The sequence below is a fragment of the Pangasianodon hypophthalmus genome, chromosome 21, assembly GCF_027358585.1.
Source record: "Pangasianodon hypophthalmus isolate fPanHyp1 chromosome 21, fPanHyp1.pri, whole genome shotgun sequence".
In the NCBI taxonomy this organism is placed as follows: Eukaryota; Metazoa; Chordata; class Actinopteri; order Siluriformes; family Pangasiidae; genus Pangasianodon; species Pangasianodon hypophthalmus.
This window is the reverse complement of record NC_069730.1, coordinates 14800985-14873073: the sequence shown is the minus strand read 5'-3', so window position 1 is coordinate 14873073 and position 72089 is coordinate 14800985. Positions and strand designations below refer to the sequence as shown.

The 72089-nt window shown below is 37.9% G+C and overlaps 4 protein-coding genes across 8 annotated transcripts in view; 1 reads left to right on the top strand and 3 right to left on the bottom strand.

Annotated features, from left to right (window-relative positions):
• Positions 1–22235, bottom strand: part of tle2c (TLE family member 2, transcriptional corepressor c) — a 27860-nt gene extending 5625 nt beyond the window's left edge. For 2 of the 3 annotated variants that reach the window (XM_026925874.3, XM_026925875.3), the window contains exons 1-11: positions 21286–22229; positions 11818–11918; positions 11501–11564; positions 11118–11162; positions 8433–8495; positions 7124–7198; positions 6487–6664; positions 5700–5716; positions 4061–4195; positions 2260–2313; positions 600–743 (exon numbers count right to left, since the gene is read on the bottom strand). In XM_026925874.3, coding sequence (XP_026781675.3) covers positions 600–743; positions 2260–2313; positions 4061–4195; positions 5700–5716; positions 6487–6664; positions 7124–7198; positions 8433–8495; positions 11118–11162; positions 11501–11564; positions 11818–11918; positions 21286–21309 — 900 coding nt within the window. In that variant the 5' untranslated portion in view covers positions 21310–22229. Of the gene's footprint in view, positions 1–599; positions 744–2259; positions 2314–4060; positions 4196–5699; positions 5717–6486; positions 6665–7123; positions 7199–8432; positions 8496–11117; positions 11163–11500; positions 11565–11817; positions 11919–21285 lie in introns of all 3 variants that reach the window. The other variant, XM_026925876.3, reaches the window with a different exon arrangement.
• A 5541-nt stretch (positions 22236–27776) lies between these two features.
• On the bottom strand, positions 27777–57401 carry chico. Of its 2 annotated transcripts, none has more exons than XM_034314782.2 (7): positions 56732–57401; positions 42750–42847; positions 39437–39500; positions 35340–35384; positions 34067–34129; positions 32626–32700; positions 27777–32268 (listed from the first exon to the last, which is right to left on the bottom strand). In XM_034314782.2, exons 1-7 carry the CDS (start codon positions 56756–56758, stop codon positions 32023–32025), a joined length of 618 nt encoding a protein of 205 aa, XP_034170673.1. In that variant the 5' UTR covers positions 56759–57401; the 3' UTR covers positions 27777–32022. The 2 variants fall into 2 exon arrangements, with proteins under 2 accessions (XP_034170673.1, XP_034170674.1); XM_034314783.2 differs by having other exon boundaries at positions 27777–32265; positions 56732–57400.
• On the top strand, positions 45953–50580 carry LOC128317138 (nucleolar protein 58-like). Its single transcript, XM_053227579.1, has 2 exons — positions 45953–47300; positions 47388–50580. Exons 1-2 carry the CDS (start codon positions 47145–47147, stop codon positions 47709–47711), a joined length of 480 nt encoding a protein of 159 aa, XP_053083554.1. The 5' UTR covers positions 45953–47144; the 3' UTR covers positions 47712–50580.
• Positions 57402–62203: 4802 nt separating the features above from the next.
• Positions 62204–72089, bottom strand: part of gna11b (guanine nucleotide binding protein (G protein), alpha 11b (Gq class)) — a 47497-nt gene continuing 37611 nt past the window's right edge. For both annotated transcript variants that reach the window (XM_026925370.3, XM_034314790.2), the window contains 3 exons: positions 69934–70063; positions 69006–69159; positions 62204–67909 (listed from right to left, as the gene is read on the bottom strand). In XM_026925370.3, the coding sequence (XP_026781171.1) occupies positions 67719–67909; positions 69006–69159; positions 69934–70063 (475 nt within the window). In that variant the 3' untranslated portion in view covers positions 62204–67718. The remainder of the gene's footprint in view (positions 67910–69005; positions 69160–69933; positions 70064–72089) is intronic.

Below are 72089 nucleotides of genomic sequence, written 5' to 3'. Positions count from 1 at the left end.
ATTTCATGGCTACATCTAAAAGTAAAAAAAAAAAAAAAATCTTTTAATTGGCACTTACTGGACTTATCTTCAAGTATATCTATAAATGCTAGTATTTGAAAAAATAATCAGTATGTGTACTTGTCACTTAGTGTACTTCTTCTAGTGTTTCACGTATACATTACTATGTTTGCAGTACACTTGAATACAACTTAAACGTTTTATTTCTTATTATACTTGATTTTTCTTTTTTACGATAATGATATTTTTAATTTAATGGCTTGTTTGTAAGGGAGATCATCAAGATTATTCCGCTCTAGTCACCCAGATTTAATACCCAGAGACAATTTTTTTTATGACATTACTGTTTAGTTTTTCCTCAGTGTAAATCTAAAAATTCGAAATGTGCATAAAAAGACCCCACTAATCACATCTATTCCACCACCCACTTCTCCGCTCACTGCCTCATGTTTCTGCACCAGTGTTTAACAAAGCCACTTGTCTACCCTGACAGTTTAGTGCATATCTCACATATCTATGTACTATGTGCATATTGTATACTGTATTTCACCTACACTTCTGGATTTATTCTATATGTGCAGAAAACGTGCAGTGTGTACCTGCGGGGGACTCTTGTGCTGGTTGGGTGTGTGTGTGTGCGGGAAGCCAGATGAAGGTGATCGGGCATCTCTGGAGGAGTTTCGGCTGTCCATGCCATTCCCATCAGCAGACCTGGGAGACCCTCCTGCTGGAGACACACTCTTCTTCCAGGCCAACGAGAAGGAGACGAGTCATATTAACCACAAACAGAAGATCACACATCACCAAGCAAATGATTAGTCATTTGTGTAGCACATGATTATTTCAGAACTTAATTAAATTAATATTTATACCACAGCATTGTCGACCTCTCAATTCTGATTGGTCAGAAGGTGTCTATAACAGCAGCTGTGACTGCTTCACATGAACAAATTAAAAGGAAACTTAAGTAATAGTTGATATGGGGAAGTGATCTGTGAGGAGACGTTTATTTAGCATTTTTGCTAGGAGTCTCAGAGTCAGAGGTAAAGCTGTTCCTTTCTCAAACACGGGAAAGTTTTCAGGATGTAGGGCTTTGCTTTTTCCTCTCTAGCAAGACAAGCTGAAGTTTTTTTGCCTAATTAACTTAAAGAGACAGAAAAAAGAGGCTATTGATTAAATGAATGTTTACAACTGTTATAACGTTAAGCAAAAACAGGAAGTAACTTGTTTTGCAAACATTCCACAATATTAAATGTAACTCTAAACAGATAAAAACTATAATGCATTGTTCTTTAATAAATAAAAAGTGTAATCAAATATCTGTGGTGTAAGAGAAATAAAACACTTTAAGATGTGCAGTTATTGGGGGGAAAAAAATCAACTTGATTATTGTCTTTTAATAACACAGTGTTTTATTCCTTACTTACGTTTTAGCTTCACAGCATCAACATCAGACATTAAAACATATTTTTGTACCAAATGTTTCCAAGTTGAATTACTCAATTATTATAAATAAAAATTATGTGTCAATACTGTTTTCCTGAGATTCATTAATATTTATTTTGTTCTAAACATCGAGTAAAATGTTTGTGGAGTTTTAATGTTTAACGTTAATCTTTACATTAGGTTTGGATGGATCTTACTGTTCTTGAACAAATCTCTAACACCCATGGGGGAAAAAAACTCATGTTTAAGCTGAGAAACACAAGCTGAAATAAAAGTATTTCGTGTTTTAAAGAGGATTCCAAGCTCTGTAACTTATTACAAGTAACTTGTACAAGTAAACTGTAACTTGATTCCAAGCTCTGTTAATATACAGACACTGTAAATTTACAATATATTTTACAAGTGTATTGCTAGAAAAGGGTGACATGACTTATTGGTAGTCAACAGAACTACTATGCAGATACTATTAATGTTTCTTTCTAAAAAAAAAAAAAAAAAAAAAAAAACCTGGCTGGATATAAAAAATAAATATTGCCTTAAATCCAGACCATTATAAATCTTTTCCCGGTTCAGAGTGACTCCTCATTGGCAATTAAAGCACAAGATTATGGATAATATGGTTCTGGGAAACTAAATTTGTGGTTGCAAACTTGTTATTTTAAATCTTACTTGCAGCTGTTTGACTGTCTGCTCTGAGTTGTGAAAACCTGATAATTCAGCCATGTCCTGACTGGGGCTTATAATTATAGACACGATGTTGACGCTAGGCCAGGGCCATGGAGGAAGAGGCAGAACAGAATAATTAGGCCGTACCTCTTTAGTGCTGTCCCGTTTCAAACTGTCCTCATTTTTTTCCACTTCTCTGTCCTAGAGGAAGAAGCAAAATGTCATCAATTATCTTCCTCTTTCATCATCAGCCTGTCTATGTCTATATAAGGAATTACAGTGGCCCGAAATCGGTTTTATTTCTGTCGAGTGACATTTATCTGCACTGAAACTCAATGCATTCATTCATTCGTCTTCAGTAAGCGCTTTATCCTGGTCAGGGTGGTGGTGAATCTGGAGTCTATCCCAGGAACACTGGGCACGATGCAGGAATACACCCTGGACGGAATATTTTTGCACCATCGTAGCACAAAATGCACACACACATTCACACCTAGGTGTAATTCAGCATAGCCAATCCACCTACTGACATGTTTCTGGGAGGTTGGAGGAAACCTGAGAACCTGGAGGAAACCCACACGGACACACAGAAGACATTACGAAAAGCCACACAGACAGCCAGCCAAGCTCAGTGTTACTTCAGTGTTATTTACTATTACTCCAGGTCTCTAGGTGACTTTGTTTTCTCTGAAAATGAGCATGGCACACATAATTTAATGTAGGAGAATGGTATTCTATGCACTACCATCCACATTTTCCACTTTCCATGTCCCGTCTCATCAGTATGCGTCATCAGTATTCCAAAGGCATGCTTGCAAGGAAGCAGTAATATTCTCCACAATGCATCTCTTTGCGCAACTAACACATGTGAAATTACATTTTAATATTTCATTGGTATCTAATATAATGATACTTCGTCATGTTGTCTATGTAAAAGCTGTTCCATTTAATATAATTTTTCACTTTTGGCAAGTTATAGGAGAAGTAAATTTGCTGACATGAATGCTTAATTAGCCAAGGAAAAAATTTTTCCTGACTCCATGACATTAGTGTCTCTAACACTTCCCTATTCACTATTTTTATATCAGGTAGGGGATCTGTCACTATCTACTGAGAGTTTAATTTAAATCACAATGTGTGTGTGTGTGTGTGTGTGTGTGTGTGTGTGTGTGTTGGGGGGGAGGGGGGGGGGGTCATAAATTGCTTTGATGAAAAAGAAATAAATAACAATAACATCAGTCTATATTTAATACCTGACCGGCAAGTGTAATTTTATAATTGTACTGTTTTATTAGTGGGAAAGATCAAGCATGTGGAATAGTGAAGTGAATTGTACTGATGTATAATAAATAGTGTGTTATTCATGTGCTGACAATGAAAGAAATTAGACAGACTTTATGTCTGTATAACGTCTGCCTCACCCACAATTTTCCGTGAAATCTACTTCAACTGCCAGTTCTTCGGTGATGTCTCAGACTTGTAATGTGGTTCGTATGACTAACTGTAAGCTGTATAAAATGGATAAAACTTCACAGTGATTCACAATCTTATTGCAGCAAGTCATCTTGGACAACTGGAATTTTTTTCCCTTGCAGTTTGCTATTGTTTTGTCCTACAGGCCCGAGTTTCCCAAAGTACAAACCTGGAATTGTACCTGACAGCTTGACAGTATATATATATATATATATATATATATATATATAAAGATTTGTATTGTGTTTTTTTTGTTAGCTACAATAACCTCCTAGGTCCAGTGCAGACATCACACACTAAATCCACTTGGCTGAAAGACTGTTTAGTTTTGAGGTCATTTTTCTGCACACTGTTCCTTTAACAAGCTGGCATCCCATGCAAAGGATCTAATTAAGAAAAAGTATGAGTCAATCAGCCCAGGATATGACACAGTGTTTGTTGTGTGCGAGTCTGTGCGTGAGTGTGAGAACCGTACTCGGGGTGTGGGAACTCGAGGTTTTCCTTCTGCACTGCTTCTCTTGCTGTCTGTCGCAGACTCGGGTGGACAACCTAGCGGCAGAGGCAGCCTCTGACCCACAGACTGACTCACTGCAGCTGAGTCTGAAAAACTCTGTCAAACATAGCACATCAATACACATTATACACCACGAACTCCATACCTAAACATATGTGGAGTATTTCTCATAGTATATTGTCAATGACAAAATTATTGGCACCCTAGTATGAAACACAATTACAAGTCATGCTATTTTCTCAAACATCTGGAGAGATTACACACCATGAAGGGTGTCAATAATTTTGGAACTGATAAGATACATAATAAATTTTATATATATATATATATATATATATATGTGTGTGTGTGTGTGTTTGTGTGTCATATTTTATATATATATATATATATATATATATATATATATATATATATATATATATATATATATATATATAGGGGTGTTTTTGACTGAACCTGGAAATCCTTCATAAGATTAAATGGTGTTACACCACAACACTGTTGAATTCTCAATTGTGATTGGCCAGAAGGTGATTAATTTTCTATAACAGCAGCTCTGACAGTAGTTCCGGCTGCAAGGTTTCTAATAACGCACTAGTTCTAATTACTTCTAATACATTATCTAACACGTTCTCTTACATAGTGACGTGTGTGATGGATTAAAAAAAACCTGTATAATTGTTAAGTCAATTGTTGGTGAAGTTTATTTACTATTTTTGGAAGGAATCTCCAGTGTCAGCACTTTGTGACAGTCAGAGGTAAAGCTGACAGGGGAGCGACTTTCAGAGATAGGGCTTTGTGATTTCTTGATAACATGACAAGCTGTACTGGTGAGGGAACGAGTGCTTATAGCTGCTTATGCTATAGTGTAAGTCCTAACAAGAACTTGTATCGTGGACGTTCCACAACATTAAATGAGACTATAAATGGATAAAAAGTACATCTCATGCTTTAATCAATTAAAAATTGTAATCGTTGGCATGCTTCAGGATGTGATGTCATTATAAAATAATCAACTCCAGGGCGGTAACAGTAAGTCTGCTTCACGTTGGCTGCATCGCACCGCTGTTTAATTGCTGATTAACTTTGTATAATGTCCTGGCATGTTTTATTCCTCCCAGGATATGACACAGCATTTGTCAGTATTTCACAATCATTACTGACATACACTGTGCTGATAATTACAATACATCATGTAACATGTATAATTATGTATTAAACAATACATATAATAAAGTTTGGTTTGTTTGCTGTGCAGTAAGATATACAGCACATGACTGCCTGCAGCATGTCTAGCACTTTTCTGTACTAGCCAATGAGAAACCGGAGAGAAATAAACAAGCAATATAAAACCAGTCTAATGCTGCACCAAACACTAAAGCTATGCACACTCCATTTAGCCCAGTGACTGAGGATCCCGTGAGAAGTTCTCGGACTCGTTGCACAGCAGTTCCATACATGCATACATCAGAAAATCAATAAGACTCGCCTGCAGTACATGTAACAATTTACATGGCACTTTATAATAAATTTTCACTAATGGTAGTCATCATCTACATGTTGATACATACTGATATACATGACTATGGGTCGTACTCACCCTGTTTGGAGCACCATCTAGAAGAATAAAGAAATACAGAAACAGTTGAGACTTTATTCAAATGCTACTATACAGTCATATGTCATGTCATAGTGAAACACTGGAATAAGAGTAAGGTGCAATTATATATTACAGCATCACACCATTGAAAACGTTGTATTAAAACATGACTGTCTGAAGCATTAAGCATTATTTTTTGTTCTATAGCAATGTGTTATTGTCATTATTATTATTACTACTTGTGCACAATAGCTATGGATGCTATACTGAATAGTTCAGGAGCTGCTGATCTCCTGGGATTTTCATGCAAAATAATCTCTAGTGTTTAGACATAATGGTGCGAAAACAAAAAACATCGCATGAGCAGCAGTTTTGTGGGTGGAAACGCCTTGTTGATGTGAGAGGTCAAAGGAGAATGGAAACATTTCAAGCTGACAGGAAAGCTATGGTAACTCAAATAAGCACTCTTTACAACCGTGATGAGCAGAAAAGCATCTCATAATGCACAAGAACATAAATCTGAGGCCACAGTGGGCACAGGCAGGGAAAATGTCACCTGTTCTACTACATTTATATCTGTATCTGGCTAAATATACCAGAAGTGAATTGAACAATCAGGTATAAATCTGTGTTAAATGCATGGATTTACACTTATGTTTTCATATCTATCTAATGATCAAGATACACAAAGTGACCAAGTCTAAACAGGGTCTTGAAAAGATCTGATTATATCTTCACTATGCATGTTTGACTTCAATGCGTAAATAAGAAGTCATTTTGTTTGTACCTCTGGGATCCACAGATTCGGGGTGAGTGACGTCATCTTTAGGCACCAGATGTGGCGGGAAGGGGAAAGCCCCCGGGAGGGCCATGAGACCGACTCCTGCTCCGAGAGACAAGCCTGACTGGTGATGTGTCAGGGGGAAGCCTGGAGCATGATGGGACAGGTGCTGGAGCTGCTGTTGCTAAGGAGGCAGGCAAAGAAAAAGGGGTCACTAAAGGCTCAGACAACTGACTTAAAGTACATCCACCCATACAGCAACTCGCAGCAACAAAGCGACTGGAGACATTTTCAATGGGAGCTGGCGACTTCCGGCGACATGAGCGACAGCGACCAATGGCGACTAGATGTGGGCGTGTCCAAAGCATGTCCAGCCAAACTGCGCTACCAATGGAGCTCTACCAGTAGAGCTATATGTACAGTTTATATGCGAACGCTCTCCCTACAGAATGTTTAATTTTAGCAGCAAGAGGACTAGTTGCGCCACCCACTGATAAATGTTACTATGGCAACCAGTAGTAGGAACGCCTACTGGCAACTTCATAGTACAGCGACTGGCGACTTGCAGTGATAAAATGTTCATGTTAATGCTGTAATAATGTGTGATTGGCAAGGTGAATGAGAAAAAAAAAAACATACTCACCCCTATGATAGCATTGAGGTCAGCCATGCTCACATGCTTGGATCTCTCAACTGCCTGGGCCACCTGGTGCTGATGCTACATCAATACATAAAGATGAACTTTAGCTAAATCTTTCCAGCAAGAACAAAAGGGTCTCCTTACAAATAAAATAAGTCATAAGTAGATATTTGAATTCGGATGTATTCTAGTCTTGTAATCCTCATATTAACTTTAACAAGCTGGAGAAAAATACTCAGTGCAAAAGAAAATTCACATGATACTATGTCTGAACACAGCAAAAAAAACATTTACTGCTTTAGCAACAAAACATTTCAGATTAGTATTTCTACAGAAAAACAGAAAAAGAAACTTTCAACCTTGAAATTAGAAAATATGTCTAAGTGTCTTAGTAACCTTACATTTGTTTTATTGTTATCTCATAATGAGAAATATTAGACAGATTCGACTACATGTTCAAGATATTTTCACCTGATAAGAGAGCATTTTCCAAAAACACAAAATGACCATGCAAACTGATTTTAGATTTTATGATATTTGTTTTATTTATTGTCAGCTTGGTAAATGGACTTGTTAATAATGAAAAGTGTTTTCTAATTATATTGTGGTATTCAATTATGCAATATTTTAATTAACACTTTTAATTAAAAATGTGCAATTTTCAAAAGCATACAAAACCATAAGTCATTATAATAAAAATCAAGTACCTGGTTGCTGGTTTTCAATTCAGTTTCAGAATTTCAGTTTTGGTCTTAGACAAGATCTTTCATTTTGGTGCATCACTAATTTTTACATAACTCTTCATTAGTCTATATATGCACCAATTCAAATGCGGATTTGCTCATCTGAATTGGTGCAGCTGCATCATAAATATAAAACCCACTGCGCCAGTTTGAACTGGTGGAATCTTTAAACCCCTAATTAATACACAACCCATCCAGTGACAAAGTGTACAGTGGACACATCACATTAGTACTGCTGTCTATTTGACACAGTTCACCCAAACAAGCTTATTTCCTGTTATTGCTCCTACTGGACTCATTTAGGGTATTATGGCTCGAACATCCCCAGCATGCTCTCTGTTTGCCTGGTAAAAAAAGCTGTATAAAATATTGATAGATGAAAGGGAGGGGAGATTAGGCTGTGTTGATGACCACCTCTTGTAAATAATTAATGTCTAAATAGCTGTGAGAGGAAGAATAAGGGCCTTCTGTAGTAAGTAACACTTTAATGTTGAGTGGTGAAAGGCTATGTGTGTGTATGTGTGTGTGTGTGTGTGTGTGTGTGTTTGTGTGCCATTAATTTCGCTCACCTCTTGGGACAGGAGAGGGATAATCTGAGTGCATATAGCACTGAGCCGCTTCACAATCTCCGCCTGCAGGGAAACACACACACATGCGCATGCACACGCACACGTGCACACACGCAACACACAGCTCAGAGAAAATCCTATCAAGCAGCAGAGGACATATTAAACATGACAATCGAGGGCAAGCATTACTGCTCCTGCTCCAGTCTGTGTTTCTCCGTCTTTCTGGAGAAGAAATACTACCTCAAATATGCTAATATTTAAAGCACATATTCAACAACAACAGGCTTTTAAGATCCAAAAATATCTTTGCTACCCCCAAGCGGTAACTTTAACACGCTTTTCCCCTCATCTGATAAAGGAATAAAACACAGCAGGTCTCGACGTGTTTCAGTTCCCTTATTCCACAGCAATTCGTCAATGGTTACATTTTTTTTATTAAAGAATGACATGTACTTTTTATCCATTTATGGTTATATTTAATGCTGTGGAAAAAGTTACTCCTGTAATCAGTTAGTTTATAAACAATCGTTCCTTCAGCAACCTTTTTTTTTCTTTATCTTGAAGTTAATAATACAAAAAAAAAAAAAAAAATGCAGCTTGTTATGTTACCAGAGAACCGTAAAGAAACTCTCTGTCCTAAAGACCTTCCCATGTCAGAAAATCTAAAATTACAGCTTTACCTCTGACTGTTAGGAGCTGACATTGGAGACTCCTTCCAAAAATACTAATAAACATGTGGAGTGTCTCAGTGTGAATTTTTACCACAGAAACAATAACATCAATACGATCATATTAATATAAACTTGTGATTTGTCTTACAGCCACAACGACAGTCAGTGCTGATGTTATAGAGAATTAATCAACACCTTCTGACCAATCAGAATCGAGAATTCAACTATGCTGTGGTATTAGTGTAACTAAAAGCATAGAAGTATGGTTTCAGAGACAGGTTTAATTACGCCAGCCTGTTTTACACTAACCCACATAAACTTTAAAACCCAAATGGCCTGAAAAAGGAGAAAAGCACCAGGGGTCTTATCAGGATTAGCCCACTTTGTATGTTTTTCAGTGTGTATGTATGAACACACACTCACAGCTTTGCTGCTTTTGGGAGGAAAAAACCACCAAGCCAAACAACCCTGAGCAGTGTTGCTCAAAGTATCAAAAGTTCAATATCTTTTCAGACTATTCCAATATTTTAGAGTCTATGCCTTAGGTAAAAGGTTAATAATGTATGATGTTGATAAAAAATGATAAAGAAATTCACCTGTGATCCTTGTAAAGCACACTGTATGTAGCCTACTATTAAATAAACTCTATAACACTTTGTTATTCATAACAGAAATCTGGTGTTAAAAACACACTATCTTACATCACATCCTAAAATTATGATTAATACTGTTCAGCATCTCATAGTGAGAAACTGCCAGCAAATTCAGTTTTCAGGTCTATTAGCATCTAAAACATACATTTTTTTTAAATTTAGTAACATATGTAAGCTTTTGTTCTTTGAACCATATACACTGTATAAAAAACAGAAATAAGACCATGACAAATGTTTTGTTTTGTTTTTTTTTTGGCCATAGTATCATCTTACAATGTAATTTTTCTCTGTCTGGTATATACTCAACTTTAACATCTTAATATTATGTCTCATTAGTATAAATTAGCTTCTTATATTTAAGACAAGCCCACAAAGCGAGTGCAAATGCGACACAGCACAGTGACTTCTTCCTAATGACAGGATTACATTTCATTATTTTTCGAGAGAATTCAAAAATGGAAGACGTTCCACATAATCCAAAGCAAGTAATAAGCAGCTTGTTTTTTTTTAAGTATTGTCATCTGACAAAGAAAATAATCATTTAGTGTTTTCTGTAAGGAGATGTTTCTTTAACATTTACGGAAGGAGTCTCCAGTGTCAGCACGTTGTAACAGTTTTCCACCATGGGAAAGTCAGAACAGAGGACTTTGCTGTTTCTCAGTAACATGAAAAGCTAGAAAAGAAAAAAAAGAGAGGCTGATGAGGGAACTACTGTTTACAGCTGCTATAACATAAGTGATAATAGGAACTAACTTGTTTCTCAGAGGTTTCACATCATTAAATAGTTAAAGAGTGTGATGTGTCATTCATTGATATGTTTAAAAATTGCAATGTTTAGCAAGTTACTGAATGGTATAAAAGAGAGACACAATTTGGGACATGCTGTTATTGGAAAATAATCAACTTCAGGGTGATAACAGTAACACTGCTATGCTTCGGGCGAGGTGGTTACACCTCCTCTCGTTGATTATTTTCCTATAACAGCAGGTCCCATATTTTATTATTCTTTACATATTTTAGTGGTAGAAATAACACCATACTATGACACAACAAATGTGTTTTCTTATGCGCATTTGTGAGGATTTAGGTACAGCTTCCAGATTCCAGGACACAGTGTTTATACCGACTAATTTTCCACCTCTGTGATAGTAATAAATTAGGTGAGTCTGGTATTTAATGAGTTATGTTAAGAAATGTATTGATTACTTTATGATGTGATGTTCCATGCATAATGAGGTGTCAACTCTGATTCACGTTCAGTTATTTGTTCCTATCTTTTGTGAAAAACAGCATAAATACTTAGAAGAAGTTAGATGAAAGAACTCATAACATGTTTAGTAACTTCATGCAACGTTTCTTACCTGCTTCTGCATCTCAATATTCAGTCCATACGACATCTCATAGTACTATAGCAAAAACATAAATGAAAATATAATTATGTGATTGTAAAAACAGGCTCCGATGCTGATTCCAGTCCAAATTAAATGAATTACTCAGCTTGCATGACATAAAGATAAATTAACGGAGGTTTTTCAATGAAACTGTGCCTAATGATCTTGCTAATGATTTATAAACTAGAACTAGAAATGAAACACCCCTATAACATGGACTATTCCACATGGAAGAGACAAGGGGAAATGGAGGAAGGCCTACATTTCTCAATTGGCTTTCAGTCTTTTATTGACTTCCTCTCCAAACTGCATTTAGGAGTAATCTGCAATAAAAAAAAAAACAGGGCACTCACCATGATGTAATGCCGGTGCATCTCCGTCTTCTCCGTGGCCAATTTCTCACACTCCAACTTCAGACTGAGAGAAAACAGAAAACTGTAGCTCAGGTTTCTTTTATTGTATGTCACGATACATTACTTCAAAAAAAAATTTGAATATTTCTGAACAGAACATTGTAAAAACATGTCTGTTTGTTGGAATGGTACCAGAAATATAATATATCACTTTGGTTAAATGTCAAATGAATAAATGTAAATGTGAGGAGGCTGGTCTTGGTCTGGATCTTGTTATCGAGTAAGCTATGCCTAATAGTGCTAACTGGGATCCTCACCTGTGGTACTGGGCCTGGAAGAGCTGGAACTCCTCTTTGATATGGTCCAACGTCTCCAGAACGGTGAACTTCATGCCCGCGTGGCCTGGCACCAACGGAGCCTATGAGACACCGAAAACAAACTGTAAATCCAACTGCATTACGACTGAATATCCACTAGTTGGGAATAATACAGTAAAAAGAAAGTATAGCTGAACAGATCCATTTCTAAACCCAATCTTACCAGTCCACAGACTGTTCTAGTTCACCCACAAACATGAGAAAAAGACCAGAACGAAAGCGCACAGCAACAGGAAAAAGTAAGAACTTGTAAACACATACGTAAGTATTTGTCCAGTGAGACAAAAGCCAGGTGTCGAAGACAGAGAGGCTTTGGATTCATAATTCAAGATGCACTTGCACCACTTGATCCTAGTATTAAACATATTCATACATTTCAATAATTTGTAGGACACTGCAGAATTTGGTATAATTTTGTTTAAATTATAGCTATGTTATGCTATGTTTCTGCTCTATGTAGTGAGCATATGTAGTATATATGAAGCTATTTGGCATTTGGCATAACTTTGTGTTAAAGGGCGCTTAAAAAAAAAAAAAAATAATAATATAAATTCTAATAACAAGTCATATGATTACACATTATTGCACAGTAGTGTATTATTGTACTTTATATTATGAGTGTATTTTGTACAGTGTTCTATGTGGCACAATGTTTAGCCTATTTTTGTCTATACAGTTTTGCTGAATTTTTGCACTTGCCAAGGCTCTTGTCTGTGCAGAACAAATTCCCTTTCGTACATAAATAGTGCTCTATTATATTCACTGTGGATTGCAAATAACGGTGCTTGCAAAATCCCAGCCTGAACAGTAAATGCTTTGTTTCATAAAACGCCTCACATGCTAGCACACAGGCCTGCAGTCCTATACCCTACCAATGGGGCACGTCATCCAACGCTATCACGCCTCATGAAGGAAAGCTTGTGGACACCAGATGGATTGCTCATGCTTGCTGAAGCAGCCTTTATTCATTTCTAGGCACCCAAATATCCACCAGTCGATATCAGTGTAGCCAAGCATTAACTTTTACCTTTATATTTCAGCCCCATTGTTCTAGCGTTATGTAAACTAATATGTGACTGAGAACAGCCGCTAGCAAATATCCATTTCCTTCTGAGCAAAGAAAAAGCAGTGTAACATGACGTCCTGTCTTGCTGTGCCAGGTAACCTTTAATACAAAGATACCGTGTGTACATAATCCTGATAAAATAAAGAGTAATGGGGGTGAAGAGTGCGTAGTTTAGGCTGGGAGCAGCTGTGCAGGCAGCACGGCGGAGATACAGCTGCTGAGAAATAAGAGGTCATTACACACACGCTACAGACAGTATGACAAAGCACTGCATTATCGGCCAGGCTACTGCACACACTGCCATCCTGCAGGAATACAGCCATCTATCTCAATGTTTTACTGTGTCAGGAGGGAAAGAGAGAAGAGAGAGGGGGGTGGATCACAGGGCCGTGAATAAGGCGCTGCTGAAATATTCACTACATGGGCCACAGATACAGCAGCAGACAATCTTACAAGAGATTTGTGGTGAAAAGGAGATACAAATTTTAGCAAAATACCTCAATATCTGTTATGGCAATGATATAATAGTTAGCAATGAATGATCCAAGCATTCCTGCTGTGTGCTCACACGTAAAATTAAACAGATTTAAAAAATATATGAAGATCATTTTGATCAAAGAGTTCAAGAAGCAAAAAATCTGATTAATTTCTAACACCACTAGTAATGCAACTGACAATAAAAAAGACTTTAAAAAAGAAATAACAGCAAATAAACAGCAACAATGACCGTATCAGTAATCACCCAGATCACCCAGGTCTAAGGCACCATATTTAAATCCTTATAGACCATATGGTTCTTCTGCATACATGGAAAGTTAGCACGCTAATATATATACATTATATATATATATATATATATATATATATATATATATATATATATATATATATATATATATATATATATATATGTATATATATATAAAACATGGCAGAGCATGCTGTAATACAAAACTAATCAATGATGCAGAGGTCTGATGTGGTCCAATGCAAAGCGAAATTACTGTTAAAACCAAGAATATGGTTATTTCCTATAACACTAAATCCCGTAGTGGTTTATTCCTCTTATACCACAACAATTTGCCAAAGATTTAATGTTGTGGAACAGCTACGAGACAAATTAGCTCCTGTTTTCACTTACAAATGTTATAAAAGTTATAAAAGTGATAAACAGTCATTCCCTCACCAGCCTGTTTTAACAATACAAAGCACTGACACTGGAGACTCCTTCCATTAAGGTTACAGAACCTTACAGAAAACTTTATATTTTAAATATAAAGTATACATAATTATAAGCATAAATGTGAATTCTATTAAATATTATATTATATTATAGTATATTATATAGAAATTATAACATAATGGAACGAGCGCATTAAAATAAACCTCTAATTTGAATTGCTTTGTTACAAATCACATTTACTCCATTATATATACTTATGCTTGTTAATGCACTTTTACTGTTTTAATGATCTGCTGCATCTTTTCTGTGGCCGAATCCCAAAGACTTTCCGACAGGCAGATAGTGTACTACGTAGGTAGGAAAAATTATGTCATACCCTATATAGTGTACATGTGTAGTGATTACGAAGTCATTTGAGATTTCTGCCTATCTGTGTGTTTAAAGAGCTTACATTTCTAAAAAAAAAAAAAAAAAAAAAAAAAAAAAAAAAAAAAAAAAAAAAAAAAGGACAAATCAAAGACTGAATAATACTGTGTCATTAAAAAAAAAAGCCTGAGAAGGTGTCAGGCTACAAAGGTTATGTGTCTATATACATCTCTGATGATCTCTGAATGTCGTTTGAGGGATCAGAACACAATGTGTGTCCAAGACCCCTTTCACACTTGTGCTTAGAGCGGCCCACTTGTCATCACATCAACCGAGATGGATGTTAATACCACAGCTGAACAGGGTCTTAGTGTCACCTCTGTACACCGAATTTATTAAGCATTGAGTACAAAGCCAGTTGAAGTGGTCCTGATAAACACCACATGTGTACTATTGCATGAACGTCTTCACTGTTATTAAACTGTGTCACTCTGAACAATGAATGAACATCAAGTCAGTACATGAATTCCTTTCATTATCAAACACTACAGCATTTTACAGAAGAACCAATCATTTTTTTGTTGTTTGTGTGTTTGTGTGTGTTCTGTTCAGAAAGAATCATGAACACCATAAGTTAAATATTTGGACTGTTATATATACAGACAAAAGTGAATATGAATGTCATCTATTCGAATTATACGCAATAAATCATTGTTTTTTATGTCTGTGTATTTAATAAATGTACTTTTTGTTCATGATTTATCATACTTGCTACAGGTAAGATTTGCCTTTAAAAACATATCTTTCAAAACTACAAGATGTTAAAAAATATGAAAAAAATAAATAAATAAGGACCCTAAATATAAATCTCAGAAATTAAAATCGCATTTTTAATTAGGCCAGAGGTAAAGCATGTGGCATTCCCAGGGCAAAGCAGACGCTTTCCACGTTTGCATACACAACCACAAAGTGAAGAGACGTGGCACACAGAGTCAACAAATTCAAAAGATATTAACCATAACGAGGTAAGTGCATTTAAAATCTCTATGTTCTACTGAAATAGCTAAATTCCTATGAAGCAGCTAACCTTGTATGTTAGCTAACATAGCCAGCAAGCTAACGTTAGCATAGCCTCACTAGTTGGAATGTTATCTACATGTAAATTGCTGCACTGGGCATATGCTAAGCATCAACTGTTTAACATCACTGGAAAACTAGCTATTTGTGTAGCACACAAAATTGGCCAAAACCGCATGCACATCCATGTAACTAATGCACACAAAGTCTAATGCACACTAAGAGAGCGTCTCCCTCTCTGTCACACATACATACAGGCACACACACACACACACACACACACATACGTCACAATACAGACCATTTATCCTTTATGACACATATAATAACACACATGCCTCTTGTTTCTTTAAGAACAGTGTGTGAGTGTGAGTGGGTGCAGTGACATTTTCATAATGACATAATAATAAATTCCATTTATTGATATTTTAGTGATAGAAATAACAAGCTGACTGACAGAACATAGAATAAATGGTTTTTTCTGTCCTTTTGTGTGTTTTTCTGACACAATCACGTATCAGGCATCAAATCCTCATTTCTATTTTATGCTGACAAATTTATGCTAATAAATGTTCATGATCTTGCATTTAATAAGCTTTGCCAGTCATTCGATTTATTCTGTTAATTATATAATGTGCCATATCTGATTCACATTTAGTAGCTGAGTTGTTTGTTCTTATTTTTTGTGAATAAGCAAATTCAGTCAACTGTAGACTGTTTATGTACAGTATATTAGCGAAGTAGCATATAGGTTTAGTGTACCAAGTTAGGTTATGAGAAATAGGACAGGACTTTTAAGGCTTTGACTAAAGAAAGGAAAATAAGTGTGTTAAGAAGGCTCTTAAGAATTAGTAATACACCAGAGTTATACCAAAGATTTACACTAATTTACACCAAAATAAAGCAACTGAGGTGCCAATACTGTTAAGAGAGAACTAGAAAAATACATAACAGAATGTTTTTCCCTCCCTAATTTAGTGACCTGCCAATTCCTACCCATCAGCCACTTCTCTCCTATCATACGACTGCTACCAGGATGAAGGCTAACACATGCTTCTTCTGAGATATGTGAAGCCAGCTAATTGCATTTTTTTCCAGCTGTTGCTCATGCTGCCTCTCAGGGCAGCGTAACACACACGGAGGAAAGCGCTATCTACCCTCTTCCGCATACAGGAACTCACAGATGCCCAAGATTGGCTAATCTCCCTGTGATTGACAGGGGAGAGAGAGTATGCTATCCCTCCCATAGACAATTTCGCTCTCTTGGCTACTGGCCACGGATGGCTATGGCATCATCAGCATTCAAACTCACGATCTCTGGACAACAGAGTGAACACTTTTCCGTTACACCACTCGGGAGCACAGAAAAAACAGAATTTTACTCTACAACAAAAACCCTAGCGTATATCAGTGAACGAGACTGTTAATTCATTCGTTCATTCTTTTTTTCAGACAGCAAGGCAAATGTCTGATGTGACCACTACTTAATAATTAGCAGCTACTCCACAACTTTTAACAAGCAAAGAGACCATAGCTCCGCCCACTTGCTTTGAATTGACTCACAAGACCATGACACATGAATTCACTGGCCAAAGGTTACCTAAACTGGCCAAAACAAAAGTAACCAGAAGCATGTGCTTTTCTTTACGTCCTTTCCCCTTTAGTGAATTGCCCATTTTGCCAGGTGAATTTTATTTATGTTTAGACTAGCTGCTGCTGAAAAAAAAAAAATTAAAGCATTTTTTAATTAAGTTTTCAGGTGGTTTGCATATCACCATAGCAAGTATACTGTATACAAGCATTGTATTAACAACATACTGTCAGTGTTTACCTAAACATTTGACTGTAAAGTCCGAGCGACGGTTCTCTCCACTATGTTTTTAAAACTTTCATGCTCTCATGTCCGTGTCCAAAGAAGAAATCTTAGAAATCTTAGAACTTAGCTGTACTTGTACTGCTTTTTTTATACAGAGGCTATGATAACACTACAGTGCCTACTGAATATCATGCTATATTGTGAAATGATATCTATGTACTACGGTACACTGCACGTGCAGTGTGTTGTGATCTCCATGTCCACTGTAGGTATTAACACACACACTTTGCGGTGTGTGAAACTCCAGCTCGGCCTGCTCTTAACTGTGATGACCTCATCTCTATTACCTCTTCCCTTTTATAACAGCCGCAGGACTGAAATGACTATCCTGCAGATTAAATACACTAGAGGGAATTAAAGTAGATTGAGCTGAGATCACATGATAGGGTTCGAGCTCTTCACTGTCCAAGAGGAAGCTACTGTGCTCTCTGGTTATTACAACATCCTTCCGGCTGTATGTAAAGAATATGTCTAGTGCTTTCATATTCAGGTATTTACAAAATCTCAGAAATAAAGGGATTTTTCAAGGATGGATGGAAAACAAGTGAAACAGTTTAAATGTAATAAGGAATGGATTTGAATAAAGTACTTGAGTAGCTTGTTCATTAAAACCGTAGCTCCTGGTTAACTGATGATGCATGGCCTGCATGACACACTACTGGCTTTTATATTTTGTGACACTAATAAAACTTGTCTGATTTTTCAGTTATGCGCAGAGACATTTTTCACATTTTACCCAGTCTGCACATTCAGGGTAAATCCCACAAAAGGAGTTAATCCATCTTCTGTACTGCTTATCCTACACAGGGTCACGGGGAGCCTGGGGCCCATACCAGGGGACTCGGGGCACGAGGTGGGGGACACCCTGGACGGGGTGCCAACCCATTGCAAGGCACAATCGCACATACACTCTGGACAATTTAGAGATCAATCAGCCCACGACACAAGTCTTTGGACTGGGGAGGAAACCGGAGTACCCCCCTGAAGCATAGGGAGAACATGCAAACTCCACACACACACACACACACACACACACACACACACGGGGGAGGCAGGAATCAAACCCCTACCCCGGAGGTGCGAGGCAAACGTGTTAACCACTAAACCACCGACAGCACATGAGTGGTGAATTCATGAACCTGATTGGTCAAACTTTTCTATAACAGCAGCTCCAACAGTAGTTTCAGCTGCAAGACAAATCATAGGTTTAGTATAAAGTGCTTACTGCAATATATCATCATTTCTACAATAACAGCTCATACAATTGTTGATATTATTAAGCTTTCTCTAAGAAGATGTTTATTTAATATCTATGGAAAGAGTCTCCAGTGTCAGTGTTTAAAGATTGAGGACTGGCTATGTTTTTGTATTAACTTCAACAGAGAAAGCTGCTATAACTAACATGGAACTAACATGGTTCCTGGATGTTCCACAGCATTGAATGTAAGTATAAATGGAGTATGATGTCTTGTTCATTAATTAATACAAAAAAAATTGCAAACATTAGCATATTGCTGTGGTATAAGAGGAATAAAACACTTTTAGACATGCTGCTTTTTTTTTTTTTTAAATAACAGTATGCCCTGTTGTGTTTTATTTCTTAATCTTGTGTGCTAGTGGCCAGAACATTGGCAAGACTGACAGAGAACCACTGTTGGACCTAAACTATATACCTGGATGGCATTCTGCATCTCTAGTAAGTTAATTTAAATAAAAAGCATTTTCTGAAATTAATAATAATAATAATAATAATATACATGTAGTCACATTTACTATAATACTTTTAGGTATTTCTTAGTCAAACGTGATGAGATTTTAAATAGATTATTTTCCATCCATTAAAAATGCATTTCTATGGAAACGTCAAATCATACAGCTGAAAATCTCTGGAAAAAATGATGTAAGTGTATGCTCTTTTTTTGGACCAGCAGGTATGCTCTATGTATTTGTTGTTTTTGCTCTAGATTGCATAAGCTGTATGCATGTGACTTTTGCAAGGTGACTATTTTAAAACAGAAGGATATGCCAGTATAAATAAATAAATTCCACATGTATTAAACATGCACATGGCAATAAGAATAGCATGGCACAATAAGTATTTATGCACACACACATCACCCACACTGGCACAAACACACCTGTATGTGTACACCCAACACCTCCACCTACACATAATATTTACAGAGCAACAGTGCTCTCAGATTATAATCTCTTTCTCTTTCCCTCTCTCACACTCACACACACACACACACACACACACACACACACACCTGTTTGATCTGCATATCTCTGTAGGCCTGTAATAACATGCCATCATAAGTACAGCTTTGGCAGAGTGTGACAGTGTGTGTGTGTATGTGTGTATTTGTGTATTTGTGTGTGTGTGTGTAATATCATGTTTCCCTTTGAAGGTAATATAACATGACATTTGCGATGGAGAATGAAGTGGCCTGGATCCTTATGCAGTTATTGCTACACGCACACACACACACATGAACACACACACTCATTTTCTCCATGGACACAATCTGTCACTTTTCATGCAACACCCCCTCTGCTGGCTTGCTGACATCATCCAAACATTAAGACACATAAACCATATCAGGTTTTCTTAAACAGCTCTCAAGCACACGTTGTCCTTTTTAAAACACACACACACACACACGAGACGGCTGCATTAGTACTCCTGCTATCACTTGTGTCTGTACTTACAGTAATATATTATAGTTAGGGATGCATTAATACCACATTTTCCATTATCTATATGATACCTGATACAGTAAACAAGCCAAGCTCCCGATGCCAAGTTTTGTGAAATCAGAAGCACGATGCTCGGGGGCTTCAGGCGTGCCGTGTGAGGTAAAAGTGAAGATGATTCTAATGTCCATGAATGGATGAGCTCCTCACAGGGACCAAAGATAACAAACATCATCATGGATAATGAGCTCGGATGCATTAACCAGTCAGGGAGCAAAAAAATTCCTACTGGTGCACCTCATGACCTTTGAGACAAGTTGTGGACTGTGTTTATGTTTATCTGTGATGTGTCAGCCAGCATCACACACCTTCACGGCATGTTCTACATCAAACACTCCCCGAGAAAAAGCTACTAACCTGCACCACTGCTACCCTCAAGCGTATTCTGTTTACCTAGAACGCTGCGTGAGGTGTTACTCTCAAAGGTAAGTCCAGTCTGAGGGAATTCTGTACCTTAAACCTTTTATAAAGCTACACTACATCCACATTTCCAGGTTCAGGTAACATATTAAACACACAAAAGATAAGGGTACCATCCCAGAACTGGGGAAAGGTACTCAGAGAGTGAAGCATCTGATCTATGTTCAGTCTGATCCTATATCAGTCAGAACATTCAGGTCAGTAAAGACCCATAGTGATCAAACATCACTTCCGATCTGACCCTTCCCTAACTAAACTACGCCTTTCCCTGTGGATATACTGTACATGTAGGAAATATTTAAGATACTGAAATAAGGGCACCACCCCAGCGACAAGCAAAGCTACACTTTAGGACATTAAGAGTGAAGAATGATCTTCAGTCTTATTCTATACCGATCTAACCATTCAGACTAGTATCGGATCGAATCGGTGCATGCTGTGGGATCAGACCGGTGCATCCGTAGTGAAGCGCGCGGCTTTGAACCACAGTGACGCGATTATTAACCCCTTAAGCCGACCTTTAACCCTGACCTTGACCTTTAACTACATTCTCCTTCTCGTTACCTCTAACCCTCATCAGAACCTACCGGATTTCCATAAACACACTGCAAAACCGTCGCGAACTCATCAGACAGTTTGCTTTGGGCTCTCATCATCACTCACCTGCGGTCTTCCGTGCGGGTACATGATGCGCGCGCGTCTCAGCCGAACGCGTCCCCAAACCGGAAACGCTCCTCGTGCTGCAAATGGCGCGAACCAAACGTCACGCACGTTCCTCGAAAGCTCGGGAGGACAACAACAACAACAAGAACAAGAACAAGAACAGGCGCGCGCTTTGCGTCTCGGTGCTGGTGTCGGTGTCGGAGTCGGTTACGCGCCGCCTCGCGGAGTACGTGTGTGTGTGTGTGTGTGTGTGAGAGAGAGAGAGAGAGAGAGCGATAGAGAGAGAGAGAGACTCTCTGTCCGTGCGTCCGTAGCCTCGCTGCGCGCGCGCTCCGTGTCTCCACCGCTCGTGCTATGAAAACGTAAACATCACTGACCTGCACGCGCAGCGCCGCCACCCACCCACACACACACACACTCTCTCTCACACACACACACTTCTGTGCGGGTGTAGTTAAAGTGCGCGGTGCATCGCAGGGCTGGAAATGTAACTACAATAAAGACGCAGGAGAAAGAGAGTGAGGTGTGTGTGTGTGTGTATAGATAGATAGATGGGGAGAGAGAGAGAGAGAGAGAGGGACAGACAGAAACAGAAACAGCAGGTCAGCAGATGATCCACTAGGCTTCCCAGCAGCAGACCCCGGGCTGCATTATTGCGCCTGTATGCTTGACATTAACTTGGCGAAGAGCGAAAGCTGCTTTTAAGGTCGTCCACTATTCCTCATTGATCCTTTTCTAACCACAACTTCACAAACCTGCAGCCACAAACACAAAACGTGTACTCAAACCATATCACGTGTGAACCACCCAGATCCTTGCGTTTTCAGCCCCCAAAACACTGACTTCCCAAAAATATCCAATATCCAAAAACCCCACTGTACACAATGCGACCTTAACACACCAGCCCTTCGTCACCTCGCTCAGTCTCTCAGCCTCTTCCTGATTGGCTGCACTGAAACAAGTCCTGACCAATAAGTGCTTCAGTAACCCACGTTGGGCCATGACACACGCTCACATCCAGGACCAATCATAGACACGGATTTATAGACACTGACCTGCTTGTGATATGGATTTGTGGGTAATGAAGTGCTTTAGGTCCTAGTTTGTAGTTTGGAGCAAGAAGCATTAGTGTAGAATGTGAATATTTATGAATGTAGGAGGGCTGGTGGGCTCACAGAATTGCTGACTAAGCTAACCCTCTTCATGTCTCATCATGGAGGTATAACAAGCCACAGCAAGACTTGGATAATGTGGTTTTCTTTTCTTTCCTCTTCTTTTTTTTAGATGTGGGTTTCATTACTCAGCCGTGCATATCCAAATCATGAGTGGGACATAGATGACTAGGCCAGGCTTCTTTAGTGCTTCCAGGTGCTTTAAAGATACTGAGTAATCTGCATAAATAACAAGCAGTTACAGGCTGCAGTATTATTTATTTAAACCTTGTTACTTTAATTACTGCCTCAAAGCAGCAGTGATTTAAGAGAATTTGTTAACATATATGCATACATCTATATGAAAAATCTAATATCTATCAATAGTTCTAGAGTGAAAGTGTTAAGGTTGGGCAGTGCGTTATATCACAAGGTCTAATCAATGACATCAAGGGGCTTAAAAAGGCAGATATTCTTTTACAATCAAGATTTCTAATTTTTTAAGTGCTATAAGTATATATTTCTCTACTGGGTTCCTTCTCCAAACACCAAAAGAAGTTGTAACCCTTCCGTTCAAACCAAAACCACTAAACTTACAGTTCGGTTGTCTGTCCTATTGTGTAACTTGTACTTTGATTGGACAGGGTGTGCTTAGTCTATCTAATTAGTTGCTAAGGTTTCTCCTCCAAAGGCATTTTGGGGGAAAAAGTATGATAGAATAAATAATCCACTTCATTTGCGTTCTTTACACGACTGGATTTTCACGTGCGCCCTCTCATCACTGTTAATGACGTGTTACAGGTGTGTCAGTGAAGAATTTAGGTGACGTGTCACTCTGCGTAATCACCTGAATACAACTGTCACTGATAATCTGCACAAATCTACAGTCTGGGCTAGAAAGAAATCAGCCCTAGCATCACTTTTCACATCATTCTGTGTACGATTGTTGGTCCTGGTGCACTTCTAAATCCAAAATAATCCACTTTAAACATTTGTTAGCAGCACATAATCTGATGTGGAAGCCAAAAATGAATATACTGATGGCTTTTTATCTCTGAAAGCCCTACTAGCCCATTTATACCAGCCGTCCCTGTGCATACATATTTTTTTATCTTTTTATATTAAGTGCCCATGATTGCTGTATAGCTGAGGTCCACATAATATTGCAATTTTTACACTGAAACGTTGCTCTGGTGTCAATAAAATTCATGTCTTGTGGATAACTGCCAACTGTCTCAGTAAAGCAAATCTCAGAAATTGCTGAAAGTCAGTATTTTGTACTATAATGAGTTAGTCATTAAAATGGGATTTTACAGCCCTGCTTTCTCCTGATTGTCGACCATGCATAATAACTCACAGCTTTATTTATAGTTGAGACATTACTGTTGCTTGGAAATAGGTTTGGATTGATAAATGACAACAATCCCACAAATCTGATGACAAATTAAAGCCTGTGGCTCTCTTATGCTGTAGGATTTTGCTGGCATGCTTTGAGTCCACTCGTCCCGTTATAGCAAAGACTCGCTGCAGATCAGTCCTCTGACTGATCACCTTTATCCTATGATGCAACATTTCAATCCTGATGGGAGTGGTTTCTTCCAGGTTAACTCCACCCTCATCCACTCATCCAGCTCCAGTGATTTGTAAAATCAATGCCAAGGCACAACGAAAGCTGGTTTGGTTGCTCAAGGTCTTACTAAGACATGAAGACACAACACACTTGTGCTGTTGGTTCCTTTAATTTGTCACCTGTGTATGTATGTATGTGTGTGTGTGTGTGTGTGTGTGTGTATATGTACACACATTAATCACTGTCAGGACCATTAAAGGCATAGTGCTGAGAACAGAAGAACTGTTTAAAGAATATTTACAATAAAAGCCTAAGGCCAGTTATTGAACTTCATTACATACAATACATCATTACACCTACGAAACTACAACAATTACCTTGTAACAACAAAGATCTTAGGATGAGACAGACATTAGAGAAAATGTACAGTATATACAGTGAAAAGCCATTTTGTTTGATATTTTTCTGAAGGTTTACACATCCACGTGCGATCAGGTGGAAACGGAAGCGCTTCCATGTTTTCGTGTCTACACTCTTAACACAAATTCTTCATAATGGATGAATTACTGTATTTGGAGTTGGAGTTAGAGCTGAATCTATAAATATCTCTCATTGTAAAATCATAAATGTATTCTACTATAAGGTGATAAACATTTATTGACACCCGAATGACTGTCAGTGAAATCCATTTTCATTGTAACTGCAGTAGATTGAGATTAGGGTGAAAAAAGAAATCCACTGGAGTATTCCTTAAACCCAACAGCAATATTGCATTGTCAAATTTATATTGACCCTAAATCACTTTGAAAGGTGCTGAGCAGCCCTAGCTCAGTGATTCAGCTGTTTATGAAAGTTATGAAAGTAATGTTTTTGGAGAAACACTCTAGCCATGTGTTATATGAAAGCAATCTGTCATCATTTACAGAGCACTTGTTCATAAGCATGAAGGGCAGGTGCTAGGCTAAGCTGGAAAGAAGACACAGAGGTGTTCCAGATCCAGCTGTGCAAGATGTTTTCGCATTAGTGCCATGGGATCGCTCATTTACTAAGAATGATCATTTGCAAAAATAGAAATCTGTGTCCTTTAGCTACTAGCGGACGATTAATAACGAGTTTCAATATAATTTGCCTTTTTTTCCCTGGCCATTTCTGTACCTCCTGGAATTTCTTTCACTAATAAAGTTGAAATCAGTGAATGCAACCGTTTAATTCGTTTCTGTGGGACTGCAATTTGCTGGAGTGTTTTGTGAAGCTCTGGGAAAGTAAACACTCAGAAAGGAAGCTTTTCACTTTAGCATATAAGTTTAGCAATCTAGAAGATGCCTGTGATTTCTGAGGAAAAAAATACTCCAAAATATGGTATTACTAAGCTGTTGCAAACCCTGGAAATCTCCACAGCTGTTCAGGTCAGAGAGTTTGGAGAACACAAATCGAATGTGATAGCAAACTAGATCAGATTCCAAAACTCACAGAGTTCAGGTAATAAAACTACACACAATGGAAGTGACTGGGCATGTGCATTCAGTTCAGAACACCTTTTTAAGCTAGCTACTCTAGCTAATGTTACCCAGCTAACTCATAACCATTAAAGAGCCTTAAAAGACCACACACAGCCAACAGCGTGAGCTAGCTGGCTAATGATAGCAAGCTAAAATACAAGCTCTTGTCAAGAGGTTTTACTTTTTCACATACTATTCAGTAACTGTGTCATTTTACTGTGCAGTTTTTTATTTTCTTAACACTTCTGTAATAAAGCGGAAATGATAATGTCCCACAGTGGATAGATTTTAACCAGCCAGACTTCTTGCAAAAACTGTGATGAATTTATTGGTTGCACAGTTGCACTATTTGTCCATATAGTACACAATAGAAGGGATTTATTTATAATCGCACTATCCGTTGCACCCAGATGAGGATGGGTTCCCTTTTTGAGCCTGGTTCCTCTCAAGGTTTCTTCCTCATATCATCTCAGGGAGTTTTTCCTTGCTCATTAGGGATAAATTCACAGGGATAAATTCACATATTTACAATATATCTTTTTATTAGGCATATTAAGATTAATTACAATTTGCTACATTATTGTTTATTATTAACTGCTAAATCAACGGCACTTCTATGGCTCACTCTCCGCATAATCTAAACCTACCTATAAACAAATTTTAAAAACATGTTGCTACTTAAGAAAGAAAGAAAAAATCTAATAATCATTGATATGATGAAGCCTTCTGTAAACAACATTTGGATCATGGAATGAGTCTCCAGTGTTAGTGTTTAACAACAGTCAGTAGTTTTTCTGCCATGGTGAAGTCTTCATGACAGAGGACTTTGTGCTTTCTGGTTGCTCTGTAACATGACAAGCTGCAGGGTTTTTTTTTGTTTGTTTATTAATTTCAAGAGAGAGAAAAGCTGCTATAACATAAATGAAAACAGGAAGTAACTGTTTCATGGATGTTCCAGAATATTAAATATAAAGGTTACAAATTATGAAGTGTCATTCATTAATGAATCGTAATCATTGCCAAATTGTTGTGGTGTAAGAGGAATAACACACTAAGGAACATGCTGTTATTGGAAAATAATCAGTTGCAGGGTGGTAATAGTAATTCTGCTTCGTGTCAGGCCCCATCACATCACCCTGTCATTGATTATTTTTCTACAACAACGTGTTTTATTGCTTACTTGCTACACTTTTCCTCAGTCTGTGTGCTAAACATCTTATCAGAAGCACTAGGGTGTTTGAGAGAGTGACAAGTGATTTACATGAAAAATCCACAGGGCGAAAAAAAGAGAAAGAGCAAATGACAAATGTTGAGGCTCAAAGGGTGGGGAATGAAAGAAAGCAGACAGAGAAAGGAGGAGAGAGGAAAAGGGAGGTGAAAGAGAACGTGACAGAGAGAAAGACAGACAGACAGGAGGAGGCAGCAGGGGTGCGAGGATGGTGACAGGCTGAGGAATGAACGAGTGAAGTACAAGTACATATTCTGTGTCTTTAGTTAGATAGCTGGTCCTCAAAGACCTTGTGTACTTATAAAGTACATTAAGACTCTAATCTTATATATAGAGACTTGAATCTAAACAACTCTGTTGAAATGACTCTCTAAGCAATACATGATTCAGTCCAAATAATTCAGTTAAATCATGAAATAATTTTGTGCAAGTGAATCATGAATCAGTTTAAACAGTCCATATAATCTGTGAAGTTATTTTAAGAGATTCATGTTTCATTTAAATAATGAATTGATTTTGTCTTAGTGATTCGTGATTCATTTGTGATTCGTGATTCATCTACATAATTCATTTAAATCATATGGTTTGTTTAAATGATACATGATTCAATCTACATAATTCATTTAAATCATGATATGATTTTTTCAGTGATACATGATTCAGTCTAAATAATTACTTGAAATAATTCAAAGTGCTCAATGACTCAGTCTGAACAATTAGACTATTATAAATCACAAAAATGATTCTCTCTAAATGATTCATAATTCAGCCTAAATCAAATGTTTTCTTTTTTGATAATGATCACCTCTTCCCATGTGCTGTACAACCATGAAGTTTATACTTGCTAGACAAGTTTGTAAAAAAACAGCTCCATCTATTGGACATATTCTCAAAAGGGAAAAAAAAAAGATAAGCTTGCTATCACCTCTTCATCTGAGGTTTTCATTGTTATATCATATAATTTAATATTTCATACCATACAGTCACTTATATTCTGTTACAATTTATAATGAGCTGAATTTTAAAAAATGACAGACCCATGCTTAGAGGTACACTGAAGCTTTTATTTGTAAGGCACCATAAATATTTCCTTACTGCAGAATCCCAGTCTCGAATAATTAAACAAATTTAACTTTTAGTTTCCCCTCACAATTTTTTTTCTCCTTGAACAAAAAACCTGTAACATTAATCTTCATAACACAGCTGACACACTTTCCAGCAAGAACACACTCAAGAGTTTAACACACATCACAAAATGAGAAGTAAACTTTCTAATAAAGAAAAAAGAAAGAAAGCAGAACGATTGAAATTCTAATATCTGATTAAAAACAAACGTTAACTTTACAGGTGATGAGAAAATGGATAATGTATTTACAACTTAAAATCAACCATCATCTGGACCTTGGCTGACTACATAGCTATGTTAGCTTTATGTCACTCATTAAACAATTGATTTTTATTTTAAACAATTGAGTGTAAAGAAAAAATACTTCAGGTCCCTAAAAGATGGGCTGATTGCTACCTATTGTAACAACTACAGCCGATTTTTTTCAGAAATACAGCTACGTATTTCAATGTACGTCTCAATCAATATACTGGACACGCTCTCAGTCAGTCAGTCAGTCATCAAAACTGCATACACTACAACATGTCCTTCACACACACACACACACACACACACACACACACACACACACACACACACACACACACACACACAATAAATGTAGCTTTATACATACAAAATGTTTACAAAATTATATGTATATTGATATATTTATACATATATTAGAAATTGTCCCTTCACAACATAAACACACATACAAGCACACACTCACACTATTTGATTGGTATGAATCTTTCCAGTAAGGTTTTGTGTATTTCTCCTGCTTGCCTGTTTCTTTTTTTTTTTCCCCCTCATGGTGACACGATTGAGATCAAGTGCAATCAACAGAACTATTTAAAACACAAACATTTAAAAAGGACAAAAAAAAAAAAAAACGTAAAGATGATCAGCGTTCACTCCTGTATACTGGTATATAAATGAGCAGAAATGTATGCACAATGAAACCTTTCTCTAAAAAATATAAAACCATGCTCTGTATGTAGTATGTGTTAGTAAATTTTCATTTTTACGTCTGTAGCTATTTATTTCCCAAGCTGAATGACTACAAGATGACAAAATGTAAATTTTCTGAACTTATCAAAATGATACAAATGTTTAAACCAGGACACAAGGACATCAGTGGCCTTTTATGCACAAGTGTTGATTGACAGGGATTGACAGCATGTACTAAAATACATATAGTACAAACAATACCGTTCTATCCTATCACACACACACACACACACACACACACACACACACACACACACTTACTTTCATTCCCAAACATCCTACCACACACAGCATGTTTCTAATGAATTCTGTTCCTTTCTTCTCTTTCCAGTCCGTAGGGCCTGGAGTTTTGCAGTTTGATCATTTCCCAGCTCTAACACATCTATAAAACATCACTGTTAAGTGGCGGAAACATGAAAATCATCAAACTGTTCTGTCTCCAGCCTAGGAGTTGATGACCCCTGGATTATAAGAATTTTAAAAATGTACTATAGGTAGTAAAATCCTACAAGCCAGACGAGACCAATACATTTTCACAGCAGGCACAACATGTTCTCATGAAAATTCTGCCACCCTGTGGTGACATGACAGAAAAAAATTGAGGACATTAACATAAAATGAAGCATGCTGTATTTTCGAAAATACAGTAAACTTCATTATTTAGTATGGACTTGCTCTTCCAAAAATACTTTTTTTTTTCCTTCCCATTCAGCAATTTTCTCCTATTCAAGTGACAAAATTACAAATAGGGTCATAACCGCTGCTAAATAGATTTTTGGACTGCACCCAATACTACAATTTATGATCGTGTTAAAATGGCTAATATCTCCAGAAAATAAATAAAGACCTTTACATTCGACCCTGTACTTTCCATCTTAATCATTTTCACTGCACTTCCTCTTTAATATGACGCACTAAGCCATCACCTGTTCTTTTGTACTTAAAGAAATGAGCCATATTTGCATTCTTAAGCCTGACATCTGTGTCAGTTGTAAAAGATTTTGCTGTACTTTTGTGCAAAGCAGCTCTGAGATTGCAGATTACAGCTGAATGCTTGGACCTTGAGCTGTCACTAAACAGGATCTATAAAGACCATTATATAGAGCGTCTTAGATGGGTAAAAATCCATTCATTCAGGAAACAGATTTCAAACTAAGTGCTCACCGGACAACACATCTAACAGCCGATCACGGGAGTGCAGGTTTCGAACAAGCTCTCACACAGAAAGTGCATTCCGGATATGTCTAAGCAAAGCTGCACATTTTTTTCTGCATGATTCTGATCATTCTGATGTGAACAAAATTCTATTTCCTCTTTGTATATGGCACGAATTCACCATTCACATCACAGATCCCACGTGCACACAGCTTGGGGAGAGGGTGAATGGAGAAGAGAGGAGCAGGGAGGAGGGAAGAGAGGCAGAACAATACACCTCCTTTGGTAGCAGAAGAGGAAAACATGTTCTAGCTCACACACTCCATTAGTTGCTCTGAAAACCGCTTGCCTGCAGCAAAGCGTGAGGAGACTGAAATGAAAATGCAGAAGCAGAGTTGGGCTTTCGTGTCTGCTTTCAAAACAGGCTATAAATGAGAAGCACTGTGGGGGAAAAGAATAAAAAGTGAGCGTTGATATGTGTAAAGAATAAAACACAATGGGGCATGCTGTAATAGGAAACTAATCAATGAAGGGGTGGTGGTGATGTCCGAAGTGTTTTACTCCTCTTAGACCACATCAATTTGGCAACTATTACATTTGTTATTAATTGAAGAATGACACATTGTACTGTTTATTCATTTATAGTTACGTTTAATGTTGTGGAATGTCCACGAAACAAATTAGTTCCTGTTACCACTTACATTATAGCAGCTATAAACAGTTGTTCCTGCACCAGCCAGTCTTTTCCTATCTCTTGACTTTAATAAGAGAAAAAAATGCAGCTTGTCATATTACAGAGAAAATGCAAAGCAGAAAATCCCGCCCTAAAGACTTTCCTGTGTTGGAAAAACTATGTCTAAGAGACACAAACTGACACTGCTGACCAAACTGAACTTTCTGGGTTTTCCATCATACTCAATAAGAATATCAGACGTCATCATACTCAATAAGAATATCAGACTTGAACAACTGAAGGTTGCTCTGCCGTGCTGCTGAAGTGTTTTCAAAATGGTGGACTCAAGTGACGACATGTGGTTGTCAACTAGGGGTGACAACCTGGAACTGAGATGGACTTAACTGGGAATTTATGTCAAGAATCTCCACACAGTGAAGCATGGTGGTGGTAGCTCAGGTCATGCTGAGAGTTACCCACAGCCTCTTGATTGCTTTTCTGACTAATTGGCTTTTTATCCAACATGACGCTACCACCACCATGTTGTCCAGGTTGTCACGCTACAAAATATTGAAAAGTTCAAGGGGAGTGAATATTTATGCATTGTACTTTATGTATTACTTTTAAGGAAGAGAGAATAATAAAATCAGGGTGGAAAAACAAACAGGAAGCTGAAATAAAGAAAATATTGAAAAAATCTGGTATCTTTAAAACTATGATTATTATAGATCTAGAACCACTTTTAATCACAAACTGTATCTTTAATGTTCATTGAAATGCAAAGTTTTAAGCAGATATAATTGGGTTGTACAGTTATTACACAATGACACTGCTGATTTGGCTAATTGTGCTTTCATAAGATCTTTCAAACTATATCCAATTCTGCCATGTCTGCAAAGAGGGAATAAAGAAATGATGGATTGTCTGAGCATCTGGAAAGAGGATCATCTCCTCGGCTTAATCCAGAAGCTGCTCTGTTTAGTCTGACGACTAGCTCATATGAGAAGGAGCTCTGGAAATACAGGATGATAGCAGAAAGTCTAGCAGACTGCAGGAAGCCGTGGATCCCACAGTGGAATAATAAGAGCTCGACAAACCCAAACACAAAGGAGGAAGCAGGGACGGCAAATAGCAGGCCAGGAAATTAAATGCAAATTAAAAAAAAAAAGTCAGATATTAACGCAACTACGAAGGACTTATTTAAACTAAGGCATGCATTCAGAAAAGCAAGAGGCTTTAGAAGAAGGATGCGAGAGGTAAATGAAGATGAAAAAACAATGCTGTGCTCTTTTCATTGTCTCTCTGTGCTCTTCGCCTCAGTGAGAGAAGCATTAAAGTGGACTTAGTCGGATTTGTCTCCATCGTCGTCGCGGTGCGTGTCGGCGCTGCTAGCAGCATCACGGGCATTCTTCTCTTCCTTGGCGAGGTGAGCGTGTGACGCCAAGATGCTGGAGAGAGAGAAGAGACCTGGAGCATTGGAGGATGAGGAGGAGGAAGGCAGGGTCGGGGGGGTCAAGCCCAGGGGCAGAGGGGTCATAGGCAAAGCCAAACCCTGCAGCTGAGAGAGCTGGTGGGCCTGGAGCTGCTGCTGTGCACAAAACACACCAACACACACACACACACACACACACACACACACACACACACACACACACACACACACACACACACACACACACACAGGTGAAAGAGTGAGCAAACACACAGGTTAGAAATATAGCCAACAGACACAGAGGTTAAATGGTCCACTCATGCAGAGACGTTACAGATGGTGCACACACACACGTGGTTGAAGGTTAAATACACATAACAGCAAACAAGGAAAGGAGAGGGAGAACAAATAACCAGAGAGGGAACAAGATGGAGAGACACAACAAACAGATGCTCCTATATTTACACACACACGCCCACATGAGATGGGAGAAGAATAAAGCAGGCAGCATACCCGAATGATTGAGTTCATCTCTGGTGGAGTGACCTGCTTGGCTCTCTCAATGGCTCCCAGGACCTGCTGTTGATGCTATACACACACACACACACACACACACACACACACACACACACACACACACACACACACACACACACACGTTTGAATTACTATCCTTGTGAGGACCTTTCCTTGATATAATTATTAATGCTATGCCTATACCTATATCTAACCCTACCCTTAACCTCAGTAAGGAAACCTTTTCACTCCAAGTTTTTAAATAAAAGATGCAGTTCTGGGGAAAAAAAGCAGTTTTCTTCATGGGGACCAGCCAAGTATCCAAACCGTGATGTAGCTTAACCTTGTCTGCTGTTAATTTCTGAAGTACAGGAGCACTGGGAATGTGTGGATTCATTTTGAACCACTGATGCAATAAGACGTATAATATAACACCAAGCTTTGTGTAAGAGTAGCACTGCGGTAAAAAGATTAACTGACTACTACCTTTAGAACCTAATATATACATAATACACAGATTATCCTGGGCTGTCATGTTTCATTCTTTAGTCATGGGGTAACAGGCAGTTGACATTGACCGTGGCATGGTTGTTGGTGCCAGGCGGGCTGGATTGAGCATTTTAGAAACTTCTGATCTCCTAGGAAGTTCATACACTACAGTGTCTAGACATCCAGGGAGCAGCAGTACTGCGAGTGGAAACACCTTGTTGATAAGGGTGTTGATAGCCAGACTGGTTTGAGCTGACAGTACAGGAAGTCTACTGTAACTCAAATAAACACTCTTTACAACCGTGGTGAGCAGAAAAGCATCTCAGAACACACAACACTTCAAAACCTTGAGGTGGATGGGCTACAACAGGGTTCCACTCCTGTTGCCAAGAATCCGAGGCCAGAGATGGCATAAGATCACCAAAACTGGACAGCTGAAGATTAGAAAAACACCACAACCAACCACACCACAGTCAACGTCACTGAGTTCACATTTTCCCTACTTTGATGTGAACATTAACTAAAGCTCTTGACCTGTATCTGCATAATTTAACTTCTTTCTTGCTAGTAATCCCAGACATGGGTGAAAAGTACAGGCTGTCTGGGAAAAATAAGATATTCTAGATGAAATGAAAATCAAAAAGGGCACTTTATTATATGGCAGAGCAGTCAGTGTGACATTTATTCATTTGGCAAAAGCTTTTAACCAAGCGACAAGTGAAAAAAGATACAACGCAAGCATAGGGGGTTATGCACAAATGATCACTAACATTGAACATTAACCCTGATACTAATAGTTCTAACATCCAGAAACATATTATGAGCACGTACATTGACTCAGATGAATAAATAACACCAGGTTTAATCAGATTCTACCCTTCAAGCTGACTACACTTGTGGATTTTTATTTATAACCCAAAAACATATATAAATATGCTTCATACTGTACCTCTTGGGACAGGTAGGGCAGCACCTGAGCGCAGATGGCATTCAGCCTCTTTACAATCTCAGCCTGAGGAAAAAAAACAAAACGTCATTCAACACAGTGTTCCTGCATGTCAGTGTGTGGCAGCTTTTATTCTTTATTTCATTTTGTTGACTGAAAAAGTATGAGCCGTTCTATAACAGACGCCTTAACTACACTTACACCACAGTGCTGTTGAATTCTCGATTCTGATTGGTCAGAATGTGTTGATTCATTTTCTATAACACGAGCGATAATAGGAACTTGTTTCACAGACGTTCCACAACGTTAAGTATAATCGGATAAACAATATGAAATAAATAAAAAATGTAACTTTTGCCAAAATTACTAAGGTATAAGCAGAGTAAAATCTTCTGGAGCAGAATGAATAAAAAAAGATGTGGGAGTTTCGCATCAGGCCACGTTGCACTTGATTATTTTCCATTAACAGCATGACTTGTATTTAATTCCTTACTTATACACTAGGAAGTGAGAAAATCACAATCACAAAGTCGCCTGAAAAACTGTTTACATCCATCAATATCAACGCCAATGTCAAGAAATTATGTAAATAAGTAAATATTAATGTCTGCTTAATTTTTTGACGTACAATTTATTATGCAGTATAATTTTCAATAAAAAATAAGATTAATAATGCATTAAACAAGGTTTTACTTTAAATTTATTCCTCAAGAATTTATGCTGCGTTTGACTAAAACTCATAACTCAGAATTTCTGACCTCTGACTAAAGAAAACGCCCTCTCTACTCGGTAAACTGAGATGCTCTCTTCAACCCCAGGTTCAGCAAATGACAATCAAAATGGCTGCTCACAGCATCAACAGCAAACAAAGTAGCACTTTTTACCTTTAAACGAGTTACACTGCATATACTAGTGTTTGCTTCAGATCAATCAGCATACAGACATATTAACATGTTAAATCTATAACACTGACTGTACAGTTCTCATACAGTTTTGAGGAGGTAAATACATCAGTCATCACAGCTGACTACGTGGTTGCTAACAAAAGATGAACACTGAGATGTCCATGTTTTTTCCCCACGTTTAGCTCAAATGCACAGAGGTCAAAAATGACTTGAGTTAAATCGAACGCAGCATTATACTACTTGAAAACAAACGAACATAAAGAGATATCAGTATTGTCTACCCATCGATATATTATGTCCGCATGTTTATGTGCCTCGACAAACTTAGCTTCATCACACACACTCACTTAGCCAACACTGCAGTCTCTCACCTGTTTGTGCATCTCAATGTTGAGTCCGTACGACATCTCGTAGTACTGCAAAGGCAACAGACAGAAGCAGAATTAAGCAGGCTGTATTTAGAACACAGCCCTATGCACATTATCCTTCATTAATCAGCACACTGAATGAGCTCTGAGCTCTTGTGGGTGCAAAATTATTATAGCCACAATGCATCAGAACACAAATTCCCAATATCACAAGCCACTAAACTGGACACTGCATGATAGCGCGATGTGTAACGCGTCATTACAAGCGCAGGCAGGTAATAGCCATGTCCCAATGAGATTAAACACAGCAAATTGATCAATTAGGAGCACACTGAAGCGACCACTCAGTCTACAATTAGATTACACTCTCTCTCCTCTCTCTCTGTGTGTGTGTGTGTGTCAGAGAGAGAGAGAGATAGCACGCTATATAGACACCTATGCAGGAGATTTGAGATGAGGTTTCTCTTTTTTCCCCTCAACAGAAGAAAACTATAAAGGTTGAAAGACATTATGAAAGAAGACCCTGGCATTTCAGTGACATTGATTTTGTCATAACATTTACTAAAAAAAAAACTTTTATCTTATTACTTTTTTTCCTAAAATGTTAAGATTTCATTGTCAAGAGTCCAGGTGAAATATTTAAAAAATTAGATCATTAAGGTAACAATATTAAAAGAAAAGAGAAAAAAATCTCTCAATCAATGTTTGATTTGAAGGTCAGAATTTTGGATTTAAGTGCAAATAGTAAAAACTGGCGTATAATTGCATGTCAAAATGTAGAATGTGAAGAACAGAGTGATGTTAAAATAAGAAGTAAGACAGAAATACCGAACTGAAATGATTATCATAAGAAAGTATGAAGAATAATAATAAGATTTGATTATCGTTTTCTAAAATGTTTTATATTACAGTGCCAAATTATGAAATAAAAAGGGTCAGAATTCTGTGCTACTTAGCAATAAATAAGAGCAAAAAGGAAATTTAAATCAGGCGATATATAGTCCTGTTAGTCTGACAAATGATAACAGACTGCAGTTTCTTAGAATATAATGATTTTATTCATACATTATCCCTTCTGACCAATTCTAAATGTTATTCTAAGAAGACTTTTTTTGTAAATGTTATATTTTTGACATAAAAAATTCGAACAAAGAAAACACCGTCTCTGCCTCCCACTGTGGCAACAAGCCAAGTGTTTTTGCTTGGAGGCAAAACATGTATTGTAAAGCAGAACGCCTCGCATATTCCCCTGAGACGCAGCCGTTATGTTGGTCCGCTGCTGTTACAATACTGCCTCTTATTGATCGGTTATGAGCTGATCGATGAGCCTGTACACTCTTTTGACTTCATATTTAAAGCCGATCAATAGAGCGTTTCAGTGTGAAGAGAAAGAAACGCTCCAGGGTTTTGTGCCAAAGAAAAGGGCGAGATGCAGAGATGGCGTGGGGGAAGGCAAGAGAGTGAAGCTGATGCATGAAACTAACAGCAGCATATTGGAATTAGTGCACAAAATAAAACACTGTTAATTAGACATCTAGCGCCAACATCATGATGCATCGGTTATTTTAAATCAGCAGCTTTCGTAGCACAGTTGGTGCCTAAGTGTGACAAAATCCAAGATATCTAATTTATACAAGCAGCTATATTTGGAGAAATGAAAACATATATTTGCAAAGAAACAAACGCAAGGAGAAGAAAGAAAAAAAAAAACCCAGAAAACAAATTACAGCAATGAACATAAAAGAACAGCTGGAGGAGAGCCAGTTCACAGTCAGGGTCTGATTGTGAGAGAAGTGCAAGCACTGGATGGTCCTCAGACTAACACCATGATTAAACGCTCACATTATTACAGCTGAATTAATGCATAATAACTAATACAGCAGCCCAACAGCCCAAAATTATGTCCAGCAGCCATAAATATTGAAATGTAGAGTGAAAAATTGCAGACATAATATCAAATTAGACACATGGCATGTTTGAATAAGAGGTTAAGTATGAAAAAACACAATACAGCATGCTGCTATAGGAAAATAATCAATGATGGGGTGTGTGATGGGGCACGACCACCACGAAGTTGATTATTTTAGAATAACAGCATATCCCAAGGTGTTTAATTCCTCTTATAGCACAGCAATTTGCCAATTATTAAACTGTTTTTTTTATTTATTAAAGAACGACAGGTCATAGTTTTTTTATCCATTTATAGTTACATGTAATTGTTGTTGTGAGACAGCCATGAAGCTGGTTCATGTTACGGCTGTTATAACATAGATGAATCTGTCTCAAAGTTAATAAGACGATGTTAATAAGATGATCATGTGGTGGGAAATGATTACAAGCCGTTACAAAGCGCTGACACTGGAGACTCCTTCCATTAATATTAATAAATGTCTCCTTACAGAAAACATCCCCATATCAATGATTAGACGTTTTTCTTTGTTAAATAATGATACAAATTTTAATCTGCTTATTTTTAGCACTACTGTCAGGGCTATAGTTGGAGAAAATTCAAAATCAACACCTTCTAACCAATAAGATTTGAGAACTCAGCAGTGCTGTGCTATAACATTTTGTAATTCACACAATCCTTCCTTAATAAGGTACAGAACGTTATTCCGACCATGGCTGCAAATGCACAAGCGAGTAACGCTTAATTATCCGTCCGTGTAAAATGGGTGTAATAAGGTGCACCATCTGTGGGTTTATGAACGCAGCCATATAAAACTGCTGGACCAATACAATAACTGACATTTAAACAGACTTTAATGCTGGATGTTTAAAGTGTTACCTATAAACATGGAAAAAGCAGGTTCAGCTTCTTTGGAGAGCGCTTCATTACACGCCATTACGTTTAAATTAAACGCTTCCAAAGATATCGCACACCTGGAATCATTCTTAATGATAACTACACCAGCAGGACCATACACCCATAAACAGACGACTGTTAACTGATAGTTTAATGATTCAAACTCTGGCCTAGTGAGGGGTTGAATATGGACCAGTGTTAATGCAGCTCTCTCAACATGTTCGAAATGTTCCTTTAACAGCTCCGAGCTTGGTTTGCATTCTGCCTCTCATGCAAATGACTTTGGATAGAAGTGTCTACCAAATGAATACATGTAAATGTACCACATTCACACTTTTAGCTTTCTAGTTACTCGGATGGTATTGAACATGAATTCAAATCGGAGTTGAACATTAACGATGATGGTCGTTTGTTTCCTTCTCCAAATATATTAGTCCAGAATTTGTAAAAGAAAAATGCAGTACGTATTAACAGCATCGTGGCTTTTTAAAAATATGAATAGTGTCGTGATTTGATAGGTAGGTTCCCCTCCAGCTGTTGATTTCAAATCAAACAAGAAAAATGTCACACCAACGCAGGCAAATAAGTCTGCATCAACCCGTCTTGTGAGAAATCATTAATACTGAAAGTTCTCATTGCTCCTTTGTGTTTAGCACGAAAGCCTCATTTTACATTATCAGTGTGCAAAGACAAAACTGTCCAGTGGTCAAATAATTTCATCACACACTCCTGTTTTCTAACTTGTGGGACGGAGATGTTTTAATTTCACCTTCACTTCACTGATACCTGCTGCCTTTGGTCATGCGGCCTACTCCTAGCATGATTTAGCATTTTTCATCAGAACTTCTTATGCTTTTTTAACTGCAAAGTGACATTCAACTCAAACAAGCCTGTTTTTATTCAAGTTTATTCAGTTTATACATTTCACTAGAGAGTCTGGTACTTTTCATCACTACCTATGGACAAGAACCAAATTCTAAAGATGAAAAGTTTATTTTTTTTTCAATCCTCTGACTATTTCTTGCCCTAAAAAGCTCACCATTTTCAAAAGTTATTTTCCCCCACCACAAACCGATGAAAGGAAGTGTCCAAAAGTGCAACCAGATTTCAACCTTCATGATTCCGAAGCTTGTGGCCAGAAAAGCGCCAAAAGATATGAGGCATGGGAATAGCTTTTGAGGCTAAGACTTGGCTGGTGGTAATCTATGTTGCTAGGTCAAATATGCCATCCATCTTCCCTGTAAACTCTTTGGGTACAATTTTCCTTTCATCCACATGTGAAGGATTTACTCACCATGATGTAGTGACGCTGCATCTCTGATTTCTCCGTGGCCAGTTTATCACACTCCAGCTTTAGACTGGTGCAGGAGAGGTAGGAATGTATACATGCATGTGCGCGCACACACACACACACACACACACACACAGAGACACAGAGACACAGACACACAAACATGCACAAACACAAGGAGGAAAAAAGAGAGCACTTTACAAGGTTGTTCGCCAAGTCAGCACATACAGTAAATAGAGTAATCACCTGAATGAATAGTAATCTGGATTTGTGTGTAAGTGTGTGTGTACGTGTGTGAGTGTGTGTGTGATACACTGCTGAAATGAGCCGTGCCGGTGTGTATGCGTATCAGGTAAAATATTTACATTCGAGCCTGAAGTTACTGTGAAGGGGGAGGTGACTCTCTCTCAATCTCTCTCTCTCTCTCTCTCTCTCTCTCTCTCACACACACACACACTTAAACACACACACACACACACACACACACACACACACACTTTTCTTCAGGCTGTCATTTCCACTTCACCTAATCCCTCGTCCCCAAGAGAGGAAAAAAAAAAAAAAAGCTACATATCTATCACCATGACAACCGGGTCTCACTGCCACTGCCACCTGATTGGTCAGTCCTGAACAAACGAGAAATGATTGGTGGAGCGAAGAATGTAAATGTTTATACAGATAACGAATGAAACCGAGCGCAACTTTCTCTTTTCAACTTCCAAGTCTTAAATATATCGCAGAGGCAGCTGAAAGACTGCAGCAGATCTGACATCTCAACACTCGGTTTATCCTCCCTCCCTTGCCTTCTTTCATCATTCCACTCGTCCGTCAGGGCTGGGTGACGTTCAGCTGAAGCAGCCCCTCAAACGCCCTTCGTCTTTCAGTGACTTTGAGGGAAAAAAAATGAAAATCGAAGCTTTTTTCTGCAGTGACCCACATTTTCAGAGTCTCATGTGTCTATAAAAGGCTGCTACACACTAGGGATAAGGAAACGAATTACGCTGTTCCAATAGTATTCAAAGTTCGTAATATTTATGAATCCAAAATAATAAAAAAGTGTTCTACTTTTGTTTCGTTCTAAACATTTAACTTTTTAATTAACCCTGAGAAACACGTCTACCCCCCCCCAACAGTTTTTCACACATACATTTCAACAACCATAAAAATATTTTTATACAGTTCGTTCGTTAGTTTTTATATAGATCTTTTTCTCAGCACAGATCACTTGATGATGCACATAAACCTGCTGCTGAATGGTTATGATTGGTGTAGATTCTGAATAACGAAATATATGATTGGACAAAAAAAAAAAAGTCTTGGTAATATCAACTTCCAACTTGAAAATTGAACAGTGAGGAAATAATAATAATGATAATAATAATAATAATAATAATAATAATAATAATAATACAAAACCTTTTCCAGAGTTCAGTGATTTAGAACCTAAACACACACACAAAAAAAACAACAACTCCACAATGTTTACTGTTAAACTGTGGAACTACGAGTGGATTTGGAAAGCGCTAAGCCACAGATCTCTACAACAACAATTTACAATTTAAACTAAATCTCTATATCAAATCATCCCTACATTATTGACCAACATGTAAGATGGTTTCTTCTATGCCACAAACGCCATCATAGACTTTTAACATAACAAAACAAAGTGTGTGTCCTGAAGTATATGATATTATAAATATATTATAAATAAATATATGATAACTGATGTCACAATTTCTAACAGACACTGGTTTTCTGTTCCTGAATGTCAGATGGTGATCTCTTAGGCTTTTAGTGCACTCTGAATGTTCAAGCACAACACTACAATTGGGATTCAACCTTTTTGTTCGCTTTAAAAAAAAATATCTGAATGAAGACGAGTTGTTAAAGATGGCACAATTCTGCATGGATCTGAGTTAACATAAGAAATTACTCAAATAAAGAGCTTTAATAAACAACAAAACTTCTAAATCCAGTGAACTCTGGACTGAAAAAAACAAAAACCAAGTGCTGGATTAATATTATTGTTAATCAGCGTGTTGTACTGTAGCATTTGTACTAGCATACAAATAATTGATTAAAATTTTTAGATTAGAAATTTTTTTTTTAAATAAAAGCAGAAAAACTACAAGGCCAAGTTTGTCTTTTCAACAAGATATTACTCTAAAAAAAGTGAGCTGGCAATAAATAAAACAAATAATATAAACTATTAAACCAGAGCAGAATGACCATAAAAATATGACCAGAATGTCACTTTTTTATCTGGTGTATTAAAAGGAAAGGTCCTTGTGTGAAACAGTTTTATTTTTTGCTAATGTTTCTGTACGTGTGGCCATTTTTGCCCAAATATTTTAGGTGGTCAAAATTTCCACATATTCCTTATAGGAAATGTGAACTATTGCTATATACAGTACTGTGCAAAAGTCTTAAGTCTCAAAAGTTCCTAATTAAAAAAAAAAATACAAATTTTGTCATATAGGTTTATTTTCTGACTTCTGCAATACTAAGCCAGGAAAAAAAAGATTTCCAAACTAAAGAAAAAAAAAAGAAAAAAAAAAAAAAAAAAAAAAAAAAATTTCCAAACTATACTTTTTCAACCAAAAAATGAAATGTTAGAGAAAAATGTCTATGTCAGTAAAGAAAGCAAAATATTATGCAACAGACCACTTTTTTAGACAAAAAACATGAATTACAAGCGAAGCAAGTGTGAAGGTGGAAGTCTCCAGAAGAACTGTAGCAGATTCTCCAACATGTTGGAGAAAACTGCATAAATTGTCCCTGAGACTACTGACGATTGTTTTTAAAGAAAAGGGTTGTCACAACAAATACCGACTTTGTTTCTACACGAAAAAATATTATAAAGTTTTATATATTAAACTATATTAAATTAAAATTTATATATTGTAAATATTATAAACAGTAATAAACTAAACAAACATTTAATTTCATTATTTTTGAATACATCTTTTCTTTACAGTATTTCTTTACATGCGCCTAAAACTTGTGAATTATTAAAAACAAGAATTAATTCAGTAATAAATAAATACGAGGAAACATTACTGTTTGTGAGGAAACTAGAACATTACCTCCCCAATTTTCACTTGTCATGATTTATCTACGACACAAATGCAGTGGAGCTCTGCTGATATTGTTCCCTGTGTCTGCGGCAGTACGAAGTGTCAGGCTTATTAATATTCAAATCCATTCAAATACAAAATATACAAGTTAAATATAAGTACGTAGGTAAATTTGAAATATTTACGTAATGTAAATGCAATTTGAATTTCACACTCCGGTAGAATCCTGGCTCACATACCTGTGATATTGTGCTTGGAGAAACTGGAACTCGTCTTTAATGCGGTCGCAGGAGTCGGAGGTGGTGAACTTTAGCGGTTGTGCTGATTGAGACGCGGCCTGGAAAAGAGTAAAAACAAGACTTTGAGGACTTTTAAGACACTCTGAGAGATATTTGTGTGAGAGTTTAGTGTTCTTTTGGCAGAAAACAAGATTTCTAATGGAATTAAAAGATCACAGAAATTAAAGTTCACACATTTGCAACCCAAAGTGGATCAAAATGACACAAAAACTGCTAAAAAGTCACTCCGGTGACGCTCAATTAATTCCCCAGCAGTTATGCTTTGTGTTTTATGAACGCGGCCTGGAAAAGAGTAAAAACAAGACTTTAAGGACTTTTAAGACACTCTGAATGCAGACACATCGCTGTCAGCAAGCCTTAGATTGCCTCTGTGAATGCTGTCTCGGACATTGTTTACTGCTTCCTGAACCCCGGGGGTTACTCAGACCCCACTCTGTGAACCACTGCTCGAAAAATTAGCTGCCATATTAAAACCGTTTGTATGTAAATGTATGAAAATGATGAACTTATAGATTTCTTTAAGAAACATTTACACAAATAAACTAGGACCAGGAGAGAAAATCAGTGAAACACTGACTCAGTGAGTCACAAGAGCCTGACAAGGTCCTCGGTCCTAATGCAGCGTTAATTTTACATCGGCTTTTTGATTAAATCTAAAAATCTAAATATTTTTTTAATGAAATATACAGTTGGTTATAAGTATTGATTATATTCGTAACACACTCATATTATCACATTATTCCCATTTCATATTCCATACCTCTGGTATTATTATTCATAAACACAATAAATGCCCTACTGCGTAAAAAAGACCTTGAAAATTACTTAATTAAAACAACCCCAGCAAGCAAATGTTGATTTCTGTATCGGAGAACACGCTGTTTGTTCTTTTTGAAAAATGCGATTAGATTTTTTTTTTTTGTTCCACGTGTGCAGCCAGAGTACATGTATCTGCCAAACCATCATCCCTGCATGTGTGTAGAAACCTGATTCCATATGAATCTGTATTTGCTGCGTAGGCCAAATCTGTGTGTGTGTGTGTGTCTGTGTGTGTGTGTGGTAAAGCTGTTTATCCCCTGCAGTGTTCTGTTGTGTAGCCCACTGTTCCTCTACACAACCCACACACACACTTTCTCTCTCACTGTGTATCCAACACATGCCTACACTCACACACTAGCGCACACACTCACATATACTCACTCAGTCACTCACACACACACTCACTCACTCACAGTCACACACACACTCACTCACTCACAGTAACACACACACTCACTCACTCAGCTCTGACGTAAAACAAATATGCAGTATTGCAAAGCTTCTTACACACACTGCAGTGGTGGTCATGGGGGTGGACACACACACACACACAGACACACACAGACACACAGAGTGATATCTCTGAGAGTTTAGTGTGATTTTGGCAGAAAACAAGATTTCTAATGGAATTAAAAGGTCACACAAAATAAAGTTCACACATTCGCAACCCAAAGTGGATAAAAATGACACATTTACAGATTGAAGGAGTACAAATGCTGCAACCTGGAATCATAAATGTTACGATGTTCATTTTTTTCTTAAAATCAATCAGTCGTAACGAAAATGTAATAGAGTTAAAAAGTCACTCTCTGCACTGGGCACCGGTGACGCTCGATTAATTCCCCAGCAGTTCTGCTTTGTGTTTTCTGAACTTGGTATTAAAAATTGCATCCAATTTTAAAGACTAAATATACATTTGAATATTAATGAGCCTACAATGTTATACTGCCACAGTGACACTGCGACACTGTGCATCTGTATCACGTCGCTAGCACGGTAGCTTAGCGGTTAGCACGTTTGCCTCGCGCCTCCAGGGCTGGGGGTTGGATTGCCGCCTCCACCCTGTGTGTATGGAGTTGTCATGCTCTTCCTGTGCTTTGGGGGTTTCCTCTGGGTACTCTGGTTTCCTCCTCCAGTCCAAAGACATGTGCTGTAGGCTGACTAGCATCTCTAAATTGTCGCTAGTGAGTGAATGTGCGTGATTGTGCCCTGCGATGGGTTCGCACCCTGTCCAGGGTGTCCCCGTGTCCCCAGGCTACCTGTAACTCTGTGTAGGATAAGTGGTACAGAAAATGGATGGATGGATGGATGGATTCTAATAGTAGAAATTTGTTCTGACAGACTTATTATGGACACACACAAGTTTTTTTTTTTTTTCCATTTCTGATTTTGGCTCTGAATTTTGGATTTGGTTTAAGCCAAAATATTGATGATAAAAAAAGAAAAATGATGAGAAAGTGTAATACTGGGGACAATGTTTCCTCCCTAACAGAAATGTGAAGAAGAATTAAACTGAATTAATTCATAACTTTCTTATAGATGGTTGGTGGTCTTATAAGCGGGAAGCAAGAGAAGAGGTGTGTGTGTGTGTGTGTGTGTGTGTGTGTGTGTGTGTGTGTTGCTAGGGGACTCTGCTGAAGCCCTCAGTAATCCCACTCCTGCTCTCCTACCATTAGAAATCAATTAGAGCACCGTGCTGCAAAAAATCATCAGCCTCACCTGTGACCCCCACACACTCCTGCTTCAAAGAAATGAACAGAAAAGAATGAGATGAGGGAGAGAGAGAGAGAGAGAGAGAGAGAGAGAGGGGGGAATTGCCAGAAAGAAAGTAAGAGACTGAATGAAGGATGGAGAGAGCTTAAATGTGAAAGAGAAAGAGATGGAGAGATCGAGATTGCTGTTTTCCTGCAGGCCCTTTTCTCATGCTAATGAAGGGCTTTGGCCTGAGTGACCCAGACATCTGCTGCTGCACTGTGTGTCAAGCATACACACACACACACAAACACACACACACACACACACACACACACACACCTCCATGTTCTTGAGGACTCCTTTGTTTCATCAAATAAGGGCACTGTGTGTATGTATGTGTGTGTGTGTGTGTGTGTGTGTGTGTGTGTGTGTCAGAAAAGAGAAGGGAGGGGAGACACACTTTTATGGGAGGAAATCTTTGAGTAATTACTCTATTTGAACGCAGTGTGCATGTGTGTGTGCACACCATGCTTTGACAGGATGACTGATCTCAGTGCAATTATTGCTTGTGGTGTGTGTGTGTGTGTGTGTGTTCACAAAAACATTGGCAGGACTGTGTACAGAGCAAGCTACGGTACTCAAACCTTTTCAGTGTGGAAAAAACCCCTGTGTGTGTGTGTGTGTGTGTGCGTGCGTGTGTGTGTGTGTGAGATAGAGAGAGGTGGGAAAGCTTTCACGCTTGCCAGAGGAGTTCCTGCATAAAAACATGAATTTCAACGAGTTTGCTTTAAACAAGTGAGATATAGATTTGCGTAATTTTTTTAATGCATGAAACCAAAGAAACCCCAAACGCTGACGTCAGTGTGACAGTGGAGGAGTTTTATTAAGTGCTATGGACACTTAAGCATCGGATTTGCTCATTTCTGATCTGACACATTATCCAAAATTATAGCACAGCGCTGCTGAATTCTCAAATCTGATTGGCTGGAAGGTGTTGATTCATTTTTTTTAAATTACAGCAGCTCTGACAATAATGCCTGCTTCAATTCGAATCACAGGTTTCTATTAATGTGCTCATTCTAATACATTATCGTTTCCATGGTAACCACTTGTACGGGGACGTGTATAGTGGACACTCCACATAAACTGAGACTAATAATAAATGGGTTTAAAAATGTGTTATTTAACAAAGAAACACCTGTTATCATTGATGTGGGGAAGTTTCAAGATGTTTTTTTAACATTTATGGAAGGAGTCTCCAGTGTCAGTGCTTTGTAACATCAGTAAATTTTCCGCCATATGATTTTTGGGCTCTTTTCTTTTCTTTTCTGATTCCAGTTTCTTTTCTCAGTAACATGACATGCTGTGTTTTTACATCTTATATATTCAAGATGGAGGATTAAAAAGAGAGGCTGGTGAGGGAACGAGTTTAATGTTCATAGCTGCTATGACGTAACTGATAATAGCGACTAACTTGTCTCGCAGATGTTCCATCAGATCCACGGCAACGAATCAAAAGACGGACATTAAGTAGCTGTTCATTAAGTAATACATGTAGTCGCTGATTCCTGTGGTATAAGAAGAATAAAACACTGCAGGACGCACTTCATATCAGTTCACATCCCACCGGCCAATCATTCATCACTTTCAATATACAGTATAACAGAACTCTGTGAAGGAGAGTGTGTTCTTCACTACAGCTCTAACACACTCCTGATGTTTCACATAACTTTCCAACAGACGCTCTCTGTACTACTAGCACTGCAGACCAGGACCAATAATCACCTTGCAATCAAAAAGTGACACTGATTAAAGACACAAATGTCTCTAATCACAGTGAGACATACGTTTGATGCTAGCAGAGTTTATCAAATAGGGCGCGAAGACAACAAAAAGGATGTAAAGCACACTAAAAAACAGAACAAGATGGCGAAGAAGAAAGCAAAGAAGACGATGACAAAAAACACGACGAAAAAGGTGAAGAAGGAGGCGTAGAAGAGGGCGAAGGAAGAGGTGAAGAAGAATGCGAAAAAGAAAAAGGCGAAGAAGGAGGAGAAGAAAAAGGTGAAGAAGGAGGCAACAAAGAAAAAGGTGAAGGAGGAGAAGAAGGAGGCAAAGACAAAGGTGAAGAGAGTGAAGAAGAAGGCAATGAAGAAGGAGAAGAAGAAAAAGGTGAAGAAGGAGGCGAGGAAGGAGGCAACAAAGAAAAAGGTGAAGAGGGCGAATAAGAAGGTAGTGAAGAAGGAGGTGAGGAAGCAGGTGAAGAAAGAGGCAAAGAAGAAGGTGAAGAAGACGACAAAGAAGAAGACGAAGATGAAGAAGACAAGAAGAAGAAGGAGAAGGCTAGCCAAAGACTCACTGCCCTTAAGTTGTGGTTTTGTTAATTAAGTGTTCATCATCATTAAGTGCTAATTTTTTATCTCACTTCCCTTTTCTCCTGTCCATGGAAGCTGATCTTTTTGAAAACATGCCAGCGTAATTTTGGATACTGTATCTTTTAATATATTTGCATTTCTGGTTTTTGTGGATTCTCGGATGTTTTTTGACGACTTTTATTGAGTTGAATGCTGAAAAATAGCGTACTGGTATCAGGGCCGATGCCTGTCTGAAATGCCAGATCAGATATTTTCATATGAACACAGACATAAGCTTTAAAGCGATATTAGAGTTTACACCAATCCCATTAAAAAAATAAATAAATAAATAAAAAATTCAATACCAAAGCTCTGAGTATCTCCCAATACCTGACACTGACATTGTCATATACTGACATTGCTACGTGAGTCAATCTGAGGCTACGTTTACACGACAACGATGTAGTCAAAAACGGAAAAGTTTTTCTCGTGCGTTTTCAAAAAGTTTCACGTATACACGACAACGTGTTCAAAACGATTTGCGTTTACACATATCCGCGATAACGGCCAAAAACGCTGTATTACGTATTCCGGGCCAGTAGTTGGCGCTGTCACCTTGTTAGTAAACACTAAAATCACCACACAGACAGCAAACTCTTGAGCAGCAGCAACACTACCATGTACTCCGCCATTGTTGTGTATGTTTGTTCGCGCTTGCCTTTACAATAGACACGTACTGCGCATGTCTACATACCTAACATGTACTACGCACGCGCATGACGTCACCGTTTTCAAAGATTCCCGTATTGGGTGTTTACATGGAGACGATAACGGCAGCGTTTTCAAAAACTTCAGTCCCCAAAACGCCGTTGTCGTGTAAACAAACAGGCAAAACACATAAAATGTTTCCCGTTTTTGACTGAAAACGTGTAAACAGCCCCCGAGTCAGCAAGTTCCTTTTTTAAAGGTTGTTTTCACACTTGATTGTTTTTTCTTCATATGCGTCCAGAGTTCAGTAGGTTTGGTGAAGTGAGAAAGATGTTTTCGAGTCTGGGAGCAGATCAGAGAACCAATCTCTGTTCCTCTCACGGTCTGCATCAGCTGTGTGTAACAGGATTGGTTCAACACGTCAGGTTACTTCCTGTTTCTACTTTCATGATGCTGGAAAAAGAGTTATTACGGTTACTGATGTATAAATATCAGACTTTTGCAGGATGGACAACTGTATTTTGCTCACTGTATTTTGTGGAACGAGTGCTTGCACTCAGAGTACTGGCAAAAAAAAAAAAAAAACAGGAAAGAAAAGCATTTTGCAAACCTGTGTGTGTGATGTATGAAATTGCACAAATGGTCCATGAGTCAGAAGAAGTCTTCAGCGTGAAAGCATTGAGATTATGAGCCCCTCCCACAAACAAGCCCAGTGTGTGTAAACGCACTAAGTTGTGAAGAATGTCAATGGTGTTTTTTTTTCTTATTTTAAAATAATCGCTGAATAATTGCGATTTTAATGCCTCACACACACAAAAACACACTCATTTTAGCCTTTATCACACTCCCAGAAAAAATAAATAAATAAATAAACTGTACCTTGTCACTGGGGTGCTAAACTCAAGCTTTTGCAGCTTTACTGGTTATCTTTCACACGGTAATGTGAATGTAGTTTACGCTTAAATAAACGATTTAACGTACATAATTGGACCTTAAGGACCACGCCTTTAATTTTCTTTTAGAATAATACTTTAAAAGGTACACTACATGCACTGTTCCAGGTTAAAGATACACACTACAGGTACAGGTGCATTTTATCTGAGTGTGCATGCAGCTCTACTGTGGAAATGATATTTTCCACGGATTTTAGCTAGTAATTAAGTCATCATTCACCTCCGTTTCCAAGAAGTAATCACTTAAATGAATGCCATGCTGAATAGGGTTCGCTAGGGTTTTAGAAACAATCGTGCCATAATTCAGTCAAAAATAGAGGACCTCTCTGCTTTGATAATGTTAACCGTTTTAAGGAGCAGACATGTGCACTGAGATTTCAAAATACAGAAATACAGCTCCCTGCCGTTTGTCATTTTGTTCTGTGAATACATAAGGAGGAAGAGTGAAAGGAAGGGAGGGGGAGAGGAGAAATGGGAGGTCTGCATGTGTCTCAGTTTGTGTGTGTGCGTGTGTGTGTGCGTGTGTGTGTGTGTGTGTGTGTGTGTGTGTGTGTGTGTGTGTGTGTGTGTGTGTTTGTTTAGTGCTGATGGGGACCGCGGGGGATTAACCTCCCATCCTGCTGGGGGTTTTGTAGTACGGTCACAGGGCAGCAGTGTTAATTCAACCAGCCTTAATAATGTCCTCCGGCACTGCCCTCAGCCCTCCCCCTACAACACACACACACACACACACACACACTCCCCCTACACACCCAGAGTAATGAGCCTCGGCTGTGTGTGTGTGTTTGTGTGTGTGTGTGTGTGTGTGTGAGACTGTGTCGTGTGCTTGTGTATGTCTTGGAAAGACAAAAGAGCAAGCAAAACCCCCTCAGTGTACATGCTGAGGAGGTATGATGAAGAAAAACAGCTGGAGGGAGGGGGATAAATGTGTGTAGGCTGAGCGCTACAGTCGATGAAGCTTTTTGCACACAGCTGGATAGGTGTAAGTGTGTGTGCGTGTGTGTTTACGCACATTGATGTGAGTGTAGGTGTGTGATTGCACATAGTCTTTCCTCTCCACATGTCTCCTTCCATCTTCCATCTCTCATCCTGTTGCAACACTGAAGCTACACTTTATGAATGATTTACAAAAACCTTTGCGTATGCTTTATGATCGATAGATTAAAAGGTGGAAAAAAAATAGCCAAAAATACTGGATTGGGATCCTTGAAGATATCCATACAATACACCGATACACAGTGAGTGTTTTGTTGATGACAAAAAAAAAAAAAAAAAAAAAAAAAAAAAAAAAAAAAAAACTTACCACAAAATGATAAAACTATTCACTCTTCTACTCAAAATATATGACAAAATATAATAATGTTCTACTCAATGAATAAAAATGGGACAAAACTGTTATCTGTTATCACCTGGACGAAGGTAAACTGTTGCGCACTCAGAGTCGTATTCGGAGACGGCGATTTAAGTCCAAAAGAGATGTAAATATTTACATGGGGAAAGTTACACATATTCAGAGTTGGGTTCTGCAGCTGCTCAAGTCTGAGCTGTATTCAGATTACGCAAATCATTTGTGTGTAGCTCATGGCTCCAGGGTTGCCAGATTTTTCTTGAGTCTGAAATGCGTTTTTCACTAGCGTCTTGATCACCGCATTTAAACACAAGCACTTGCCTTTACGTAAGAAAAAAATCAGGGATAGAAAATACACACTGAAGAAGAAAGTAGTGGTTTTTTCTTTGTTGTTAAAGGTAATACATTGTAACGTAAAAGCAGGAGGCATCAGCCACATCACATCACACCACCCCATCATGGACTATTTTACTACATCAGCACACCCTGCCATGTTTAACGAGGCATTTGACTTTCCTCGGAAGGAGCCCTCGACAACGTCGTTTTTAACCACCGTGCCTTAAAGTAGAACAAAAACATGGACACCTCCATGCACGTCTTTGGTGTTGTGACGAGTGATTTACATTTTCGACCCCAAAACAGCGAACTGTATTATCAGTGTTGTAGATTTAACAAGCGAATATTCTGATTGATCTAAAGCAAACACTAGCATAGATAACATAAATGGGCGGTCACACTACACCTTTCATTCCACTGACTTCCATTCATATGCATGAGAATGATACTTTCACTGCATTCCAAAGTTCAAGTTTGGTGGACTCTGACCTGCGAATTCCTATCAAGTGAAGACGCGTGACCAACAGAAAATCGACACGTCACAGCATGAGCTCTACAGAAAATCCAACATGGAGGAAGCGCTGGTTATAGCAGTGTTACACCATCCCATTTTATACAACGCAGCTTTAAAAGAATATAAACCCACAGCCTTCTCCTTTGCAGACACTATCATCGCTGTCGCAAAAACAACAGTGAAAGCATGTCGGAATCCATAATGTGTGGATTAAAAAAAAAACAAACTACGACTTGGCGCATGATGTCATATCCAGTTGCCGCCCATATTTGCAGCAGTCTCCGAAGAAATTTCGCATGCTGATAGTCTGGTGTGATCGCCCCTTAACTCAAAGTGCTACTTCGTTTATTGCTTATGCTGTGAGCAGCCACATTGATTTGACGTCACTTGCTGAACTCCGAGGCATTACGACCTCAAGCCAAATGCAGTATTTGATATTTGATATGATTCAATATAATTGTGGAAGCCAAAACATGTGATCACAACCAAAATATGATTGTGCAGCTATAGGTATGCCTAGGTGGGACACAATCACTGACACAGGAAAGTCCATACATAAGGTAAAAAACTGAAGACCGAAAAGGATTCTCTTAATATGTCTGTTATAAAGAATAGAATTCCATAGAATTCCCAAATTAATGCATATAATTACATTCTACATTCATAATGTAAATATGCAGAAAGCTTGTTTACTCTCCGTGTAAAACAAGTTGCTCAGAACACTGTTCTACACCTTTTTTAAAGCATTAATTCATATTTTTAATGAACATATTTCTGTTCTCAAAACATAAAAAGAAAATCCTTACAATTTATGCAACAAAAACAAATTAATAATGATAATAATAATATATATACATCTATATCTATATCTATATCTATCTATTTATTTATTTATTTATTTGTCATTTCAGTCTAGACGGCCCTGAATTCTGGTTCGAGTTTTGGCCAAGGAGGTATTTTACCAAATTTAAATTTTTTTTTCCCCTGTGTCCAGATCCAGTGTTTCTGATTCGTAATGCTCTAGATGGGAATACTACTCGCAATACTATAAATGACACAAAATCCATGATGAAGCTATCCAGGCCTCCAAATATGCATCTTTTTTCGCCTTCACGGTGCCTGTAGTAATCCGTCTTCCCTCTAAATGATGCACATAGACTTCAGAACATTCGTCTACACAGACATCAGTGTCACAGGCAGCTATAAAAGAGAAACATGAAGATGTGACCTCTTGATCACAGCAGGCTCATCACCATAGCTCAAGTCACCTCCTTTATCACAACCAGCTATATGCAGTAAACACCAGCAGAACTGACAATTTCACTATAATCATCATTACAGCAGATCATTTCTGCATAAGATATTGCTTCAGCCTCTTATAATGATCGCGTACTGAAATGAATGCAGATTGCAGTAATGCATTTTAGAGAGCACATTTTATTCATTACTCAGGCAGTAAATAATTTGTCAGTGAAGATATTGTTAGATTCTAGGGAAGAATTTTGCTGTAATCAAAATATGGGTGATAAAAGATTTACCAAATGCGGAATTAAGCACTGCTGTGCATGATTTTCTGGCTTAAGTTCACAACAACTAAACAGAAAATCCAGCAACATATCAACAAATATATATATATATACAATGTGTGTGTGTGTGTGTGTGCGCGCGCCCATGGTGCTAGCTAGTTCCCCTGACTAGAGCCCAAAACTTGCATCAGTTTATAGATTTAGTCAGATAGGCCAGAATTGTTGAGGAATCAGATACGTCCTCAGTAGCCTTTCAAACACGAAGCAGGCCGATCTCTTTCGCATTATCTGTTTACACAGGAAGCAACCCCGGGCAGGACTGGGCAGGAAACAGGAACAGCAAATCCTCTCGAGCGGAGGCCTTTCAACAGCCTGCTTGAAGCTTAACAATTTACCCATCAGCCTCACAAGGCCTTTGGCTAACCTCTGGAGTGAAGATTCAGCCAGACTGAATCCACATTCTCCCTCCTCTGATCTACAAAGCCAGTCGAGTCCCGGAAGGTCAAGATTCAACAGTGTTTCCATTCCATCCGTTCATCCTAATCCTGGATCCAAGGCAGATTTGAAAATCTTGTGGTTCAATCGTGAAGTCGGGACAGATATTTAAGCTGGCTGTACAGCAGAATTACAGATTTTGTGATGTGGAAAGTATGCACAGTAAAGAAAGATATTAGATCCTTTTAATGAAGTAGGTTTTCCGATCATATTTAGCTTGGAATGATATAACAATGAAAACTGTGAGAATTTTGTTCAATCAAAGTATTTAGACCTGTAATCTCTCGGTTTAAGGTTCCATACATTATCTTACTGCAAATAAGTCTACAATCACACTGTGAGTCAAACACACACAATACAGAATTATTGCTCAAATCCATTATTTTCTTAGATTGTACATATTATTTTATATGAAATGATCTATATGATATTATGCTGAACAAGTCACACTCTTTCTAGTTTTCCCATAATGCAACAAACTGTGTTTTTTGTCTTATTAGCTTAAAAGAAAGAGTAAATAAGGGAGGCTGGTGAGGGAATAACTAGCCAATGATAGCCAGTGAGAGTGGACAAATTAGTAGCTCAGCACCCGGGACAAGCACGTTTCATTTCCCGGATATTAGTTTTTGTTTTATTTGTTGTTGCCCAGCAGATAAGTAGGTTCACCAACCAGAAAAGTAAAAACTCTCCTGCTTTATACTTCTTTTGTGTAAAAATAGCTTTCACAGAGGTGTGAAACACCTCAATGGTGTAACTATTAGCACAAGCTGCTCATTACGAATCCCACCACCTGCCGCACCACACACATCACCAAGGTGGAATAATTGGTACGCACGGATGACAGACGATCTTTGCAGAATCAGGAACATGCAGGTATGTTGCAAAGAACTACGCAAAACTGTTATATAACCAGGGCTCTTGTGTGGAACAACAGAAAAGTGTTCACCCTATCATCAAAAGATTGCGAGTTTGAGTACCGACAATGCCACACCCATCCAAAAAACCAAAACTGGCCGTGCACTCTGATAGGAGCAATGGCATACTCTCTCTCCCCTGTCAATCACAGCGACACTAGCCAATCATGGGCATGTATGAGGAAGAGGGCAGACAGTGCAATCCTCCAAGTCTGTTACACTGCCTTGTGATGCAGCATGAGCAGCAGTTCAAAAAAGTGGTACGAAAATTGAGAAAAAAAGATATCATTGTTAACCATAATAAACATGCTATGCTTTTTGTCCAGGGTACAAACACAATTTGCCACATGATCATGTGATCTCTTCATCTGTACTAATGCACTTAACTAAGCGCCTTGCAATACATTATTATGTTACGTTAGCTACCACTTTTGCACCCGGTCAATTACGTTTCCAGGCAACCAAAATATAGAACATAAGACACAAGACAAAACATTATTTGACAAACATGTTAAAAAATAACTTCCATTCAAATAGTCTTCTTTTCCTAGACATAACGTATTATCTGCTACTATTCTGCACTGGTTTCTGGTTAATATGCGTAAATCTTGTGGCACTTGGATCTGTATAAAGGATAAAAGCTCTTTTCAAGGCTCCAAGTTTGGATCGGATCGTGCCTGGAAAGCTGCTTTGAATAAAGGCGTGTGCTTTTATGTAAAAATGTAACATAATACAGCACAGACACTTATCTTGAAAACTGAACTCAGTATGGCAGATTCTTTCAGAACCTCAGGACAAAGTGAATTCAGGAGGACAATTTATTACTACTTGGGAAAGAAAAACCCTCTCCTGAAAGCCGGAGCGAATTTAAAATGCAAATGAAATTCCCCGGCATAACTTGGGTGGCCTGAGATGAACCGTGCTTTGCAGGTGCAGCTCGGGCCAATTCCCTCATTAATTACGAGTCTCTTTAATGACCTTGTGTTTGTATACAAAGCTCCGTCTGTGTTGCAGGCTGGAGACCCCAAGAGAGCTCAACACCAAGCAAACCAACATCAGGGGACTCATTAAAGAACACGGTGCTGCGTGAGGGAGCTTCACTGACGGAAAAGAAGCATGAAAAGCTGTGTAAGAAAAAAAAAGGGAAGCACACTTGACCTTTTCAGCCTTTAAACAGCATCTTTGTCTGTCCAAAACAAAAATGAAGTGGCTTCATTGCTTCACTGGACCACCATTAAGCCTTCGTGGAACAAAATGCCAGTCTACAACATCAATTTTATTATATATAAGCTCGGAAAAATCTGATAAATGACAGGTTATTATACACAATTATCACTGGCTTTTTTATTCTTATTTTTTTTAATCACCTGTGATATGGTTAGAGCTAACACTGCTTCTCAGACTAACCTGCAGACAAAGCAAATGAAGCTTCAGGTACTCACTTCCTGCTCTTAAATGCACAAGTGTTTGGTTTTGGGTTTATTTATAGCTTTTCCGCCAGCGTTATTACTTTTCTATGCTTCAGCTCATTAGTAAAACCAGGCGTAAGTGATTAAGCGTTAAGTTTTTTCCAGCCTCCAATGCAGGTTTCTTCTGGGTTCTCTGGTTTCTTTCCATCTTCCAGAAACATGCCAGTAGATGAACTACACTAAATTGTGAATGAGTGTTCGAATGTGTGTGAATGGTGCCTTGTAATGGACCGGCATCCTGTTCAGGGTGTATTCCCACTTCACGCCCAGCATTCCTGCAATCTAACCTCCAGGATTAAGAGATGACCAGGATGAAGAGATGAAGATGAATGAATGTGGAGAACCCATGCAATACTCTCCATGCAACAAGATAAGATTATGTTCAAGATTCTTTATGGATTTTTTTTTATTAATATACACTGAACTTGCCTTATGTTCACATGTGAAGGTGCACTAGTGCATTATTCCCAATAAGTGAGCCTTTCTGCAACAATTTTAGGAGAAAAGCCAAATTACACAGGCTTCTTCAACACTACACACCTGTTATACCACTCCACTACAATGGATGCACATAATGGATGGATGGATGGAGGGCTGGATGGATACTCCAGTTTTGCACAGAGCTAAGCAAAATGCACATCTGCATTAAAAAAAATCCAGCTAATGCATCCAAACCTAGACAAAACCATGTAAATGCATGCATCTATGAAAAGATCCAGCTCCTGTGATCGTGGTCAGGAAAGAAAGCGAGATGTTGAAATGCTAAAATGGTACAATAACCGCACACTTACCGAGTGCCTGGCTTGTGGAAACATCATGTCAGTTTTCTTGCTGTTTCTTTCTTCTGCACGTGAAACTGAACCCAAATCCTTTGTTTGTTTGTTGTTAGCTTCGTGATTATGGGGTAGGGGTGAAAATATCGACGCTTTGCCTCCGATCTCTTTGGAATGGAGCCGGAAAAGGGCACTGTGCTGGAAATGAAGTCAGCGCGTGCACAATCTGCTAGCTAGCCCACAGCACACGGCTAGCCTGGACAACTAAGTTCAGCTAAGAGAGCTCTGCCTGTCCAGAGCAGCAGGATCACACCGAGCCCACAGCAAAACACAGCCACACAGCATGCGAGGTGACAAAGCAGCAATCCGGATGGCGATGTGGGATGTTTTTGCGGATAATCCAGCTGCCAGGTGAATTATTATACACAAACAGCCTGCGGATGCACAAAAAAACCCCAAACAAACAAACAAACAAACAACAAAAACCCTGCAAAACTGCTCACACCGCAGATCCAGAATAAAAGCTGATGATCCACGGGTTTAAAGCTCCTGGGCTTTATCCGCGTCTCCGGGCAGGAACTGGGAGATGCGGGATGGACGCGGCGCTCTGAAGGCCCATTTTTAGATGTCAAACGGATTAGATTACAGTGTGCGGAAGTGCCTCTGCGTCTGACTCCGCCCACTCCGCCCAAACCCCGCCCCACGTACAACCCTTGTAATAAACGTTGGAAAGTGACGCAGCGACGTAATTAGCATATTCAAATATATAATCAGTATGCAAAGTCGTTTATGGATAAATGATCCCCTGAAGAGGCTAATATTAATCATTACTCATTAAACACGACTGATAGAAGAGACAAATTATTATTATTATTATTATTATTATTATTATTATTATTAGTTAAAATAAAAAAAGAAAATGTTTTAAAATGCGAACATTATGAGAAAAATTGTTCTTCTTATTGTTGTTGTTATTATTTTTATTCATTTTTGTATATATTTTTTGTTTAAATCAAAAAAGAAAATGTTTTAAAATGCGCCCATTATGAGAAAAATTATTATTATTATTATTATTATTATTATTATTATTATTATTATTATTATTATTTTTGTTTGTTTGTTTGTTTTTAATTATTTATTTATTTTTTTGTTTAAATCAGAAATGTTTAAAATGTGCCCATTATGAGAAAAATTATTATTATTATTATTATTATTATTATTATTATTGTTGTTGTTGTTGTTGTTGTTGTTATTTTAAATTTTTTTTAAATCAAAAAAGAAAATGTTTTAAAATGCGCCCATTATGAGAAAATTATTATTATTATTATTATTATTATTATTATTATTATTATTATTAGAAATAAAACTGTGTTAAGACTGGATGCTTATAAAACCAGAAGGAATGTGAAAGCTGCTCTGATTTCCTTTGTGCTGAAGGTTGAACAGGTTTGTTGGATTATTGTACAATCTCGAGCTGCCCCCATCTGGTCACACAGATCCTTCCCAGCATTCTACACATTTAGACTGTTTTATCTTTACAGAAATGAATTAGCTGTTAGATTTGTTAGAACTGGTAAGATTTTGAACTTGATGTTCACACATTTGCAGATGCATTCTGAAGTGTACATTTTAAAACCAGGGTGTAAAAAGATTTGAACACTGCAGAAAATGACTTCTTACCACGTGACTAATATCAAGCTTTAAACTGTCTTACTCTCTTGGCAGATCACTGCTTTTTTCTAGAGATAAATGCTAAATAGTAATTTAGTAAAATTATCTGAACAGAACAAGACTTTCAAAAATAGTACAAATGCATGGAAATGGGTTTAATAATCTTATATTTGTTATATTGTAATTTTATAATAGGAAATACTCGATACATTTGGCTATTATATTTTCACTTGCTAAGAAGTCATTTTTGCAGTGTTTCTACAGCTTATCATTTTTCTTAAGCCGATGTCGGTAATAAAATAGATGAATAAACAAAATAATATAAATAAATCAAATAAAATATTGCTCACATGGCTGTAAATTAACACAGCATGAGCAAGTTTCTGTTCTTTTCTCTGCATGCATTCATTCATCTTCAGTAAACACTTTATCCGAGTCAGGATGCGGTGGATCCGGAGTCTATCCCAGGAACACTGCATGTGAGGTGGGAAGTACACCCTGGATGGGACACCAGTCTGTCACAGGGCACACACACACACACACACACACACTCTTATTCACACTTATGGGCAATTTAGCATAACCAGTCCACCTACTGGCATGTTTGTGGAAGGTGGGAGGAAACCGGAGAACCCAGAGGAAACCCACACAGACACAGCGAGAACATGTGAAACTCCGCACAGACAGTAATCATGATCGAATCGGGGAACCTGGAGCTGTGAGGAGGCAACACTACCCCCTGTAGCACCTTGCTGTCTGCTTTTCTTACACAACGTTCTTTTTCTATGAACTCCTGCAATCATATATTTATCCACACAGGCCTATAATCATGATATGTGGTACATGTAAATATAGATAGATCACTTTATTAATCCCAGAGAGAAATTCACAATATACACAAATATAAAGTAAGGTGTATGTGTAGGTGCTAATATACTGGACAATTTAATTAGCTTGATTGTGGTTTTGGAATTAATATTCATTTTCTTTATAATTATAGAGAGATTCAATTTAACAAGTATGCTCAGCTAGAGATTTGTTCAGTGTGATCATACACTTGTGAAGTACAGCACATTTTTAGAACTTTAAAGGTGTAGTTTGTAAAGTTTAAAATGTTTCAGGATCTATAGTAAGAATATAATTTCAATGATGAAATTGAAAAACTGTGATCTACAATATTGCCGTGCAATAGATCTCTGTAGTTTCTTCATGTCTAGCTTCTGTTTTAAATTTTTCTGACCCAGAAATGATCTTAGCCTCGGCACTTTTTCACACCACAAGGCATTGGTAGTTTCAGCAGAGCGGAGTGATGGAAGTGGAGGGCTTGCCAGCGTATTCATCGCAATTACAATTCACCGCACAGGCAGCAGTGAATATTACAAACTGCCCCTTTAATATTACACCAAGCCTACAATAGGTTATTTCTGCAACTCAATTGCTGGGTTTAGCTTGTTGGGTCAGGTAGGTGCGATGATGATGGGTGAGTCAACATGCTGGTCTGGGGATGTGGACCTGAAACGGAAGAGACACTTTGCGTCAAAATTCATTTTCTGGAATTTTCCACTTGCATCTGTCGAGACAGATCGGCAGCCAGAAAAGGTCTGAAGTAAAAGAAATAAGCTGCTTCTGTAGCAAATGCATGTTTTTGTTCATATTTAACCTAATTTATAATTATAATTCAGTTGAACAATTTGAATCATATTTCTGTAGACATTATGTAGGCAATAATATTTTTTAACATGTAGTGTGGCTTGATAGCTGATATAAGCCTGCTATCAAAAAGTACGCTAGCTCTGCTAGATATTTGAGAGGAAATTATGCTTGAAATTGACTTTTTGTAAAAAAAAAACAACAAAAAAAAATACAACTAATTTATTTTTTGGTTAATTTTAACTATATTTGTAGATAACTAATTAAGTTAGCTAATTTTGGGTTGCTACGTAACTATCAGTGTTACTTCTAGCTAGTTAAAAATGAAATTATATTTTCTCTGTACCATTAGCTCTGATTATCAGCTAGCACTGGAGTCAAGTAGATTCTAATCCTGCTTTTGATATTGATAGCTTATGATTTCAAAATGTAAACAGATATGCTATAGATTTATCATGTTTTATTCAAGTAGGGCTGCCTTCACACTAGGTGTATTTTGGAGAGAAGAGGCATAGCCTGAAACCTCATGAGAAATAGCTCCAGTGTGGTGTGCACATTGCAACAATAACAATAACATGTCTACAGCCCAGCAATGTAGTCACTTTTACCTACAGATTTGCTTAAAAAACCAACTTGCTGTAAACCCAAACTTACTGGGTTAAAATAACTCATGTAGGGCTAGTCCCTATTGGACCAAATTTGGTTATTTTTTAACCCAGCAAATTTTAGAGTCTATAAATCGACCTGAAGTTGGATAATGTATTTCATTAAAGTCCATTCGTTTAGTTAAAAAAAGGTAGTTTCCCTAACGTACATCTTATCTTCCAATATTCATATGATTACGTAGAAGCAGTCTCCATGCATACAAAATATGGAAGGTAAGAAATGCTTTTAAGTATAGAATGTTCAGATTGCAGTATTGGCTATGCCCAATGCTCGTGCAACGGCTCTGATCGCTTTTCCCACTTTTCTTAGCTTCAAAATGGCTTGCTTTTCTCCCATAGACAGCTCTCTGGTCTTTATGCTGGTTTAACTTTTTTATTTATTTTTTTTAAACATCAAATGCAGTCTTCACCGGCGAAACCCAGGACAAACCAGAGCAGACATTCAGCTATTCATTGTTTAAACATTCAATCTAACAGGGCCCACCTGAGCATCAAGAACCACCTGTCAGTCACACGTTACTATATACAGGAGACTATATAATGCGTTATGTTTAAACATTTTCTAGTCATTTATTTAAAACTGAGCACATTTCAAACCTTGAAAAGACAACATTAGAAATCAAGATTTTGTTACAGATTGTGTTACAGATATGGCTGGCAGCACCTCACAAAATTATTTACCCTGTTGAATGTTTCAGTTTTATAATGTTATAACCCAGAAGTGGAAATGGACATCAATGGAACTTTTACTATTTCATTAACACAACACATCTAATTTTTGAAGATGCAAAAGGTCTTATTTTATCGTGACAAAGACGTGTTGGCTGCATATGTACTCACACACTTGGACAGTACTTTGTAGAACCACATTTAGCTGCAATTCCAGGTACAGGTCTTCTGGGATATGTCTCTATCAGCTTTGCACATCTGGATCCTGATATTTTTGGCAATACACTTCTTGGTAAAATGGCTCAAGCACTGTCAGATTGGATTGAGACTGTTGGCGAAGAGCAATTACCACAGATTCTCAACTGGATTCAGTTCTATGCTTTGAATGGGTCATTCTAACACATTCGAGTGCTTGGTTTTGAACCACTCGTGTAGCTTTGACAGTGTGTTAGAGTTGTTGTCCTCTTGAAGGGTGAACTCTACCCTAGTCTAAATTCGATTGCAGACCTGAACAGGTCTTCTAGGATTGTGCTATTTGGCTCCATCCATCTTGACCTCAACCTTGATCAGTTTCCCATTCCCCGCTGATGAAAAGCAGCCCTGCAACATGATGCTGCCAACACCATGCTTCGCTGTGGATGATTTTCTCATGATGATAAGAAGTGGTGAGTTTCTGCCCAATGTCGAGCTTTGTGCCAAGGCCAACAACTTCAGTGATCACCTATTAATCAAGCTCCAGTGATGAAGGTGTAAAACAAATGAGTGAGAGAAAGAAAATCACACAGGTCTTTGAACTGCAACACTATGAAGTCAAAGAAAACAGTCAAGACAGGCAGCAAGTATAGGAACAAATTTATTTAAATTTAAAACAGATACTTTATTTTTTATTTTTTTAATAGATTTTTTTAGAAGGCGGTTATGAAAATCTTTTCCATGTTTGAATGAGGTTCAGGCAACAGTGGTTGAAATGAATCAATACAAATAAAGACAAAAAAAAAATAAAATATGGCGAGAATGTTGTAAATCAATATCCAATATGATCCCTCGCCTTGAGGGCTTTAATATTAATATATTTTCTTAGCCCATAAACTCCAACCCCAACACAGAGCACATGCATTTTAAAAATTACAATTTATTAAAAAAACAAAACAAAAACAAAAACAAAAAAACAAAAACAGCAGTTTCTCTTAAATCTTAAATACAGAATAAAGTCACTGTGTTTTTCTCTCTTATTTAGTGTTTCCACTGGGTTTTAAAATGAGGACCATGTCTCATCTTTCGGTCCTCGTGGGATTCGGACGACAGTTGGCACTTATATAAAGTCAGTCTCCATGGAGGGGATTGGCACATGATATAATACAACATTTACATCTGGTATAATGGGGGGAAAAAGAGAAATGGATATTTCACATGCCACTCTGCATCATCCTTACCGAGAGATGGGGAAAACTGTCTTAGATCCAACAGCGTCCAAAAACAGTGGGGAAAATGTAAGCGACTTCCAAACAAGAATTTTAAAGTACTAGCCTGCAGTAGCAGTGCCAGTACAAAATATCACCGACTCATTCCTCTGCACGGAGAATTACTTACATGAATCACACACACTGTACCACTTTCTTTGCCGACTACGCTTGTGCTAATGTGTTTTTCTCTTTGTATAACCGGGTGTAAACCGTGATTCATGCTAAAACTCAGCTCAGGCACTCTGATAATACAGAAATGCTAAATAACTGCAAGGTAACTATGATGATGGCCAATACTGCATTATGAGTGTTCGGGATCATAGAACGAGAATAAAAAAATTACCAGAAAGATTCTTAATCAGTAATCTGCTTCACAATACACTGCACCGTGTTGAGGTGCTTCATGTGCTTCTTGCGTCGTTCCTGATACTGAAAATGCCCAAAACATCTCAAATTCTCACAGAGGTAGACATTTTCCTAAGAACGCTGGGCAGATGAGCTTAAAAATTTAAATACTTTTCCACTGCTATGATCATGGCAAACTGAGTCCATTCCATTAATTGACTAGATCTAAGTACTAACTACCTCTTGCTCTTTGAAGGGGCTTTGGAAGCTTTACTCATCTTTGTGGCATGAGAACAACAACAACAAAAAATAAAAGGATTAAAAAGAAAGTGCATATAAAATAATCAGACCATTACATGTTTTAAGAGTCCTCATAGGACAAGCATGTACATCCACTACAATCAAACTTCTTGTTTCAACAAATACATATTCATAGTGTTGTCATCCTGAGACATCCGTCCATATTGCAATTAACGGATTGACGTTAATGAATTAGTTTTGATTTGTGGATTAAGATAATCACAGACATACAATAGATATATCAAGACAGAAAGGACATGGCTGATGTAGATTCTTAATTCATACATTTTGGGTATTTAGTAAACTGAAGATATTTTTGTGTAATCTAGTCTCATGATTGTTTTGTAAAAACTGCGACGCTCTGTAGAGACCAAACAAATACTGCCATGCACAACTAGAGAGCGTTCTAGTTTTTAATATTCAAATCACTCGCACTCTGGAGATTTGAGCTCTTCCTCGTTCAGTTAAAAAAAAAAAAAAAAAAAGATTGTTTTTTCAGTTTTGCCTAGCGGAGATTTACCCACCTTCAGATTATTATAAATGACAAACGAGTAAACAATTTTTTCTAGACTTACACACTGAGGCTCTGATTTACTAAAGGTTTGTGTGTGGAAAAGCATGTGCAAACCCGACAACAGCCGCAAAAAAGGTTTTAGGCGTTTGCCTTAATGCAGAGGTGCCAACATTATTAACAAGAAAATTCAGGCCTGGATTATACTTGCCTTTAACTATACAGTACACAACATGTCTGCCGCACGTATCCTGCAGGTCGAGCGTTGCTTCGTCGTGCACGTCCTCAGAAATGACTGTTTGAATTTTAAAAACCTCTCATATACATCACACCTACTGAAATTTCTGTTTCGCGTACTAGGCTTCTAGATTTTCTAAATTAGAAATTCTTTTGAACGAAGCCAGAGTTTTTGATTTGAAACAGCTCATGACGACAATCACGATGACGGCAGAAAGTAAAAAAAAAAAAAAAAGAAAAAAAAAAAAAAGAAACAGAGCTCGCTATTGTGTTTAGTGTCACTGTGCATGAACTCACTAAACATTTACTTGGAAACCAGACAGACGGATGTTTTGGCCAACACATGCCATCTAGTGGATCTTGCTTTTAATCCTCCAGATGTATATAAGATACATAAGTGAGTATGTGAACAATCTATAAACCGGCCTTGAGCTGAAAAAAGCAGAAAAGCATAGTCTTTAGGTGTATTCAGTACTGCTGAAGTAAGGGGTGAAAAACTGCAAATACTACAGCTAATCCGTACATCTTGGCACCTCTGCTTAATGCTTATAAAATTTGGGAGTTTCCTACATAAAGAGAACAGAGGACGCTGTCTATGCATCAATTTAGATTCATTTAGCACCAGCAGTGACTTACTAGAGCATGAAAGTCACTTTGGAAACTTCTAGAAATTATGACATTATTACCGCAAGATAACGCACCTTTAATATTAAATATTCTCTGCTTTTTTAACTGAACAAGACAAACATTCATTTCTATACTCTTCTATACTCTGGTGTTATATTTGTGCAAAAAATGCATACGTGTGGCGAGGTTCTGAGTCTCTTCGAGAGCCGAACTTGTCACGGCGCACGCAAAAATCTCTTTAAATGTCGTATCCTTTTGCTACTTTGACGTGAAGTCATTTATGCAATTTTTATTTGTAAACCATCTGTAACTCTGTGCACACAAATCAGGGTGGGATCTTGGTAAATCAGGACCTTAGTGTTTTGTTGTTTGTATCTTTTATTATTTATTTACTTTTTACAAAAAGACCAATCAAAGATGTCATACTGGTTTAAAATGGAGGGCAGTAAATGTAATCTGATGGGACATGCGGTTGACCCAAGCAGCTGAACCATAAAAAGTAAAACTCTGATCCTGTGTCTTTGAACAAACTGCACTTTGCTCCTTGAACATGAACGAGACTTTGCTCCTGTCGCCTCTTCACCTGCACTGGTCTTGTGTGACGACTTTATGCATTTTCTTAGCCCTTGATGATAAACTATAAAAGGAAACCTGTAGAAACCTGCAACACCTTTTTACCCCCTCTACCAGCTCATCATTTATACAATGATGAACACACTGCACGTGATTAGAAAGGAAAAGACAAGGAAATTGTACGCTTAGATGTTCGATCGGTCATAAAAGACTTTCCTGTTTGTTTGAAGCACTTCACTTGAATATCACATGGAAATCTGACAATCTGAAAGTTTACAAAAAAATGGAAGAAAGTCTGGACACTGTAAAATCATGTTGCCAAATTTTTTTTTCAGGGGAAAAAGAAAAGGAAATAAAAGGCAATAAAAGCTAATACACCCATAGAGTTTTGTACAGCAGAAAAAGACCCCAACGACTTCAAAACTGGTCCATAAATTAGATAAATAAACATTACTTTAGTTAATCTTTAGTTAATTCCCCTTCTTGAAAATCATTTCATATCTTTATATACTGAGAATAACAACATTCATGCCGTAAGAGGGGCCGTATTCGTGGTTTTCTTCCAAACCTGAGAGAAAAACGCTTCTCTTTTCCATTTCTCTCACACTATTGCTCATAACCGCTTCCATGTACAGCTATGCGTATGTCTTCTGAATAATCATAGTGAAGAAAAAAAATAAATCACAGTATCAATAATATTGTAAGTCATAAGAAACCAACCGAAACCGTACACAATTACGAAGTAATTTTTTTTCCTTTTTGCCAAAGATACTGTACCACAGACTTTTTTTTTTTTTTTTACATAAGCAATAAAGTGTATACGTATTTACAAATATAAATATACACAATCAATTAACTTGCGACTTCCTGCACCCCCCTTCACTTAACGCTAGCTCCCGACCCCAAACGAAGCTAAATTAACGTACGTGTCTCCACAAACTGTTATTTCACAAGATGTCTCTGTGTTTTTTGAAAGAAAAAAAAAAAAAGTAAACAAATAAAAATGTGCGCGTCAGGCCACTACTTGGTGGTGATATCGATAATCCGAAGTATTACTGAGTGCACTGCTGAAGTGTCTGTAAAAGTAAAAAAAAAAAAAAAACAAAAAAAAAAAAAAAAGGAGTCTAGTCATGCAGAGTACGGTACCAGCAGCTGGAAAAAATTAGGGAAAAAAAACCCGTGAACAAGGAAAGGCGCAAGCAGTTTCTATGTAAAAATCCTTAAAATAAACATGGGAAAGAAGTAATGGAACATCTTAACCTGTGTGAAAACTGGCAAAACAATACCTACTGAGTCAATATCTGTACTACACACTGATAAATCCTGATAATCCTTAAAATTTGCAATTTCTTACCCATCTTTGATTGAAATGCTGTTATACGTCACGTGATAACAGCAGTAGCTATAGTAACCTATCATTAAAACATTTTTAAATGATCATCTGAGCAATGTACACTGATTGATTTGCATCACCACAACCTCTCGTTCTCATTCTGGCGTTACATCTGATTACAATGCTCACAAAGTTTACATTCATGGATGCGAGGTGAAGACTGGCCTCGCACCACCCGTGGAACCTGCTGGAAAACCCTTTGGATTTGACTCCTCTGAAAACATGTAATGGAGCCATTCACAGCTTCTAGCACCACAGCGCTTGTCCTTGTGTCCGTGTGTAAATAAGATGAGACTTTCTTCTTGAAAACTTTCCCCCCCCCGACTGGCAGGATGAAAAAGCCGGAAAAAAAAAAAAAAAAAAAAATCAATCCATCCATCCAGGCAGGCAGAATGCAGATGTGACTGGAGAAGCAGAAGGAGAAGGTGAGGGATGTCACTTCCAGTTTCCACTAGCAACTTTGTCGATAAACACAATATCGTCTGGTCAATTCTGCCATTTCAAACGGATATTTTTTTTTTTTTTTTTAAAACACTTTCAAATCGAGAATGAAAACGAAAAGTCTGAGTCTATAACCCCACCCATGTCATCAAATCTGAAGAAAAATCCCAACGGTCCACTTCAAAGGAAAGGAGGGACGGAGGGAGAGAGGGAGGAATGGAGGGAGGGCTTGGACACGAGCTGCCGACGAGAGAAAGTGGGCGGGCTTTGGCAAAACAGACAGAGTAAAAGCAGGAAGTGTCTGGAACACCCTCACACAGCTGGACAAAAAAAACGAGAAGGCTGGAAAACGAAGTGGACCGTGGGTAACTGTGTTGTGTGTGTGTGTGTGTGTGTGTGTGTGTGTAGGTGTGTGTCTGTTCTGTGCTGAAGTGTGCGAGTAGTCCCCGGCGATGGCGGCCTACACCAGGTTGTACTCTTTGAGGTTGAGCTGCAGGATGGTGTCCTTCACGGCGGCGAAGACGAAGCGGATGTTCTCCGTGTCCGTGGCGCAGGTGAAGTGCGAGTAGATGATCTTGTCGCTGTCGGGGTTCAGATCCACAAACATCTTGAGGATGAACTCTCTCGCCGCTTGCGCATCCCGCTGGGGACCTGCAGGAGGAAGACGAAGAAACAGGAATCTTAAAGAAAGTGCTACTCAAGCTCTAATCACACACCGTCATGTAATCATGTGACCTTCTGGAAACGTCTATCTAACAAAACCTTCAGATATGAACCGTTTTTAACTGGTAAAGAAAAGAATAAGTGTTCCCTTTATTTCCAAATAACTGTCTGAAAAATCATAAAATATCTAATTATCTTGTATTAAATCTGTAATAGACCCATTTGTACTGGTTTGAGGGTTGCATATTGAAACATACCCAAACATTCTCCCTAAAATAATAATAAAATAAAACCCTGAATTTTTCAAATTTGTGATAAATTGCAATATAACTATTTGCTTCCCCATGAGATGGTCATTAAGCATGTAGTAGAGTGTTAATCAAACTAGCTGCAGTAAAATTGTCCATTTTAGAAACCAAAGCCTTAGAAAGCATACCAAATTTATATTTATTTACACATTTTATACACAATGCAATTCGTGATGAAAAACGTTGTGGTGAAATTCACAGAATAAAAATGAGGTTAGAGTGCAGAGATAGAGATAAAGGATAAATTTGCAATGCAGTGAAAGTGCAGCGTGGGTTCGTTGGATAGTGAATGGTTCTAGCTTGCTATAAAGAAAAACAACCGGTTAAGTTCTACACAGAACCTCAAAGTTACAAACCAAAGAACCTTTTAGACTGTTAGAAACAGCACTGTAAATGCTGTGGCACTGATCAAACAGACAAAGTCTTTATAAAAAAAAAAAAAAAAAAAAAAAAAAAAAAAAAAAAAAAACAGGTGGGGGTAAAGCTCAGATTTTAGAACTCAATAATTATGCATAATCACTACATTTTTAAATATAATTGGTTAAAAGTCATGTAGACATGTTGTGGTAGGAATCAGTGGGCATGTGTCAGTACAGTATCTTACTTTGCACACCTCCTTTTTCATGATCTAAACCCTATAGTGTATGAAATGTGCTGGCTATTGGTGCACTTCCTGTAATACAACTGTATGCTTACGGAAATATAGTAACTTATTTATCACGGACTTATCATTGCCCCGTGCACAAACAAATGTACAATTTCCAATAATTTTGTACCGTCAAACTCTGGGAAGTAGTCGACCAGATGGGAGTAGGAAATCTTCTCCTCCAAGAGGTCCTTCTTATTGAGGAAGAGGATGACTGAGGAGTTTTGGAACCACGGATATGTGATTATCGTCCTGAAAAGCGCTTTACTCTCCTCCATACGATTCTGAGAAGAAATGGACGGCTCATTAGTACTTTTTTCATCCATTTGTAGTTATGCTTAATGTTGTGGAAAACCTATGAAACAAGTAAGTTCCTGTTTTCTCTTACGGTATAAAAGCTATAAAAAATCGTTCCTTCATCAGCCTCTCTTTTCTCACTCTTGGAAAGAGTGGAAAAAAAATGCAAAAAAAAAAAATATCTGGCAAACCACAATGCTTAAAAAAACTTGGGAAAAAAAATTACTGATAGTTAAACAGCGCTGAAACTGGAGACTTCTATAAACAGTAACTTACAGAAAACCTCACCATATCAACAATAACATATTTTTCTTTGTTAAATAACATGCTTTTCATCTTCTCATTATTTGTCTTAAGATTACATGAAGCATTTGCCATACAATTTCCTGCGCAAGAGCTGTTGCTAAAGAAACAATAACGTATAAGAACAAACACATTATTATTATTTATTAAAATTACTACTGGAACTACTCTCAGAAAATTAATCAAGACCTCCTAACCAATCAGATTTGAGAATTTAACAGCACTATGGCACAGTTTCCTATTAACGACTCAGTGTCATGTTTTATTCCTTACATAAGGGATCATCTAAGCAAGGAGAACTCCCCGATTCAACAAAATGAGGTTTTCCTAAAATGTTTAACCAGTTGTTGAAAATGTAACATGTAAAATGTAAAAGCAATATGAAGTAGATGCGATTCTGTAAATCTGCATGAATTGCACGGGAGTAATACAGCAAGGTAGCGAGCTGTGCGTCTCACCTCGTTGTCGGACTCCACCAGCACCTGGTCGTACTCGCTCAGCGCCACCAGGAACATGATGGACGTGACGTTCTCGAAGCAGTGGATCCACTTCCTGCGCTCAGACCTCTGCCCACCCACATCCACCATTCTGAGAGCATGAGGAGGACGGACAGGGAGAGAAGGAATCAGGGGGTTTAAAATACCTTCGTAAGCAGAATACAAGAAACTGTACATATTACTTCGGGTTTCAGGTGACAAAATCTATACTACTATTTGATCTGTAAACATTATAAACTGGAACCAAGAAGCTTTTGACCAGAAGGAATACTAATACAGAAGCTGGAGGTCTTGGAAGAATAAGACAGTGCAACTAGGGCAGGATAATTATGATGATACGACACTGATATTGCCATATGAAGAGACATTAAATGAAAAACAAATAATTTAACAAAGGAAAACATTGAAACTGCATTAAGGAGTTTTTTTTTTTTTTTTAAATGCAGCATTTTTTTTTTTTTTTTTAAGTTGCTGATTAACTTAAATGCTGAGATTTGTGATATACATGTATTCCTGCCATATAGCATTTGAAAATAATTTCTTCAACCTTAGACTCAATACATTTTTCGATGCAACTTCTGTACTAGTGAATTCAAATCATTCTCTAATCTTGCATGAATGCGATTTTCTCTTGGTACTCATGCCATTGTGTTAAATTCAGAACACAAGAAGGAATGTGAAGCAGCACAACTCTGGCAGAAGAAAAGGAAGGAAATAATACAAGGAATAAACTTGAGAATTACTCAGCATGGGGGGAAAAAAAACCTGACGCCTGTTAGTCCTTTAGAGATTACGGTGCAGTGTGTTCATAAATGATGTAACAATTATAACAGCATTCTGACTGAAATCGGAGAACGGGAATGAATACTGGAAAGAGTACGGTTGGTTACAGGAAGTGAAAATATGAGAAGACTTCTGTAGAAAATAAATAATGTGATGATGTGATAATTTGAACTTAATTTGAACTTCCTCTTCACATAATTATACTGCTTCCTGTCTGTCAAGGAACTATAGCTCTATTCAGAGAGGAATAATCTTACACATGGACCTTCGTTTGAACTTCCTCTTGACATAAGCACACAGCGTCCTGTCGTCTACACTTGAGATTAGTTAAGGAACTGTCGCTCTTTTTGGACAGGAATAAGTTTACACGTGGATCTGGGATAATTCCATAATTTGCAGGTGCTTCTCTGTGATTTTATTTTCGTCTGGATCAGCCATTTCAGTGTTTTTCTCACTCCTTCCCCGAGAAAATTACAGACCAAATTACCTACTGTTATTTGACCAACTCTGCGGTGGATAATTTTAGACCCGTCCAGATAGACGCCGCTGTGATTTTGCAGGCAGATGTCTTGTCTTATATTAGAAAAGAGTTTTTTTTAAAGCCCTGTTATTTGCTGCATTTAGTTGTCTAGCATGTGTATCCATACTAACACTTCCTGAATCATGAAATCGAATCAAAGTGGCTTTTATAATGTCCACTTTAGGTCCAAGAGCCACTTTATATATCTATCATATATAGCAACACATACACAGTTATGTTGTTTGTGTTTTTGTGACAGAGTTTTTGTGATCCCAAGGAAAGGATTCTGCAATCATCCACTTTAGTTGTCTTCTGTGGTCTTCCAGGCCTTTTGGTGTTGCTGAGCTCGCCAGTGCATTCCTTCTTTTTAAGAAGGTACCAAATTGTTGATTTGGCCACTCAAAGTTTTTTCTATCTCTCTGATAGGTCTCTTTTGTTTTTTCATCCTAATGATGGCCTCCTTCACTTGCATTGAGATCTCCTTGGACTTCATATTGGTAGCTCCGGTCAAACAGCTGCCAAATGCCAACTCAATACCTGATATCAACTCCAGACCTTTTATCTGCTTCATTTGTCAACGAGGGAATGGACCGCACCTGGTCAATTAACTTCTTGTCAGTCAACTGTCCAAATACCTTTGAGCCCCTGAAAATGGAAGTACTTTGCTTAAAATGGCTGTAATTCTTAAATGGTAAATGCCATATTTTTGTGGAACCTCTTAAAATAAAGCTGAAAGCCTACACTTTGATCACATCTTTTTTTATTTTAAAAAATTGTTTTATTTCAAATCCAGTGTGGTGGTGTATAAATGCAA

Excerpts from the sequence above, each read along its gene's own strand:
- chico (XM_034314782.2), bottom strand. The coding sequence starts at position 56,758 with ATGATGTTTCCACAAGCCAGGCACTCG. Across the intron at positions 39,501-42,749 it reads CTCCAAGCACAATATCACAG|TCTAAAGCTGGAGTGTGATA; the intron begins GTATGTGAGCCA and ends CTCCTGCACCAG. Across the intron at positions 32,701-34,066 it reads TGCCCTACCTGTCCCAAGAG|CATCAACAGCAGGTCCTGGG; the intron begins GTACAGTATGAA and ends GTGTGTGTATAG.
- LOC128317138 (XM_053227579.1), top strand. The coding sequence starts at position 47,145 with ATGTCTCTAATCACAGTGAGACATACGTTTGATGCTAGCAGAGTTTAT. Across the intron at positions 47,301-47,387 it reads CAAAAAACACGACGAAAAAG|GTGAAGAAGGAGGCAACAAA; the intron begins GTGAAGAAGGAG and ends GAGAAGAAAAAG.